Source organism: Arvicanthis niloticus, chromosome 24 (genome assembly GCF_011762505.2).
Source record: "Arvicanthis niloticus isolate mArvNil1 chromosome 24, mArvNil1.pat.X, whole genome shotgun sequence".
Lineage (NCBI taxonomy): Eukaryota > Metazoa > Chordata > Mammalia > Rodentia > Muridae > Arvicanthis > Arvicanthis niloticus.
In genome coordinates, this window is record NC_133432.1 from 33,974,685 (window position 1) to 34,044,451 (window position 69,767).

General features: G+C 49.7%; 3 protein-coding genes across 7 annotated transcripts; 1 reads left to right on the forward strand and 2 right to left on the reverse strand.

Moving 5' to 3' along the window:
- Positions 1-2,340: 2,340 nt before the first annotated feature.
- On the reverse strand, positions 2,341-8,477 carry Spdye4 (speedy/RINGO cell cycle regulator family member E4). The gene is made up of 7 exons (XM_076923951.1): positions 8,361-8,477; positions 7,456-7,669; positions 6,791-7,009; positions 4,245-4,303; positions 3,623-3,708; positions 2,623-2,791; positions 2,341-2,443 (listed from the first exon to the last, which is right to left on the reverse strand). Exons 1-7 carry the CDS (start codon positions 8,475-8,477, stop codon positions 2,384-2,386), a joined length of 924 nt encoding a protein of 307 aa, XP_076780066.1. The 3' UTR covers positions 2,341-2,383.
- A 7,651-nt stretch (positions 8,478-16,128) lies between these two features.
- Znf12 (zinc finger protein 12) lies at positions 16,129-29,501 on the forward strand. 2 transcript variants are annotated; one of them, XM_076923583.1, is made up of 5 exons: positions 16,131-16,350; positions 17,217-17,276; positions 20,315-20,441; positions 20,682-20,777; positions 25,587-29,501. In XM_076923583.1, exons 2-5 carry the CDS (start codon positions 17,262-17,264, stop codon positions 27,422-27,424), a joined length of 2,076 nt encoding a protein of 691 aa, XP_076779698.1. In that variant the 5' UTR covers positions 16,131-16,350; positions 17,217-17,261; the 3' UTR covers positions 27,425-29,501. The 2 variants fall into 2 exon arrangements, with proteins under 2 accessions (XP_076779699.1, XP_076779698.1); XM_076923584.1 differs by lacking the exon at positions 20,682-20,777 and having other exon boundaries at positions 16,129-16,350.
- A 4,392-nt stretch (positions 29,502-33,893) lies between these two features.
- Positions 33,894-52,349, reverse strand: Znf316 (zinc finger protein 316). 4 transcript variants are annotated; one of them, XM_076923579.1, is made up of 6 exons: positions 52,190-52,349; positions 46,753-47,132; positions 46,510-46,601; positions 45,746-45,872; positions 45,233-45,346; positions 33,894-37,841 (listed from the first exon to the last, which is right to left on the reverse strand). In XM_076923579.1, exons 2-6 carry the CDS (start codon positions 47,102-47,104, stop codon positions 35,413-35,415), a joined length of 3,114 nt encoding a protein of 1,037 aa, XP_076779694.1. In that variant the 5' UTR covers positions 47,105-47,132; positions 52,190-52,349; the 3' UTR covers positions 33,894-35,412. The 4 variants fall into 4 exon arrangements, with proteins under 4 accessions (XP_076779694.1, XP_076779695.1, XP_076779696.1 ...); XM_076923580.1 differs by having other exon boundaries at positions 52,164-52,347; XM_076923581.1 differs by lacking the exon at positions 52,190-52,349 and adding an exon at positions 51,586-52,116.
- Between the last annotated feature and the right edge of the window lie 17,418 nt (positions 52,350-69,767).

The following is a 69,767-nucleotide window of genomic DNA, read 5'->3' on the forward strand; positions in this document are numbered from 1 at the left end:
GATCACTGCTAGATTTTGGCTTCCCCTAGATGGCTCCTGGCGATCCAGAAGTGGATAAAACAGATGAAGACACCCACAGCCAAACATTAGGTAGAGCTCGGGAAGACTTGTGGGAAAACAGGAAGAAATTGAGGGAGTTTGAGGGGTCAAGAGCACCACAAGAAGACCTACAGAGTCAGCTAACCTAGACCCATGGGGGGCTCACAGAGCCTGAACCACCAACTGAAGAGTGTGCAGGGATTGAGTCTAGGCCCCATACACACTTGTAGCAGATGCACAGCTTGGTTTTTACGTGAGTCCCGTAACAATTGGAGTAGGGTTGTCTCTGACTCTGTTGCTAACCTTTGAGTCCCCTTTCTCCTCTCTGGGCTGTCTTGTCTGGCCTCAGTGGGAGAGGATGCATTTAATCCGGCTGCAAATTGATGTGCCAGGGCTGGTTGGTACCCATGGGAAGGCTTCCCTTCTCTGAGGAGAAGTGGAGGGGAAACAAGGGGAGGGTCATGTGAGCATGGGTCTGAAAGGAGAAAAAGGATGGGGGTTGTGATCAGGATGTAAAGTGAATTTTAAAAAGTAATGCGTAGCTGGGCAGTGGTGGCACACACCTTTAATCCCAGCATTCGGGAGGCAGGAGCAGGCAGGTCTCTGAGTTCAAGACCAGCCTGGTCTACAGAATGAGTTCCAGGACAGTCAGGGCTGCACAGAAAAACCATGTCTTTAAAAAAAAAAAAAAAAAAAAAAAAAACAACGCCTTTAATTCCAGCACTTGGGAGGCAGAGACAGGCGGATTTCTGAGTTCGAGGCCAGCCTGGTCTACAGAGTGAGTTCCGGGACAGCCAGGGCTATACAGAGAAACCCTGTCTCGAAAAACAAACAAAAACCAACAACAACAACAAAATAAAAAAACAAAGCAGCAGCAAAAAAGTATAGAAAGATTGAAGAAAAGACTGATGCCAACTTCTGCCCTCTATATGAGCGTGCTCATGTGTACACATCTTCATGAACACACAGAGAGAGAGAGAGAGAGAGAGAGAGAGAGAGAGAGAGAGAGAGAACAAGCCATCATTGTAACTTACATAGAGAACATGAAACACATTTTATCTTTATTGTCTGTCCCCAGCAGAAGGAGCTCGTAACATGGATTCTCTTTCAAACACAAACCCTCTTGAAAGTGATGTACAAACATGTTCAAGTGGTTTGAAGTACCACAGCTCAATGTTGACATTCAATAATGAAGATGAAATATCAAATACAAAATATATTCATAAGGATCTAGGGTTATGTTACCTAGACATAAGTATAATAGGTAAAAAAGATAAAAATCCTTTAGTAAGTGAAATCGTTATGTATATATAAATGTTATAGAGGCATCATAAAATATAACACCACGTTCTCAAAACTGGAACTATCATAAAATTTTAATATGCTAATTATTCTGTAGTCAACATATAATAATAACGTTTATTAATAATATAACTTATGCATAACAATATTTAAACAAAATTTGTGATATCTTAAAGTTATTACAATTAAATAAATCAAATACTATATTTTGAAGGTAGTTCCCTTCGCATCTGAGTCCTGAGGTGCCTCCTTCAAATGGCCAAAGCAGTGGAGACCAATTACAGGAAACCATGGGCCTTCGGCTGCTACGGTTGGGGAGGTGGGGATTGAGGACACTCAACATTTAGATGGTGCCTCTGGAAAGAGTGGAGCCTGGAGGAATCCTGATTTTTTACGGCCTTTCCAGAGACTCCTACAAGTGTTCCAGCTCCCAAGAGCACAATGTGGTGATTCCACTCCACTCCTAGAAGAGTCTGGGTTCTTCTAGGTTTCCATGGAGTGTAGTCGGTCCTCTCTCCTTTCCCCAGCAGTCCTTAATGTCAACATAGAGCATCTCCCTCAGGCACAGGGGTCTGGAAGGAAGAGGGAGGCCATGTCAGACTTTGTACATGTGATTCTCTAAACAGGAATGATTTTGTCCACGGTCAGTCCTAACTAGAGGCTGGAGCACTTGGCAAGTGTGAACTTATCTCTAATCCTCCTTTCTTTTGTCTATTTGTTCTGTAGTGCTGGGCTCAGACGCTGGGGCTAACACATGGAGGTTCTACCACAGAACAACCCTGGTTCTTAACACTTGATCCTTTAAAAAAGAATGTGTGTGTGTATGTGTGTGTGTGTGTGTGTGTGTGTGTGTGTGTGCGCACTCGCGCGCGCAATGGGATTAATACAGCAATGCTAGTGGCTGGCCTTTTTCAAAGGGTGGAGGTGAGGGATGAGGGTGGCTCAAGTGGGGCCTTAGTGACTTTCCTAATTAGTCCACACCTCAGAACAGCAACAAACCTTCCTCAGGCCGATGACCTCAGGCCTCCATAGTTTTAGGGTTCTAGGTCAGGTTGGAGCGATCTCGTGCCCACACCCAGAGCTCTGGATTGTAAGCCTGAATCTGGAGAGAAACAGCTTCATGAGCAACGCCCAGCCCCACCCCAGGGACTTCCCTGTACTCTCCCTGTTCAGCCTCAAGGTTTTCTATTCCACAAATTCTTCCTCCCACATTCAACCCCATTCCTCTCTCTGTCAGCTCAGCCTGTCCCTCTGCACCCCATGCTCCCTCCGCCCCCACACCTCTTCACACTCCTCCCGGGACACCCAGATCCTCCAGCCCATGGACCGAATGAACTGGAAGCGCAGTTTGTGGAACATGGGGCGCTGGGCATAGCTCTTCCCATAGAGGAAGTAAAAAATGTCTTGTTTAGGAGCCTGGTTGTCCTCTTCCATGTCATTGGCCAGGTACCTGTGGAAGAAATTAGGAAGGACCAAGGCAGCCATGTTAGCATGAGATCACAGCAGCCGAGCAGATGATGACGAGCCGTCAGCAGAGCCTAGTGTTACCTCTGCAGTCCTCCCTCTTAGCCAACTTCACCATTTCCATCCTCTTGCTTCCCTGGACTTGCACTGTGTGCACACACTGTATCCTGCCTCAGGATAAGCACTCCAGAGTCCAGCCTGATCCTGCTTGGCTTCCCTACTGTGGTGTGGTTTGAATGAAAATGGCCCCAATAGAACCATAGGGAGAGGCACTATTAGGAGATGTGGCCTTGATGGAGGATATGTGTCACCGAGGGGCTGGTTTTGAGGTCTCAGATGCTCTAGCCAGGTCCACTGTGTCACTCTGTCTTCCTACCACCTTCCAATGCAGATGTGGAACACTCAGCTACCTCTCCAGCACATTGTCTGCCTGTACACCACCATGTCTCCCAACCAAAATGATACTGGACTAAACCTTTGAACTGTAAGCCAGGCCCAATTAAATGTTTTTCTTTATGAGAGTTGTCTTGGTCACGGTGTCTCTTCACAGCAATGAAACCCTAACAAAGACACCTATTCATTTTCCCCTTAATGCTCAACTGACATTTCTAAGATCTCTCTCAAGAGTTCCTTCGTATTTTGTGACACTAAGGATGTGCTTCCTAGGTTGTGCTGAATGAATCACTGGAGAAGCAGATAAAGGAGTGAACTTGGTAGATAAGGCACCTGAAATACCGACGACTTCATTGACTGAGGCCCACGTTTTGTGACCCCACACCCAGGGCAGTGAGCAACAGGCGGAGATGAAAATACTCACAGAGCCAGGAAGAAGTGGATTGGCCTATACTGCCAGGAGAAGAGCCCAGCACGGCTGAAATAAGCTATGACCATAGACAGGAGGTACTGACGGAGAGAGGAGACAAGAAAGGAGTGGTCACACCCTAGAGAGGAGGAGTGTAGGGACACAGGAAGGGTGGCTGAGGTGACCATGAGGTTCAGGGAGGAGCCTAGAGTTTGGGTGCCTGCAGTGTGGGCAAGGGAGAGTGGAAGGGCACGAGCAGGTGCCCTTGCTGCTCCTGCATGGCTGCATGGCTTGCTGCGACCTGTCAAGCATGGTTGGTTCTGGGTCAGTTCTGAGGGAGGGTTTAGGCCAGCAGGGACAAAGTGGTCTTTGTCCAGCTGGAGCAAAGGACCCCAGAGAGCTGTGGGGAGAGAAGAAGCAATTCCCAAGGTAAGATGGTGGCCTTGGGCTCAGATACCAAAGGACCCCAGCAAGGCAGGAGCCTCCTGTCCACTCTGGAAGACACTGGTGGGATATCAATGGCAGGGCCATGTGGCTTCAGGCAGAAACACTGGGGGAGGGCAGAGGAGTGTGGGTCAGCAGGGTCCCTCCCAGGCAGGACAGGAGCAGGAGGATGTCTCAGAGCAGGACTCTTCACCTTGTCTGACACCCTCAGCATCTTGTCCCAGGTCAGGAATTTTCTCACCACGGGATCCTCTGTGAAGGAAGCACACTTGTTATAGTGTAGGTGGGAACAGCCTGGGAGCTGGAGCCGGGAGAACCAGCTCCCTCGGGGAGGGTTCAGGTCAGGACCAGTGTGAGACCTCACATTGTTAGACTGTCCACACCATATCCTACAAGGCAATCTAACAAACACTCTGTGTGTGTGTGTGTGTGTGTGTGTGTGTGTGTGTGTGTGTGTGTGTGTGTAAATGTCATTCTATCATTTATGTTTGTGTAGGTGCCCTTGATTAGTGCCAGGAGTGGTATTGTTGCTGAGATGGGCTTCCTAGGTTGTTTAAGTCAAGGATTGTGGGATTTGGGGCTGGAAAAGCCATTTAGTGCCCAACGCTCAGTGGGCTCTTTTGCAGGACTTTATCTAAGAGGGAAACTGAGAGAAGCGAAGACATTGGAGGCCCGGCTTGCGAAGCTCTAGGCTTTCTTCATGTGAAAGATTTTAAGAATCTGTGCTTGCTGGTTATCTAGGGCTGGAGAGTTGGCTTTGATTAATAAGAGATCAGCATCACTGTGCCTTAATCTTGTGGGAGGCATGTTCCTAGGCAGGCACACAGAAGGAGAAGGGCTGTGTTTCAAGCTGGCAGTAGAACACACTAATGTGTAAGAAGACACCAAGACAACAAGGCCTACAGAATGAGCCAATCAAGGCTCATGGATGCTCACAGAGACTGACGCGGCAACCAGGGTCTCTACCAGATCGTCTGCAGATATCTATTGCTGTTTTGTGGGACTCTTAACAGTCGGAATGGGGCTGTGTCGGACTCTTTTGCCTGCATTTCAGACCCTTTTCCTCCTTCTGGGTTGTCCCATCCTCAGACGGGGGCAGCGGGGTGCCTACTCTTGTTGTAACTTGTTATGCTGTGTTCAGATGATATTCCTGGTGGGCCTTCTACTTTCTGAAGGGAAATGGAGGAGTGGGCCGGGGGAGAGGAGGGGTGGGGGGAGTACTTTGAGGAGTGGAAGGAGGGGAAACTGGGATGAGGATGGATTAAAAAAAATGTTCCAAGTGGTGCTGGTTGTGATGATGGGGCAGCTGTGGAGTTGAAGGGCTTTGGGGGAGATGCTGAGTTGGGCACCCTGTGGTGGGGCCAGAGTCTTGTCAAGTGGCCAGGAGTGGTCAGGAGTGAAGTTTCAGACCCAGTTGCAGTAGGGAGCCCAGGATACTGGTGATGCTAGGACTGTGGGATGACCAATAAAGACTGTTGTAACAGGTGTGGACCTGAGTCTTTGAGACAAGCTGTATGTAATGCAGGGGACAGAGCTGAAGGAATAGAACCCATTGAAGCCCTTTAGAGCAATAAGACTATGAAAGAATCTCAGATTCCCATAGTTAAAAAGACTTTGGCTCTTTCCAAGTCATTTTCCTTTAATTAGAATTTTTCAAAAACAGTGAGTCTTTTAAAGTTGTACACTCTTCATATTATATTACCATAAGATTTTGGGGACAAACCGGAAAGGAAAGGTTATGCCGTAAGGTGATATGTTTATGTATCATGTTGACAAGAGAAGTCTTCTAGTTAGCATCTGCTCTCATCTTGACACAGTCCAGAGTTACCTGAGGAGTCTCAATTTGGACATTGCCTCAAGCAGGTTGACCTGTGGATATGTTTTGGGGAAATTTTATGATGGCTAATTTACATAGGAGGCCACTGCCCACTGTGGCCTTGGTCTTGCTAGCTGGACGGAAGCCAGGAGGAAGCCAAGAAGCAGCATTCCTCTACGGTTTCTGCTTCAGTTCCTGCTTGAGGTCCAGCTCAGCCCACCTCAATGAAAGATTGTGACATGGAAGTGTAAACCGAAATAAATCCTTTCCTCCTCGAGTTGCATTTTGTCATAGTGTTTATAACAAAGGAAACTAGTGGGAAACCTACAGTTAGTTGTGGGAGAATAACAGAAGAGGAAGGGATGATGGTCTCATTTGAGACTCTGGAGAGGAGTCACTGAGCAAAGGTTAGAGTGTTGGTAGCATGCGCAGCAAATCACACTTAAGATATAGTTAGTGTGCATGTGGCTCAGGGATCAACCCAGGATCACAAATGTGCTGAGCAAGATTGCAACCAAGCTACATCTGCATCCCAGGATCAAGATGCTTCAGTAGACTGTGATATCCCCTCATTGTACCAAATGCACCACTCCATGAGACAGAAGCACTGCTGACAGTCCCATTTGAGGGCATTTGAGGGTCAGAACTTGACTGTGTTGGTGCGTGGATGAAGACACCTCAACTCAGCAAACTCAGAAAGAGAAAAGTTACACAGGCCTGGTGAGCACCAACCTTCTGGTCCTCTTGTGGATCTCTATCAACTCTAGCTAAGTCCCTCACACCTATCTGATCCTGAGAATCGATTGAACACAAGTCCAGGCTGACCGAGTGTGGGGCTTTGAGGGCAGCTTTTCCACAGGGAAGCATGTTGGCTAGAAGTTCCCTCTTTGGCTTAAGGAGGGAGCTGTGCAAGTATCTCTTACCCAGAAGTCTGGTGAAGACCTTGTGGTGTTCAGGCCGCACTGTAGAGACATGACGCCTCCTAAGCCTCATCCTGAGCCCGCACAGTGTCTCCACTGACCACATCGGCTGGGGATCAGGTTCCAGTAGCTCTGCTAGGTCATCCTCAGAATCTGATGACAAGTCCCTCTTCCTCTTTGGGCTGCTGGATAGAGGCTGGGGGCTGGCCTCCACCCTTGGTTCTATGGGAAGAAAACCCGCCCAGTGTGAAGGTCAGGCTTTGATGATCTCCACCCTGACCCCACAGTACTCCAAACACCCCAAACCTCTTCAGCTGCTACCTTTCCCCAAACCATCATGCAGTTTCCCCTGGGTGGATATCTATCCACCTGCTCCCTCACTTTGTCACTGTCCCCACTTCCTGTCACTCAAGATTCTTCCTCATTAGAGACATATTGTCCCATTAAAAGGAAGTCTTTTTTTTGGGTCCGTTCTTCTCTGTCTTGTCTTTTTTTTTCTTGGTGCCTAACACCTTTTCTCATTCTATAGAGTTCTAGCCCATGTGATACCTGAGTCTACCACTCTGCACTCTCTGCCTACAACCCTGCATCCTTGGCCTTCCTTCCTTCCTCTGTGCCCTCCTCCCTACTATCTCCCTCTTGTGTCTCTTCTCACTCTGTCCCCTCACCTGCCAGTCCTGAGATCTCCCCATCCACCACCACCCCAGGCCAGGGCCTGGTGATGCCAGGCTGAGGACTCTGTTCCTCAGAACACAATGACAGTTGGCCAGCAGTCATGATTGTCCCAACCTGTATTCCCCCTTCCACAAATCCCAGACTCTCATCTATTCCTCCCTCCTCCCAAACTCTGGCTGAATCCATGCCTGGTGTCCCTTCCCCCATCTAGGGAGAAGTCAAGAGTGGAGGAAAACTCCAAGAAGATGCTGTTGTCCACCAAGCTGCCTGCCACCATGGAGTGTGTCTCCTCCAATCAGGAGGAACGGATGCCTATGATGTCATCAGCCTTCCAATCTGGCAACCAGTTTGAAATAAAACATGTGTAACTGACAGATCGATGTTTCTGCTTATTCTGAGGCTTAGGGATCAGTCTATCTCCAAGTCCATTCTCCTTGGCTGCCCTCTTTGCAATGTATATACCAGGGGCTGCATTCTCTTTACAGATCTCTGAAACATGGTAGATTCTCCTTCCTTCTGGGTACCTCCACTTGAAACCTCAGTCCCTTCCCCATTATACATCATTTCTCCATTTGTTTAAAATGTATTCTTTTTAAAAAACTTAATTAAATATGCTTATTTATTTTTTTGCATTTTGTTTTGTTTAAGACAAGTTTTCTCTGTATATCTGTTTGTCCTGGGACTTGCTCTATAGATCAGGCTGGTCTCAGACATCTGCCTCCTGAGGAAAATTTATTTTTATAATCCTTCATTCCCCTTCCTTGCTCTCTAGGTTTTCAATCCCTGTGACATCCACATCCCACCTGCCTGCCCTCTTCTTCTCCTGGCATCCAGGGCACTGACATCCTCACTTCTATGGCCTTCCTCCTTCCTGCCACCCACTCACATCTCTTCTCACCCTGGTAACTTCACCTGATAGTCCTGGGATGTCATCATCCATCACCGGTGAGGCCATTGTGGTGCTCAGCTGAGGACACTGTTCCTCAGACTGTGGGGAAGGTTCACTGGCAGCCATAGCTCTTTCCCTCCCTTCTATGAATCCTAGACTTGTGTCTCTCCTGCCTTCCTCCTGGACGCTGGCCCGCTGAATCCAATCCTGGTTCTCCCTATAGTCTAAGGAGAAGTTGGTTGTGGAGGAGAGCCCTGAGAAAGTGTTTGTCCACCCTGCTGCCTAGCTCCACAGAGTTTGGCTCTTCCAATCAGGAGAGGCGGAAGCCTGTGAGGTCATCAACCTTCCAACCTGGCAACCGGTTTGAAAGACAACATGTGTAACTGATGGGTTGATGGGTTCCGAGGATGAATGTGCAGGTTTGGAAATCTAGAGTTGGAGAATGCAATGGGGATTCTAAAGAAAGCAAGACCACTAGAGACAAGCAGAGCAGGGGAGGGTCTGTGAGGGGCTCTTGAGGGACATGATGGAGATCTGACATGGCAGGGTGGTGATGGAGATCTGACATGGTAGGGTGGAATCAGGCCACAGGTTCTTCTCTGACAGCACCTTTGAACCATGTTCCTGGCCGGCGAGTGCTACCCATGGTTGTAGTATCCATATGAACATGAAGACTCAGAGGAAAGTTGAACCTGGCCTTCTACTCCTAGCATCTCTGTGCCTTGCTGGGCCTGCTTCTCTAAAGTTACCCTTGAAGAAATCTTCCAATTCTAGTGAAATCACTAAATTCTAGAGAGGCCACTGGGTGTAGAAGATGGCTCTAATGGTGGTGGATTTTTTTTTTTTTCTTTTGCTGCCTGTACTCACAGTGGAGCCTCAGGATTCAAACTGACTTTTCCAGCTGGTCAAGTTTGCAAAGAGGGGAAATATATATAGTAACAATCTCTGGATTTAGATCACTGGGACAGAGATCAGTTCTGAGGCTCACTGCCAAACAAAGAGTGTTTCCAAGTCATGGAGGAGAGGGTGACCCTAGGCAGAGGAGTGGCATCCTTTAGCAGAAGAACTGATATTCAGTGTCTATCCTATTTATATTTCTGTTCTATGATTACATAATCTGATAAAAAGCAACTAAGTGAAGAAAGGGGTTTATTTCAGCTGCTAAATCTAGATTACTGTCCATCATTGTGAAGTCAAAGCCATGTCAAACAGGTACATCACATCTGCAGAGACACACAAATATACATATGCTCACTAACTATTTGTGCTCAGCCTGATTCATTCTTAAACAGTTCTGAATCCCTTTCCAAGGGAATGGGACCACCCACAGTGGGCTGGTTCTTCTCACATCAATTAACTTAATTGAGATGCTCTTCCACAGACATGTCCAAAGGACAATCCACTATTCCCAAATGATTATAGATTGTGTCAAGTTTACAGTTAAATCTAACCATCAAAGTATCCAAGGAGGCAACCCACGATAGGGCACAGGAGAGAGGACCAGAAAGAATCAAGATGCCAAGGGCACTCAGTCACAGATTGAGTATAGTCATTGTACAGTGGAAGGCACAATAGGGGTCCAGTTGATGCCACCTTCTCTGTCTTTACTAGTGGCTTACAAGTGTCTATCCTCTGTCTGCTGTGGTAACATGCAAGGATAAGTGTCTGTTGACATTTGGAGGTGTGATCACAGTCATGACATTCCTACTTCTGCTCCACTGCTGGGAGTTTCAGAACAGGTGGTGCTGTGCAGCTGCTGCTGGGTAGGATGTCCCCAGACCCAGCACTGCTTTCCACAAACCACCTATGCTTTAGCCTCAACTTTATACATGCTTTTCTGACCAAACAGGATGCATCTTTCCAAGTCTTTCTGCTCTGCTTTTACTCCTAATGTTTACTTTGAAACCTGGCTAAAAGCAGCCTATGGTAACCATGCCATAGTCTAAATGCTATGCTGTCCCTGAAATTCCTTTATGGCACTAGTTAACACATTGGTATCTTGTTTTGTTTTTGTCTTGTTTTTTATTTTTGGTCTGTTGCTATTATAAAGAAATGCCTCGAGGAAAGCAACTTAAGGGAGAAAGGACTGAATCTGACTTACAGCTTAGGGTATAATCCATTGTGGCAATGTAAGAAAGTTCTAGAGTGGTGGCAACTCTAGCACAGCTTTGCAGCCTCAGAACAACTGGCTATGGTGGCTCATGTCTATGACCCTAGCTCTCTGGAGGCAGAGGCAGGAGGATCTTCTGCAGGCTGGAGACCAGCCTGGTCTATATAATGAGTTCCAAGCCAGACAAAAATAACATAGTGAGGCCTTGTGAAAAAAATACAAAAACAAAACAAGAACAAATTCTTGGGGCACAGACAAAATATTTACAAGTCTCTTGGCAGAATGTAATATAAATGGCCTCTTGTGCAATTTCCAAGAAATGACCCATTCCCACTTGAAACTTCTGAGTGCAGTCTACACTGAGTATCTCCTGGAAGCCTTAGGTGTTGAACTCACTCCAGGACCTCTCACCCAGCTGGGCTTACAACATCCTTATCTTCTCTACTGGGCAGCTTGGGACTCCCGATTTCTCTTTCAAGCCAACCCTACAGGTTTAGAAACCACAAGGTCAGGTTTTATCACAGCCACAGTCTCACTCTCCTGGCACCAGTTTTCTCTGTGAGTTGCTTTTCTATTCCTGTGACACTGTGCCTGACATAGACTCCTGAAGGAGGAACATTTTGTTTGACCTCATCATTTCAAAGGGTTCAGTGCATGGTCCCTCCACTGTGTGGTTCTGTGGTTATTGTGAGATAGAACATCACGGTGGCAGAAATGTGTGGTCGAGGATAGCTGCTCATTGCATGGCAGACAGGAAATGGAAAGAGGAAGACAGGAAGGGACCACATAGCCCCAATAAATTCCCCCTGCTCCCACTGAACCTACTTCTTCCATCCAGGGCCCGTGTTTTAAGTTTCCAGGACTTCCCCAAACAGCACCATCAGTTGAAGGCACTGCTGGGACAAAATATTTGACAGATGCAACTTCAGAGAGAACGGGTTTATCTGAGCTCACAGCTGGAGGGCTATGGTTCGTCATGGCAAAGGGGTGGTTGGCAGTGGTGTGAGGAGTCACATCGTATCCAAGACCCCAAGCCCATGAGATGGTGCTGCCCTCTTCTGCCTCAGCAAAACCTCTCAGGAAACTCCCTCAAAGACACACCTAGTGGTGTGTCTCTGTGATGGTCAATGTTAATTGCCAACTTGACAGAATCTAGAATCACCTCAAGGCAGATCTATGAGGGGTTGTCCAGGTTGGGATGATCGCCTGGCAAGCCAGTGCAGTTATGTTGATTGGCTTCGTTGAGTTAGGAAAACCCACTCAGCTGCAGTGGCACCATTTCCCTGGGTTGGGATCCTGGACTATATAGACAGAGAGAGCAAAGTCAAACATAGCCATTCACTCTCTGCCTCCTGGTTTGTAGATGTAATGTGACCAGCTGCTTCAAGCTCCTGCCTGTTTGGCTTCCCCAGCATCATGGACCACTTTTGAATGGTGAGCAAAAGAAGCCTTCTTTCCCGTACGTGGCTTTTGTTGGGCTGTTTTATCTAAACAACATGAAAAGAAACCAAGGCAGGCTTTAAGGTGGCTCTAAATCCAGACAAGTTAATTAAGACAATTAAGATTCAACATTTTGCCACTGTCTTAGTTAGGGTTTTACTGCTATGAACAGACACCATGACTAAGGTAACTCTCATAAAAATAAAAATAAAAAAAAAACATTTAATTGGGGCTGGCTTACAGGTTCAGAGGTTCATTCAATTATCATCAAGGTGGGGACATGGCAACGTCCAGGCAGGCATGGTGCAGGAGGAGCTGAGAGTTCTACATCTTCATCTGGAGGCTGCTAGTAAGAGACTGGCTTCCAGGCAGCTAGAACTAGGGTATTAAAGCCCATACCCACAGTGACACACCTACTCCAACCTTCTAACAATGCCACTCCCTGGGAGAAGCTTATACAAACCATCACAACCACCCAAGTAGGTAGTGGCCACAGACAAGTGCTGAACTGAAGAGATCAACAGCAAATGTTACCTGCCTGTGGCCTAGAGCCATGAGTCTTAAGGTGGGTGTGGGGAGCCAACAGAAGGTGGCTATCACCCTTGCAGCCATCTTGAGCCATATACCCTGAGAAGAGACTTGATTACATCAGCCTACAACAGCTGAGCACACTCTGATAACATCTTGCTTTAGATACCCAGGATCTTTCCTTAGGTGTGTGAGACTTAAAGGTGTGTGACTTAAGGGCATGACTTAGAGATCACATTTAGAGACAAGACCTAAGGGCATGGCTTAAAGGCGTGACCTAAAGGCGTGGCTTAGAAGTGAGACATATAAAAGGCAAGAGGCAGACAGAAGAGTTCAGTACAACTTGGAACTAGGAATTAGGTTAGAGAGTACAACTTAGAGTACAACTTGGAATAGAAATTAGGCATTGAGGAAGAAGACACTTGGACTAGAGAACTCAGAAGAAGAATTATTAGACATTAGGCACTTAGCACTTGGAAGAAGTAACTTGGAACTTGGAGTCACTAGGGACTAGGGACTAGGAACTAGGGACTAGGAACTCAAGACTTGGGACTTGGAAAGAAGAAGAGAGACTGAAGGATAAACGGGATTGAAACACACTCTGTCTGGTCTCCATTCTTCACATCCGTCCTCACTCTCTTTCTTCCTGAACCCCGACCTGCAGACCAGAGCAGCTTGGGGCAGTGCAGACTCAAACAGTTTAGCCTCCAAGGCTTTTGGCAGTGCGGGTTCCAACATTGACAGAGCGGTCTGAGACATTTTGGCCCCCAAACGTGGGGCAGCTCGGGCCACAACAGGTGGGTAGGGAGGGTAATTACAGAAAGATTTCTTAAGTGGTTGTTTCTCACATAAACACTCATTGAGGAAAATCTGCTGGAGTGTGAGAGATTTTAATTTTCCCTGTCTTTAAGACCATGTGGCTTTCAAAAGTGTTTATATTGGTTTCCATGGTAGTTTTATATTTTAAATAGATTTATTATTGTTGTTTGTTTTATATGAGTGTGTACACAGCACACATGGGAGATCAGAGGACAACTTTTGGGAGCTAGTTCTTTCCTTTCACTGTGGGTTCTAGGAATTGAAGTCCAGTTGCAGGCTTACATGGCATCTAGGAGACCCTCTGTGGTAATTTATGAAGACTGAAAAATATATATGACCAGTGTGTGTATGTGTGTGTATGCATATGCATGTGAATGTGTATGTGCACACATGTGTGTGCATGTGTGTGCATGTGAGTGTGTATGTATGTACATGTGTGTTCACAAGTGCATGCATGTGCTCAAGTGTGGTATATGTGTGCAAGTACATGTGTGTATATATGTTTGGAGACCACAGGTATCAGATACCCTGAGCTAGAGTAGCAGGTATTATAATCTGGTAGACATTGATGCTGGGAGCCGAACTCAGTACATGCTCTTTAACTGCTGAGCCACCTTTCCAGCCCGACTCTTTGTCAATTTTTTGAAATTCCTTAGGAAGTTGGGATTGATAGTGCAGGGCTGTCATCACTGCTACTCAGGATTGCAGGTTCAAGGCCAGCCTAGGCTCCAGAGTGGGTTCAAGGCAGCATGGGTAACTTAGTGAGCCAACTCAAAACAGAAAGGACACAGAAAAGGGCTAGATGTAGCTTAGCAGTCAAGTGCTTGCATAGCATGTGCAAGACCATAGGTAAACACATACACACACAGACACACATAGACGAATGCACACATACATACACACACATATACACACACACACACACACACACACACACACACACACACACACACACACACACACTTTTGGAGCAGATGGAATGACCAGCTCTTCCAAGGGTATTTAGCTGAGTATAGAACACTATTAAATAGTATTGAATGACTATCAATGTTAATAATAAGCCTTTATCATGAGCACTGACGTTAATGTTTCTTTTTCCTTTAAAGAAACTGAATATTTGCTTCTGACAGCTGCTAGTTTTTTCCTGAGTGTGCTAAACAGAAGGTCATTAGCCAATCGGTCTGGTGAACTGCCCTCAGGGAAACCAGAATGTCTTCTTAGAAGCTCAGCTACTTCTAATACCCCAGTCCCCCTGAGGAAGCTGTATAACATTCATAAATGCTTGCAGTTGAAATATGTTCAGAGGGAAGCAGCCTTTTCCACCCATGCTGGAACCTCAGGCTCCAAGATTGACTGCAGGAGCTACACAGACTCCAGATGGCCCACACAGGTTGAGTGTCTTCCTATCTGAGCATAGCAGAAGGATCTCAGCCTGCTGACTGGTAACCCATGTTCTGTCTGTTTGTACAAACCGAAATCTCTTAATACAAAAATTATATGAGCTTGGAATGTCCTCATTGCAAGTAAGAGTTCCTTTTCTGAAAGACCTGAGTCCTCTCTGTGCAATGCAAACCTTGGGGAACAGTGTTCCTATCTCCCTGTCACCTGGGGAGTTTAGCCCAGGCCCTCATGCAGAGATGTAACTACTTGCTTGTCACAGGGATGGGGGAGCTTTTGCTTCATGAGATAAGAGCCAGCTCAGCTGGGCACCTCAGTTACCAGGTGAGGTGAGGAGGGACCTGGGAGAAGGTGCAGCCAGCATTGCAGTGCAGTCCTTCAGAGGAGGAGGGGGGCTCACCCTTTCTCCTGAGACTATGTATGCCCTGCAGTGTCAGAGGTGGATTAGTGATGCCTCTGTCTCCTGCTGGTTGCTCAATAGTTTACCTAAGGTTGGCTCTTCAAAGTGCTTGGTGCTTCTTCTGGGATGAAACTGTTACTCTCTGCATCTGTGAGGAGAACTTTCTTTGTTGACAGACTTTGTTACTAATTTCGACGCCAACGTGTTTATGAAGAATTAGGCCAAGAACACCATTGCATTATTTCTGTAAGAAGTCGATGGAATGTTCATTATATTGTACCATTTTTGAAAATTGTCATTGTCGCCTAACCCCAAATGTCACCTTTCAGAGGTCACTTTACAGAGAGCTATTTTCTTCTTTCTGTGAGTTCTTTCTGGTTCTGTTTTTAGTTTCTGTGCATTAGACGTGTGATCTAGAAACCCACCATTTCTATTCCTTCGTTTTTTGCACCTGCAGCTTTTGTTCCGTCTCCATCAACTTTGGAAGCTGATAGGACAAGAACACTTTTGCATTATTCAGAAGGGCAGGTGAAATCTGAGGAATCATTGACCATAGGGGTCCATGTTTGAACATTGTCACCTGACTGCAAACATTGAGTTTGAGAAGTCGTTTGACAAGCACTTTTTTCTCCCTTTCAATGTGCTGCTTTTAGAATTTTTATGCATTTGCTGTGTGATCCCCAAAACAATTTTTTTTTTCTTTCTTTGGAAAAGAATTGGTGAGCATTTCTTAGACTTAGTGTTTGGTGGAAACTTCTTTCTTTCATCTGTTAGAATCTGCCTTTTATCTAAAAGCCCCAAGCTGGGAGAGGTCTGGGTAACTAGATATAATCCATCAGGCCATTCCTGGAGGTTCAGAAGTGAGGAAAATCGCGTTGGTGACCGCTGAGCTCTGGTTACTGTTGCTCTCAGCTCCGCGCCCACAAGCTACTGAAACGAAGAGGAGACTTGTGCGACGATCCCTAGAAGCGTGAGACTTCTGGGGGCGCTCCCTACCCTCCCCCCAAGGATGAGAGGAAGACCACTGGGACCAGCCCAGTACCGAGGCGCTGATGCGCGTGCGCACTTTTGTTTGCGTGCATGCTCGCGCAAGCGCACGACCGCTGCGCTGTCCTGGCTTCCTGCGGTCTGTGTCTCTTCGCTCGCAACTGCTGCCTTGGCTTGGGCGAGCTGGTGTCGCGAGCCTGCGGGGCCGAGGCCGGTGCATCGGAGTCGGCAGCAGGCGGACCCGGCTTTGCCGGCCGGGGAGGCCGAGGGCCGGGTTGACAGGGGCGGCGAGACCCGGGCCCGGCGCGGCCTCCTAGGTGAGGCCTGAGGGTGCAGATCGGGGCCGCAGGAGGGTGGCTGGGTCCGTCTGATTGCTTGCGGGGGGCCTGAAACTACTTGCGGGGGCCTGAGCGATCAGCGCCTGCGCGAAGCCTCGGCTCCCTGCTGCCCTCGGCGTGCGGGATCCGGGACTTTAGCTATGGTCGTGTTGACTTTGGTTGCGTAGATAGGACGAGATAGGACGTAGATAGGACGAGGCGTGCGGGCACGGAGAGGTCAGCTCGGGGGCCTGAGCTGCAGAGGCGCTGTCCAAACTCAAACCTCACTTGCCACTCCATCCTCCCAGAGCTTCCGAGTCTCATGATGTTCCTAGACGCCATCTGCACCCTTGTACTGCCTGCTGGTTTTCCAGAGACTGTCCCTGCAGCGTCTAGTGCAGGTCTAGTTCAGGAAAAGTTTATGATTTCGTCTGCTCTTAGACTGTGGGTCTGCGATGTTGGTGACATAACCGAAGTCACACAGAAGTCGGTTAGTAGGAGTGCTAACTCCTTGGCCAGCGTTCCTTCTGTAGTGTTAAAGTCGTGGTCACAGTATCACGTAATTTTATATAAATACAGTTCCCACCAGAGTGACCGTTTTGTTTTCAGAGCTGCCTGTGAGTATTCTTTTGCATCCCATACTGTGTCAATTATTTAACTAGCATTTCTTGTTAATTCACCTCGACAGCTGCGTTCATTCATTCCCTCGTGTCCCAATGCGCCGTTGCAATTCTCCAGTTCTTTCTGAAAGCCGACGACACCACCATTTCTAAGGTTTTCTTCTGGGAATGTTCCAGGAGGTTTTTATGCAGGAGATTCCCTCTTTCACCACACCCACGCGTAATGACGTTGCTTTCTTTCCCTAGATCCTACTGCATTAGTCCTACAGATTTTTCCTACCGCAGCGGAAGATGAACACATCCTTGGTAAGCTTGGTTTTGTTTCCATTGCCAAGTTTGGTTTACTAGGCTGGAAGAGGCAAAGAACCGATCAGGCTTTAAAGGGGAAAACAGATACGACAGAAAGAGATAAAACAGTAGTGGGCAGTAGTAAGCATTGTAGTGCTCACTATCTGTAGGTAGCATAGCGCATACCAAGTCCTTAGGATGCTGTAATTGACATCTTGACCAGATTCAGAGATGAGCCCCTGGGCATGCCTGTCAGGGATTATCTTGATCACATTCATTGATGTAAGAAAACCTATTTTGTTCGGGACAAGACCATTTCATGGGCATCCAGGACAGCACAGACTGGAGAATGTGACTTGAGTGCCAGCAAACGTGTCTTCCTCCCTCTCTGTTTCCTGATTGTGGATTTGATGTGGCTCCTGCTGCCATGGCTTATGATGGACTGTACCCTTTGATCTACACCCTATTGAACTGCCCTGTCTCTGTAGACTCCTCTGTCTGTTTCTGTGATGTCTGTCTTGCTGCCCTGTTCCTGGATTTAGAATTTCTTCTGCTTCCATGTGGATCTTTTTACCCTGTTTACATCTGGCTCTCCTGGCTCTCCCCAGTGGCTCAGTTGGTTTGCCTGTGGATCTGCCAGCCACCTGCTGTGCCTCTCTGTGGAATATGTCCAGACAACACCTAACAGACTCCATGCACCTACATAAGTCGGCCTCTTTGCCTGTCGTTCTACCATTTCCTGTTCCGTTCCTTTTGTTGTTCTGTTGCCCTGACTGTAACTATCCAAGGATGCAAATGCCCTTATTCCCTGGCAAGTGCCATTGTACTCTGCTAGCTATCAGCATTCACCAAGGGGTAGATATCCCTTCCCAGCGGGCTCATTTAGGCTCCCTTAGAGGGAGAGTTCCAAATAGAAACACACAGACTGGGGATGAAGACAATGCTGAGTTTATCCTGCATGTGTTCTCAGTAAAGAGCTGGTCCCTGGGTGCTTTTAATATAAGAGAGGTTCGTCTACTTGAAGACAGATTCTGTCAGCTCACATTCCCGTAGCCGTAAACCTGTGGTCTTGTTTTTATCTTACTGTTTGAGTTTGGTTTTTGTTGTTGTTTTTGACTGTTCGTTTGGGTTATTTTGAGGGTGTCCCTGTGCACATGCCATGTTGGGTGTGTGGAGGTCAAAAGACAACTGTTAGGAGTCAGGTCGCTGGGATCGAACTCAAGTTGTCAGATTTAGTGGCAAGCACCTTCACCTGCTGAGCCATCTCGCTTGTGTTTTCCTTTGTAAGACACTCTTGTCATGTACATTTCTTTTCCAAAGCAATGATTTTACATCTTCCTCTCTTGAAAACAGGCTCACGGGTCACTGACTTGAAGCATCATTGTCGTGTGGTTAATGTATATGTATAATACTCTACACTCAATAAACCAATAACGTAGATACCACTGGGGTCTACTTCACTGGGCTAAGTTGGACCCATACAGTCGGTGATGCCCGCTGGCGTTCGCAGGAAGCGGTTGCGATCCTCATGTGTTTGTGAATGAAACGGTTCATTCAGAAGTTAAGCACTGAGCGGGAGTTTGGGGAGCTGAGGACACGGCTCATTGGTTAAAGCATCTGCCCCAGGAGTGGGTAGACTGAGGTTCAGGTGTTCAGAAACCCATAAAAAATGCTAGGTGGGTGTGTCAGCTTGCCTGTAGTGACAGCCATGGAAGGAGGAGGCAAGAGGATCTCAAGAGCAAACTGGCTTGGAAGACTAGCATGTCCCCCCCTCGCGCCCCCCCCCCCCAGTTCCGGAATCGATTGAGAGGCTGTGCAGTGCAGAATGTTGAGGCGTGGGAGCACGCATGTCTAGAGTACAGGAGAGACTTGGACGAGCTATAACAACTCAGGAAGCGTGGATACGGAGAGGCCAGTTAAACTGTCCATGAATCCAGAGAGGCTCTCCATCAAAGCAGTCAGTGCCCTGGGCACCTGAAGGAGAGCCGAGCTAGTGGAGGACACGAGGAAGAACCAGGGAAGTAAGGGGTGGGGGCACCAGCTTTGTTCATATACTGGCGACAAGATGGAGGGCACCCAGAAGAGCAGAGCAGGGTCTAACCAGGACTGCATGGGTGTCCCTTGGGCCTGGGCACCTCAGTGGTGGGAACTGCTTCTGTTGGCTTTTGAGTCTCCAGCAGGTTTGTTCCTGGCTTGCAGTTCAAGCCCAGTGATGATGGTGGTGGTGGTGGTGATGATGATGAATATTCCTCCTCCTCCTGCTCTTCCTCTTCTTCCTCCTCTTCTTCCTCCTCCTCCTCCTTCTTTTCTTCTTCTTCTTCTTCTTCTTCTTCTTCTTCTTCTTCTTCTTCTTCTCTTCTTCTTCTTCAGATTTATTTATCTTTATTTATGCAAGTACACTGTAGCTGTCTTCATGCACACCAGAAGAGGGCATCAGATCCCATTACAGATGGTTGTGAGCCACCATGTGGTTGCTGGGAATTAAACTCAGGACCTATGGAAGATCAGTCAGTGCTCTTAACCCCTGAGCCACCTCTCTTCTTAACCACTGAGCCATCTCCCCAGCCCCCTTTGTGTATAAATGAACCCCAGGCAGTGGCTTTTTTCTTATTACGTGTATTTGCATGGTTTGCATGTGTCAGTGGATGTGGAGGCCCAGGTTGGTGCTGGGAATCGTCAGTCACACTTTTCCTTTATTCATTGAGGAAAGATCTCTTATGCCAATGCAAAGCTTTCCAGTATAGCTCGTCTCGCTAGCCAGCTCCTCTGGAGAGCCCCTGTCTTGACTTCGAAGATTAAAGCTACAGATGGGCAGTATGCCCACCTGGCATTTGTATGGGTTTCTGGAAGTCCAAACTCTGGTTCTAACACTCATATTGCAAGCACTCTTCCATAACCCCAAGACAGTATGCCTCTGATAAGCATGCTTTGCTCTCACAGTCAGTAACATAAAGTAAGGTGTACAGTGTTCGTGGTTAACTGTACCGGTGAGCTCGGGAAGATCTTGTCTTCGGGTGCCTGTTCTATGTGATCTAATTCTGATCGTGTCATTGCAGGGCCCACTGTCATTCAAGGATGTGGCTGTGGCCTTCTCCCAGGAGGAGTGGCAGCAGCTGGACTCTGAGGAGAGGACGACATACAGGGATGTGATGCTGGAGACCTACAGCAACCTCGTCTCCGTGGGTGAGGAGCACTTGCTTCCCAGGCGCTCAGATGTGGGATGTCCGTCAGGGCTGATGCCTTTAACTTGAAGTTGACTGTGAGCAGCTTGTTCTGACCACCAGAAGGTCCTGACCTTTCTGTGAAAATAAAGCCCCGGGCCTCTTGGGCTGCGTAGCTGCCACAGTGGCGCTTTCCCAGCACAGTAGAAACCCCCGAAGCCACTCAGGCAGGCTCAAGTTGTTTTTCATTTCTCATTAACAGGGTATCACATTATCAAACCGGATGTTATCATCAAGTTGGAGCAAGGAGAAGAGCCATGGATAGTAGAAGGAGCGTATTCACCTCAGAGCTATCCAGGTGTGTTAGTGGAGGCAGAGAGCAGATGGTAGCTGGGGAGCTCCTCTCAGGAACATTCTCATCATCCTGAGCTTTAGAATTTACTGAAGGTAGTTAGTCACCTCTACAGGCTTCTTCATGAAAGTGTGTGGTTAGAGAGTTTTCCCCTTGGCTACCACTACCCACAATCAAAGGTTCCTAGCTGGCTGTGGGAGGCGCGTGTCTTTAATCCCAGCACTGGAGGCAAAGCAGGTAGATCTCCATGAGTTCTAGGCCAGTATGCTGTACAGAGCGAGTTCCAGGACAGAGAGACCCTGGGTTTTTAGGGGGTGCAGGAGGGGGAGAAAGAACAGAAGTCAGCTCCTTTTTTTCTCTACGCCTTGGATGTAGCATTCATAGTTACCCATTTTCACAGTGGCCTTTTATTGGGCATTCATAAGTGTAGCATCAAAAGACAACCTTCTTCTCGCTCAGGTTGCTAACCCCCTGATTTTGTTTTCATTCTCTTTGGCTGAAACGCTTGGGGGTCTGTATCAGTCACTTTCCTGTGGCTGGAGTAAAACCTCCACAAAAGGAACTTAAGAGAGAAAAGTTTTATTTTGACTCCAGCTCAAGGGCACATACAGTCCCTCCCAGTCCGGAGGTCACAGCAGCAGGACTTTGGGTTGTCCATACTGCCTGGGCAGTCAGGAAGAGAGAGATGCCCCCTGGGGCTCAGCAGGCTCCCCTCCACCTTTTCATTCAGTTCAGAATCCGAGCCAAGGGGCCGGTGCTGCCAACAGTGGGCGGTTCCTTCGTATCCAGCAGCCTCAGCTGGATAATCCCCGGGTGATTCAGCTCTCTAGAGATGGCAGTATTAACCATCATGGGCTCTTTTTTTTTTTTTTTTTTTTTTTTTCTTTTTCTTTAACCTTTATTTTTATCTTACACATATATTTTGCCTGCATGTATGTCTGTGTACCGTGTGCGTGCAGTGCCTGTGGAGGACAGAAGAGGGCATTGATTGTCCTCAGGCCAGAGTTACAGGTGCCTCGCTGTGAGTCACCATGTGTGTGCTAGGAGCCTAACCCAGGTCCTCTGGAAGAGCGACTGATGTTCTTAACCAATAAGCCATCTCTCCAGCCACATTAATTTCATTTATTATTATTATTATTATTATTATTATTATTATTATTATTATTATTAGTGTATGTGTCTGGGTTCAACAGCAGCACACCTTAGGTCACCAGACTCCTTTGTGAGGGATTCTCTCCTGCCTTCACATGGGATCTAGAGAATGAACCTAAGTTACTAGGGTTGAGCCTCAAGCCTCCTCTACCCAGTGAGCCATTTCACCTCCTGTCTCTTTATTTTCTTTGAGGTCAGATTAAAGGATTTCTATCCTAAACTGTGTGACCCGGCCTCTCCCTCTGTTGGCATTTTTCTTGTTCTTTGGCAGTGCCAGTCATTGTTGAAATTCAGTCCCTCCGCTCATACTTACAGTTTTGCTTTGCTTGTTTTTTTGTTTTGCTATGGTTTTTAGAGATGGTTTCTTTGTGTAGCCCGGACTGTCTTGGAACTCACTCTGTAGACCAGGCTGGCCTCCAACTCAGAAATCCGCCTGCCTGCCTCTGCCTCCCAAATGCTGGGATTAAAGACTCGAGCCACTTACAGCTTTATTCCCAAGCCCCTGAATGCTGTCTCCTTGTATTGTGTATATAAACAGCATTTGAGTCATTTGTCTTCCCACCTTCTTACGTCTCTGGGAAGAAGTGTGTTGCAGCTGTGTCCCCTGGCTGAATGATTCCTCAGAGGCTTCTCCACTGTCAGCTCAGTCAGGTTTTGTTTGCCTGTCTGTTTTTCTGCTGACTTACACTGGTGTTGCAGCCATTCTGCACAGTACCTACCGTCTTTTCTCTGATAACAGTGTGTGTCTCTTTCGTTTTGCTGTGTGTGAAAATTGATCGTGAACTCTCTCAGCTGACAGTGGCTGAGTGCTTTTCCTACCTCCCCTGGCTGCTTGGTCACACTGTCCTCATCTCCCACATGGCCCTCACAGTTTCTAAGAATATCTGCTCATCAGTGGAACTGGGCTCCAGACTCACAGGCTGGTTTTCCCTTGGAAAATGCCTTACTTTACCCTCTGTACAGAAGTAATGAAAGTATGAAAGGTGTCTGGGTTTCTGTAAATCCTAATTGGCCAGGAACGGCTCTTCATCTAAGATATCCAGGGAGGGAGCGCTATCCTTTACAAAATAAACCTATTTAAGTTCCTTGTCTCCCGAGACTTGACACAGCACTGGTTCCATACTGCCTGTAACAAGTGGTTTCCTGAAACACTCATTCACCCTCTTTGGTCTGTGGTCTTAGTGTCTTCTCTTCATGGATTTTTTACGTCTGCAGCCATATGTTTCATTAGGATGGGCCATGCATCCCCAAGTATAAGGTTTGTAGTCTAAGCTGGAATCTCCAGCCCTGGAAATGTGGTCCTTCCCGACTCTTGCCATTGTTCAGTCCTCTCTGCAGTAAAGTGGATGAGAAGTCAGGCAGGAGAACAGTAAGGATGGAGACTTGTGGGTGCCAGGGTGCCAAGAATTTCTTGGTTATCCCAGAAACCCTAGCATAAGGTGGCACTGTGATCTGTGTCAGCAGACTTGATAGGACATGATGGTGTTGACAGTATTGATCACAAAAACAAGTCCTGATTCCCACGTATTGCTCTTTGTTCAATTAGTAGCTGGTTTTTCCTGGAACAGAATGTTTTCAGTTCTGACTGATTCTGGCTTTACGTCAGCATTGGGTCCAGGTGGTGATGTGTTGACTTTTTGACACTGGTGGATTCTGGGAGGCTGTAAGTTCAGGAGATTAAATTGATAATGTGTGACTTAATTGTCATGACATCTATTGTCATGACAATCATGGGATTGATCTATCTCATAATTTCTAAGATAAGTGAGAACAACATCACCATTGGAGAAGCACACTGAGGGACCTGATTCTTAAGTCTGCATGCTCCATGAAAGTCACGTTCAGAATTAGGAAGTTGTGGGAATGGGCATAGTATTTCTTTTCTCTTATCATGATAAAACACCATGACTGACTGAGACAACATATGGAAGAAAGTCCATCAGTGTCACAGCAGGGAGCATGGCGCCAGGTAGGCAGGAGCAGCAGCTGAGAGCTCAGGGCTCAGTCCACAGCCTGGAAGCAGAGAGCTCACTCAGAATGCCACAGGAAGCTGCCCCTGGTGACACATTTCCTTCAAGAAGGCCACACCTCCTAGTCCTCCCCAAACAGGTACCAACTGGACACCAAGTATTGAACTGCTCAAGACGTACAGGGGCAGCTCATTCAGACCAGCACAGTGGGCTACAGCAGTCATTGGGAGATTAAAGGTGGAAAAATAATCACTCAAGCGATCACGAATGTGTGTTTTGTGTGTGTGCTGTTCTCAGCACTTGGACTCCTACAATTCCACAGCAACCCTGTAACACAAAGCCCATCGTTTCCTGTTGATGTGGAGATACTGACTGTAGAGGCTGCTAAATACCTTGCCCTGGGTGACCACCACATCAGTTCACACAATACAGGCCCGAGTAGGATCAGTAGTAAATTTCATCATCAGATGCGCTCAGTCTTAAACCACAGCACTGGCAGAATTTTTTTTCTTAAATCAACACTTATAGTGGATGACATCTTTCTCTATACCATCTGATATTCCTGTTCCACATAGATGGTCCAGAACTCTGCTTCTAAGTGAGCGATTAGGTCCCAGGTTCTAAACAGGAGAAAAGTTTAGGTGTAAAATGTATGTGATACTATTGTGGGATGGAACTCCAAATAGCATGGAAGGATGCAGAACAGAGACGTGGCACAGTGTGTCAGTGTGGTCACCCACGCCTAGAGACGTGGCACAGTGTGTCATTGTGGTCACCCAAGCCTAGAGACGTGGCACAGTGTGTCAGTGTGGTCACCTACGCCTAGAGACGTGGCACAGTGCGTCAGTGTGGTCACCCATACCTAGAGACGTGGCACACTGTGTCAGTGTGGTCACCCACGCCTAGAGACGTGGCACACCGTGTCAGTGTGGTCACCCATGCCTAGAGACGTGCCACACCGTGTCAGTGTGGTCACCCACACCTAGAGACGTGGCACACCGTGTCAGTGTGGTCGGTCACCCACGCCTAGAGACGTGGCACACCGTGTCAGTGTGGTCACCCATGCCTAGAGACGTGGCACACCGTGTCAGTGTGGTCACCCACGCCTAGAGACGTGGCACACCGTGTCAGTGTGGTCACCCACGCCTAGAGACGTGGCACACCGTGTCAGTGTGGTCACCCATGCCCAGAGACATGGCACACCGTGTCAGTGTGGTCAGCCATGCGGTAGATGCTAACCTCTCTCTCCCAGTGTGAAGTGATACAGGGAACAGTCCTTGTCAGCACCAAACTGAGGCCCTGTTTCCATATATCGTGTTCTCTTTCTTGTGTAATGGTGCTCCTGCTTGCCCTGAAGGCTCTCCCTGTTGCTCCTAGCTGGCCTGAAGGCTCTCCATGTTTGCTGAGATGTCTTCTGTCATCCTTTTATCCAGCATTGCCTTTGCTCGTCATTGCTCTGGGTCTGTAAACAAAATACTTCAAAGCAGCCCGTGTCAGAGGTGTTATGTGTTATCAGCTTACTCTCCTTCCCACCAATGGGATCTGTCCGTGTTATTCCAAAAGAATAAGCAGAGTAAGCTATCCTTAGCAGCGCTGTGGGGCTAGACACCAAATGAGAGACCCTGTATCAGTCTCAGACCATGCCTTGCATAGGAAAACATACAAACATTGGTTCATTTTTGCCTCGTTTCAGATGAGATCTGGCACGTGGGCAGCCTGATGGAGGAAGACCAGGGAGATGAGGAGAACCAGTCAGATTCAGCTGTGTTCAGCTACAAAAGCCTGCTCGATGCTTCTAGTGAGGCCATTGATGAGGAAACGAAGCTCGTTCCCTCGGGGAAGGTCCTCCCTAAATGCCGCTCCTGTGCAAAGAGCTTGATGCGCGTGTCTGCGTTCATTCGCAGCGATGGAAGCTATGCTAAGCTGCAGCCCAACGTGTGCGCCGGGTGCGGGAAGCCCCTTCCTCACAGTGAGCTTGAGGAGACACATCCTGCAGATGAGGCTCAGGAGTTTAGTGGAGACGGAGATGATGACACTCTAAGCGAAGAAGGTGTTTATCAGAAGATTCACTTTTTGGAGAAGCCCTTTGAGTATGTTGAGTGCCAGAAATCCTTCCCAAAGGGCGCCGTGTTTCTTAATCACCTGGAAGAGGAGCCCTGCGACTGGAATGAGTCTGAAGTAGCTTTTCTGCAGACGTCAGACCTCAGTGCCCACCAGGATTCTCTCACGGAAATGAAGCCCTACGAATGCCAGCAGTGTGGGAAGTCCTTCTGCAAAAAGTCCAAATTCATCATTCATCAGAGAACTCACACAGGAGAGAAACCCTTCAAGTGCAATCAGTGCGGGAAGGCCTTCTGCCAGAAGGGAACCCTCACCGTCCACCAGAGGACGCACACGGGGGAGAAGCCCTACGAGTGTACCGAGTGTGGGAAGACCTTCTACCAGAAGCTACACCTTATTCAGCACCAGAGGACCCATTCAGGCGAGAAGCCCTACAAATGTGGCTACTGTGGGAAATCCTTCTGCCAGAAGACACACCTCACTCAGCACCAGAGGACACACTCAGGAGAGAGGCCCTATGTGTGTCACGACTGTGGCAAGACGTTCTCTCAGAAGTCAGCACTCAATGACCACCAGAAGATCCACACGGGCGTCAAACTCTACAAGTGCAGCGAGTGTGGCAAGTGCTTCTGCCGCAAGTCCACGCTCACAACCCACATGAGGACACACACCGGCGAGAAGCCATACGAGTGTAACGAGTGTGGGAAGTTCTTCTCCAGGTTGTCGTACCTCACTGTACATTACCGGACCCACTCGGGGGAGAAGCCCTACGAGTGCACGGAGTGCGGGAAGACCTTCTACCTGAACTCGGCCCTCATGAGACATCAGAGGGTGCACACCGGAGAGAAGCCTTACGAGTGTAATGAGTGTGGGAAGTTATTCTCTCAGCTGTCCTACCTCACTGTGCACCACAGAACTCACTCAGGAGTGAAGCCCTACGAGTGTAGCGAGTGTGGGAAGACCTTCTACCAGAATTCAGCCCTTTGTAGACATCGCAGAATTCACCGAGGGGAGAAACCCTACGAATGTTACATATGTGGGAAGTTCTTCTCTCAGATGTCGTACCTCACCATCCACCACAGAATTCACTCAGGAGAGAAGCCCTACGAGTGCAGCGAGTGCGGGAAGACCTTCTGCCAGAACTCAGCCCTCAACAGACATCAGCGCACACACACGGGAGAAAAAGCCTACGAGTGTTACGAGTGTGGGAAACGCTTCTCCCAGATGTCCTATCTCACCATCCACCACAGGATCCATTCAGGAGAGAAACCCTTCGAATGTGACGAGTGCGGGAAGACCTTCTCCCGGATGTCCTACCTCACTGTGCATTACAGAACCCACTCAGGAGAGAAGCCCTATGAGTGTGCGGAGTGTGGGAAGAAATTCTACCACAAGTCAGCATTCAATAGCCACCAGAGAACTCACAGGAGAGACAGCGGGAATGGGGTTGATGTGGGGAGGCTCCTTTAAAGCCAGACTCGAGAGGACCTTCTCGGTCAACTAGAAACTCCTGTCTGCAGTTGAGCCCTGCTGTACACTTGGCCCTCAGTACCCATAGGTTCCATCTCCAAGGAGTCAACCCTCCTTAACTACGTAGGAAAAAGGGTTTCTCTGTGCTGAATATGTACAGATTATTTTTTCTGTTTCTTCCCTAAGTAGTACAATATAACAGCTCTTTATGTTGCATTTATATGGCATTAAGCATATGGATAACCGAGAGGTGAGTTAGAGTAACGGGAGGATTCTGTAGGCCGTACACAATTACGATGTGATCTTACATAGGGACTTAATCTGCAGACTTTGGTGTCCCGTTGGTCTCAGCAACATTCCTGCATACCAAAGGATACCTCTGTCAGAGAGCACACACAAATGACCATGAACAAGTCTTCGTGTGTCTGTGTGAGCTAGATTCATCAGAAACTCACAGGGCAGGAAGCACAGCTAGGAAAGAGCACATGGCAGAGTCTACGGGAGTCAGAGTGGACAAATGGGGTTCAGCAGAGCTGCAAACTGCTTATCAGGGAACTGACCCAACGGAAGGCACGTGGGAAGCACACTCCTTTGGAAACTGCTAACACTAAAGGACAATTTGTAAAAATTAAAGGAAAAGGGGCTGGAGCGATGGCTCGGCAGAAGAGCTGACTGCTCTTCCAAAGGTCCTGAGTTCGATTCCCAGCACCACATGGTGGTTCACAACCATCTGCAATGGGATCCGATGCCGTCTTCTGGTGTGTGTGAAAACAGCAACAGTGTACTCATATACAAACATAAATAAATTTAAAAAAAATTAAAAGAAATACTCTGCTAGAATAGAAATTGTCGATCTGGTTGGCCAAGTTTGCTGCACTAATCTGGTTTATGGTTCCCTAGGAGCACAGGGCTTGGGGGTTCTTGTCTGTTTCAGTATCCAACAAGAAATCTCAGTTTTAATCAAGCTTGGAAAATGTTGTGTTGTTACTTTGTAACATATGGTGAGAGTGCCCATTCTCAGGACGTTTCCCATCCTGTTACTGTCTTCATAGGCACTGTCACTGAGTGTTTGGAAGTTAGGAACTATGCCTTTTCTTCCTTGGGTTATCGGATGCATTTGGTCATTGTCACAGGATTCTATCCTCTATAAAGAAGCCAGTTTTTCCCCCAACTATAGCAAACACAGAGATATATCTATAAAATAGAAAACTCTGAATAGATAATTTTAAACTCAGCCAGAAGTCTGTAAAGGTAAGAAATAGTAGTATTCACTGTACTTTGTACAACTAAGAACCATACTTAGGGTGTTGTCATTTCCGTATGCCATTGGCTCGCCTTTTTTTACATGGACGCTCATGCGTGTGTGGAGCACGGTGTGTGGGTAGCGTGGCACGGCTGTGGCTTTGAATGTGCTCTGCCCTCCTGTCCCTCGGAAGTGAGAACACACACAGGGGAATGTGGCAGACTTCACCAGTGCCTTCTGCCGCTCCCTCCTCGGCTTTCGCAAGTCGTCTGAGTGCATCCCTCCTTGGATGATGGGATGTAACTCCCGAGAAGTTTTCATTGCTGGGATGATCCTTTCTCGTAACCTTGGACCCAAGTCCAGAGAGTTAGAAAAGATATCAAAGATCACTTCTTGAAGAGGTCTTCTCAAAGCAGCAGAACCTTAGTGGACATCACCTTGTCTGGATTCAATGCTTGATAATTACTGCCAACCATGTGTACCTTGTAGCCATGACTGTTACAGAATAATAACCTGGGACCTGAATGATGTCACAGAGCCACTAAACCAGTGTGACCTGCAGCCCCTCCATGTCTAGACTGGGTTTTTTTGTTTGTTTGTTTGTTTTCTAAGAGACTGTTTGTAAACCAGGTGACTTAGGAACATTCTGCTAATAACCACAAGACAGCCTACCTGGTGCCGCAGTACACTCTGTAGGAGTTATGCAATTCAGAAGCGGACTTTAGGTAAATCATTTATTTTGATGTGTCAATAGAGAGATTTATTGTCTGTAAATTTGTATGTAAATAATCAGCATTGAAAATGAACTTGAAACAAATGTGTATGCTTCCTTGAGCTGTCCTGTCACCAGCCTGTAAGATTATTTTCCTATGTGTTCATATGTGCACATGTGTGCATGTGTGAGGAGGTCCCAGGACAACCCCACCTGTTGTTCTTTGGGTGCTGTCTCCATTGTTTGCTGTGACATGGTCTCACTTGCCCCAGCATTGTGTCGGGAGCCACCTGTACACAGCTCCCCTTCATGGGTCTCCCAAGTGCCCAGCCTTCAGACATGGGACCTGGGGGTTGGAACTAAAGTCCCAGTCCTCACTCAGCAGGCAGTGTGCATCATGGGTCTCCCAAGTGCCCAGCCTTCATACATGGGACCTGGGGGGTGAAACTAAAGTCCCAGTCCTCACTCAGCAGGCAGTGTGTCATCGGCCACCCATGGCTGCATCTGGCTTTTTTCACATGGGTTCTGGGAATCAAACTCGGGGCCTCACGATGGCGAGGCAAGCACTCTGCCAACCGCGCACTTGCTTTGTCTTATTTGAGTTACAGGTGTTGCAGCCCTGATAGGCCTTGAACTCATGGTGGTAATCCTGCCTTAGTCTCTCAATTGTGGCAGTACAGATGTGAGCCAATTTTGAAAACTGACAACCTCAGATTTACTCCATTTTCTAATTCATGAAGTTCATTTGGAATAGTTTAGCTTGCACACGGCTTATTGCTTACATTATTTGGTGTGAAGGAAGGATCTAATTTTGTTACTTTCAGATAATTCTCCTAATAACCTATATCTTTTGAACAATTTGCGCATTGTACAAAATGCCACATCATTCACGTGTGAGACCCACACTGTGTTGCTCAGCACCCACACCTCCCATCCTCTTGCATAATTGTGAGTTTGCAAAAGTCCGGTAGGTGGTTTAGTTTGGGGTTGAAACAAAAGGTTGTTAGCATATTTGTTGAAATATCTCCAGCAAGGCATGGTGGTATACGCCTGTAATCCTAGCACTTGGAAGACAGAGGCAAGACAAGCGGGCCAGCCAGCCTGAAGTATCATAACTTGATGGCAGTAGACTTCATTGTGTGTGCGTGTGAAGCTCCAAGGGGGATACCAGGTATCTCTCCATCACTCTTTTATTTGGGGGACAAGGATCTGAAGCCTATAGATACATGTCTAAATTGGTTAGGATCCACCTGCTGTTACACTTCCCCCCCCCCCAGCTTTTTTTACATGGGTTTTGAAGATTGGAACTCGGATCCTCCTATTTGTTCAAGAGGCAACTTACTGGTTGAGCCACCTCACATTGCGTGTGAGCCCTGGATTTGCTCATTTCATTCTTTTCTTTCTACACCGGGTTGTGATCCAACTCTAGCCAGGAAGTCACAGGAGTGCCCCCAAGTTATGGCAAGCTTTATAGAATGGCTCTACTTAAAGTAAAACCTACAAGGGAGTTTCTTTGCCATACAAATGGCTATGAAAAATAAGTTGCACTGAAGAGGTATCTCAGTGACTAAGATACTTGCCGGAGGAGGAGAACAGAGTTCAGGGGCACGTGGTAGGTAGCCCACCTGTAATTCTAGCCTCAGAGGCAAATACAAGAGATCCCAGACAGGCTGGCTAGCCTGAACAGTTTTAGAGAGCTCAGTTCGATTGAGAGACCCTGCCTCAATGAATAATGTGGCGGAGTGATCACAAGTGATTCCTGACATCAACTTCTGGCTTACACATGCATAGAAGAAACCCAAACGTGGGGCCACATACATGCACACATAGGAAAATGAAAAAAAAATAATCCATTGGATTTTTTTAAAAAAGCATTTATTTAATCTATGTGTGTGCATGCCTGAGTGTACATATGTGCACCCCATTGTTGCAAGAAATTGAACTGTCTGCAACTGATAACAGCTGAGCCATCTCTCAAGCCCCCTCCTCCACTGAATATCAAGTTTATGATGCTTGTGGAAGCATCTGGCTTGTTGCCACCTCCTGAAGCAAGAACTGTGTGGTCATAGGGAACTAGAGACCCATCAGGGACTGCAGACCAGGTAATGCACTTCGAGAAGGATTACAAGATAACAGCCTCAGGCGCTAAAGGACATCTGAACTGGAGTCTTGCTGCATAAGGCCTTTCCTCTCTATAAGGCCTTTTAGAGAAACATTCAAGGTGTTGGGGAGATGGCCCAGTTGATGAAGTACTTGCTATGCAAACATGAAATCTGAGTTTGACCCCCAATACCTCCTGGGGCAGGGAGATAAGAGGATCCCTGGGACTCACTGGCCTGCCAGCAAATTGGTGGGAGACCCTGTCTCAAAAAATAAGGTGCAGCTGGACATGGTGGCTATGTGCCTTTAATCCCAGCACTTGGGAGGCAGAAGAAGGTGGGTCTCTGTGAGTTCGAAGCCAGCCTGGACTACAAAGTGAGTTCCAGGCTACAAAGAGAAACTCTGCCTCAAGAAAAACGAGAGAGAGAGAGAGAGAGAGACTGAGAGACTGAAGAAGACATCTAACATCAGCCTCAAGCCTGCAAACACATGTACACACATGCAAACATGTTCATATACATCCACAATTTTTAAATTTCTTATGTCTGAGTGTGTGTCTGTGTATCATGTATGCAGGATCCCCAAGAGGTCAGAAGAGGGGTTAGATCCCCTAAAACCAGAGGTACAGACGATTGTGAGCCACGAAGGTGCTGGGAACTGAAGCTGGTTCTTCTAAAAGAAATCAGTGTCCTTACTTCCCAAGCCATCTACCCAGCCTCACATATTTAAAACAAACAAATGAACAAACAAACAACCCCAAGAACCTGTTACAGGTTCTAACTATAACAGGTGAAATGAGGGAAAATACATTTGAAATGGGGAAAGCAGATAGGAACACAGAAGTAAATTTAGCATAATTTATTCTTTCGCTTCTATTTGTGTATGGGTGTTCTGTCTGTCTGTGTGTGCACCACACATATTCCCCACGACTGCAGAGGCCACAGAAGGATGCCAGGTCCCCTTGGACTGAAGTCTTGTCATGTCCTCTGGAAGAGCAGCCAGTGTTCTTGACTGCTGAGGCCTCTCTGCTGCCCCCTGTTGTTGAGACTTCGCTTAGAACTTGGGCTCTTCCAGCTGTTGCCTCCCAAGTATTAGGCATGTAGGCATGTGTGACCATGAACTCTACATGGTACACTGAGGTGGGGGAAAAGCAAGTTGTCGAACCGTGTCTAGATGTTAATCTGAACCATTTCCATATAAATGTGCGTGTGCCCGGGAGCCTAGGTACTGGGTAGGATGAGTCTTGCCATGGAGATGAAGGTGTGAACTTGACGTCTCATAGTGCTGGAGTTTTTATAATTCATATCTAACTTATAATCTGGGGGGGGGGATAATGAACAAGGAAGAGGAACTTTTATTTGAATCTAAAACTATTAAATAAGCAGAGGGGAGATAAAGAAGGCAATGTCTAAAGAGACCAGTGAAAAAATACAAAGGCTGAGAAAACAGAGATGTCGGGATGAAAATGGAGGCTGAGGGAGGGAATGGTCAGGCTCAGTCCTCTATGTGTCATCCTTAGTTGGTCACATTTCACCGTCACTGGGGCTCCATGCTCCTTGGTAATGAAGACTTTTTTTCCCCAATCATAGGATCGACACATGAGCAACTCCAGCTGCAGTCAATGGTGTGCTTCATCACAGAATTGCTTGGCCTTTCAGTAGACTAAGATCTCCGTGGTCAGCCATCTTCATGTCTTATGAAGCACCTGCCTCATGAAAGTATGGGTTATTTACTTAGTTTTGAGGTAGGGTCTTTATGTAGCCCAGGCTGGCCTCAAATTCATGGAGTTGAAAATGATGGCGATTTCCCGACTCTATCTCCCAGATGCTAGGATAACAGGTGTGCATCATCGTGGAGTTCTGGGGATGAAAACTGGGAATATCGGGCAACTGTACCAACTGAGCTGTCTCCCCTGCATAGCCTGTTTATTGTGTTAATGGGGATAGTGGTTTCCTTTATCCCCATGTCTCAAATCCTATTTGTATATTTTTTTTCTCAAACCCACTGGGGAAAGATCAGCTGGAAGACTAAGAAAAGCCAGTTTAAAGGGAGCCGTTTGGGAACTCTGGGGATGGTTAAGCCTTCGTGGATGTGAAGTAGGCAAGCCACTCAGCATTGGAGTCCCTGAGAAAAGGCCAAGGCCAGGCCAGGGGTCTGCATTCCCAGAAAGGAAACTAGACCCTCTCTGTAAACCTGGGAGGTTAGCCAGTCAGTCATGCCCATGTGTGTTGTTCCAAATTCATGGCAGTATGAGGTATCCCAGCAAGATGTGGTGGACATAGGTCCAACTCATGATGCCGGAATCTATTCCGGTTTCTCAAAGGGGGAAAAAGTCTCAGAGGAGATGGGTGTTCCAGAGTGAGTGTCCCTCATAGGCACCAAGACGGGGCGAAAGTAGAGTCCAGTCCCAAAGCTTGTTTCTCCATCTTTATTAAAGCTAGGTCCTCCTGTCCACAGCAGAGGGGGCAGGGTGGAAAGGGCTGGAGACTGAGAGGGATGGGTGGCACCATCGAAGATCACCCTGCCCTAGCTTGTTCTGAAGCCCATGTCCCAGAAGACATGGAAATAGAAAAAACAGACAGATAGCCACTGCTGAACGAGGACTCATGTCTTCCTCCCCACTCGACCTCACCAGGTCAGGCTAAGTTCTGACCGTCACCACCCAGGGTCTCTTCCCACCCATGGACTACCCACCCAGCACCTAGCAGCCTGCCTGTTAGCTCTTGGGCCCCAAGGCTATGTCTATACTATAACAAAGGATCTAGGTCTAAAGGGGAATGCAGTTGGGTGGAAATCTCACTTCTGTAGCCCCCATTCACACTGGCCCAGAATTCATGGAGGGTGGGAGCAGCTCCTCTTGAGCCGCAGCACGGATGCCAACAGTCCTGGTTGGAAAGTTAGCTGTCCACTGGACAGGGGCCTTGCATAGTAAGGCGCTGTGAGCGCAGCTCCACACAATCCCTTATGTGGACAACCGCTGTGCAAGCCACCAATCCCTCTGTGGGCCATGGACCCACCCGTGGCAGAAACACTACCGGCTCCTAGTGTAGGGTGATCACAGAAGCTGTGTGACGAGGCTTGCAGGGGATGTAGAGCCCTTATTACAGGCCGAGACGGAGGATTCCTGATCCCACCCCAGTGCTGTGGAAAGGTTGACTGAGCACATGGCTCCGCAGCCACCTGCTCCACAGGAGGGATCTGCTAGGAGACCAAAGTCTGGGGACTAGGTCTGGAGGTGCTCACACCAGGCACCCCAAAGACATCCATGTGTGCTACTTGCAGCCACTAGAGAACAAACTGAAAGGGGATGGTAACACCAAAATCCATGTTGTAGCCAGGCCTTGTCAGACCCGTGTTTAGGGGTTGGAGTGAGGATTTCCAAAGAATAAGGCTTCCAACTCCTTAGGGACCTTGACAGTGTCTGCAAAACTGGCTACCCATTTGGTATCTTGCTTTTTCAACTCCTCCCACACTCTTCGGGTCATATAAGAGATGGAAATAAATACCTACAGCCCTGTTCGTACCTCCATCTCCTCCCAGACCTATTGAGGTTTCTGCCTGTCACGACCTAGGTTCTGAAAACTTACTGGACTCGCTCAAGAGACAGGAAGACGGTCCCCAAATCTCACAGGGAGAATGGGTAGAGGTCAAACCCACCAAGAAACCTAAATGCACCAGACAGCCGGGTGACAGACTCCTAAGCAGCCGGGCTCTACGGCACCTGAACCGGATCCGTGATGAACTAATAGGTCTTGCCCGCCATCCCACTACCCCTGCAGCACAGATCCAGGGATGGATCGGGCTTGATCAGGGCGGCGGCCCGTGCACACCCAAGCGAGATCGGAAGCTTGGGGCGGGAAGGACCTGAGCACCCAAGAGTGGGAATCCTCAGCCCGCCGAAGAGCCGGGGGACACGCCGCGCTTCGACAGGCCTCACAGGATGCTCTCCTCGTAGGTTCCCGAGGGCCCGGCGAACGCGGTGGGATCAGAGCCAAAGCTGGTTCCTCCCGCGAACTCGAGCAGCGTTCCGGAGCTGGAGCCCGAACCCGAACCCGAGCCCGAGCCCGAGCCCGAGCCCGAGCCCGAGCCCGAGCCCGAGCCCGAGCCCGAGCCCAGTGGAGGCAGAGGCGGCGTTGCCTTGGCCGGCGCCTGGGCCTTGGCGGAGGTGTTCTGCGCCGGCGCGCCCCCCGGCCCGCGGTGCGTCTTCATGTGCGTGAGGAGGTGCGAGCTCTGCGAGAAGCGCCGGCCGCAGTTGGAGCACAGGTACGGCCGCTCCCCCGTGTGCGTGCGCTGGTGCGTCACGAGGACGGAGCGCTGAGAGAAGCGCTTGCCGCACTCCGGGCAGGGGAAGGGCCGCTCGCCCGTGTGGCCGCGCCGGTGCTTGGCGAGGTTGGAGCGCTGCGCGAAGCCGCGGCCGCAGTCGGCGCAGCGGAACGGCTTCTCGCCCGTGTGCGTGCGTCGGTGCCGCTTGAAGTCCGAGCTGTGGCCGAAGCCCTTGCCGCAGTCCGGGCAGCGGTGCGGCTTCTCCTCGGCGTGCGCCCACTGGTGCCGCGTTAGCGCCGCGCTCTGGCCGAAGCGCCGGCCGCACTCGGCGCACGCGTAGGGCCGCTCGCCCGTGTGCGCGCGCCCGTGCGCAGTGAGGTGCGCGCGCCGGCTGAAGCCCGCGCCGCACACGCCGCACACGAACGGTTTCTCGCCGGTGTGGCCGCGCACGTGCGCCGCCAGGTGCGAGCCGCGGGCGAAGCGAGCGCCGCACTCTGGGCACGGGAAGGGCCGCTCGCCCGTGTGCGTGCGCCGGTGGCGCGCCAGGTGCGAGCCGTACACGAAGCTCTTGCCGCAGTCGGCGCAACGGTGCGGCCGCTCGCCCGCGTGGTAGCGCTGGTGCTTGGCCAGCGCCGCGCGCCGCCCGAACGTCTTGCCGCAGTCGGAGCAGATCCACGGGCTCTCCTCCTCCGCCAGCGCGGCAGGCGCCGGTTCCGACAGCAGCGAGCCCGCGGCCGGCGCGAATGCTCGCAGGCCACCATCCGCCCCGGCGCCGGGGCCCGCGCTGCGGAAAGGGTCGCAAGCCAACCCCATGCCCTGTAGTGATAGCGGAGCGCCCAGGGGGCCGGACAGATGGCGCCCATCGGCCTGCAGCCGTTCAGAGAACTCGGGGAACCCCAGCATGGGAAAACCGTCCGGGTGTAGCCAGGACTTGGGGTGCATAGGGAAATGGAAGCCGAACGGGCGCGAGGAAGGCCCTTCGCCCTCAGCCAGGCCGTTGCCCATCTCACGGAACCGCCTCTCTGGCTCAGGGTCCTTCTTGCTGTCGGGGACAGTCGCCTCTGCCGCTGCAGCGACCACCACCTGCTCGTCCTGTCTGACTTCAGCCTCGGTGTCTCCATCTGCCACACCAGCCTCGGGCTCTTCGTGCTCTGCAGGCCCGGCCTCCAGTTCCTCGGGTTCCGCCGTGGCTACAGCCGCGACTGCCACCTCCACCTCATTGGGAGCCATCTCCACGTCGTGGGGAGCCATGCGCGCGCCATCGCCGCTGCTGGCTTCCGTGCAGCCGCCGCCGCGCCGGTGACGCTGGAAGTCGGCGCGCAGGCGGAAGGCCTGGCCGCAGTCCGGGCAGCAGTGAGGACGATCAGCGGTGTGCACAGCCTGGTGGCGGGCGAGCGCTGAGCTCTGGCTGAAGCTGCGGCCGCAGTGTAGGCACGGGTAGGGCCTCTCGCCGGTGTGCGTGCGCTGATGGGTCACCAAGTAGGAGCGCCGCCCGAAGCCCGCGCCGCAGAAGACACAGCGGTAAGGCCGCTCGCCCGTGTGGATGCGCCGGTGCGTGACCAGATGCGACTTGTAGACGAAGCGCTTGCCGCAGTCTGGGCACGGGAAGGGCTTCTCGCCGGTGTGAGTGCGCTGGTGGATGGCGAGGTGCGAGCGGTACACGAAGCCCTTGCCGCACTCCTCGCAGCCGAAGGGCTTGACCGCTGCGTGGTAACGCTGGTGCTTGGCCAGGCGCGAACGATGCGGAAACACTTTGCCGCACACGTCGCAAGTGGTCTCCGGACATCCGATGGGGACAGCCACTGCGGGAAATGCCCAGGGCACCAGAAAGTTCTCCCCAGGCTCCCGGCTGGACAGGAAATGTTTTGCTTCAACCTCCTTCGCCAGGATGCCAAGGCTACCCTGGTTGGATTCCCAACCCTCTGGAGTCTGCGCCGAATCTGAGTCGTCAGGGCCCCAAGTCCCAGGCACGTCCCCCACTCCATAGGCAGCAGACCATAGCCCCGGGGGCTCGTTCTCCTCCTCCGCCATCTCAGCGAGGAAGTCCTCGTCGTCTTCCTCCTCGTGGTCCTCTATGTCATCGTTCCAGAACCAGGCTCCTGACAGGGAAAAGAGAAGAGGATGATGGTACTAGTTCACCTTGGCAGGGAAATTGGCCTCCATGGCAGCCAGACCGTGAAATGAAATAGTTAGAACAGACCTGCTCCATTAAAGTCAGGTGTGGTGCATGCCACAGCCAGTCCTGGCCAGCTCCACGCATGGCAGGAAAGCTGCTGGCTTCCCCCCCAGTTAGGGACTGGATGGAGACGCAGCCTGCACACATGGCCAGGAAAGACGGGGTTCCCCTAGGGCTTTCCAGTCTGTGGAGGCCAGGAGACTGTATAGTGAGTAGTTTTCAGCAGGTTCCTGAGTGCAAGAAAAGCACTGGAGCCCTGCAGTCCCCAGACACCCAGCATGACACATGCAGCCATGGAGGGCCCTCCGTAAAGCCCACCCTTCAGCGTGTCTCCTCTACTTGTCCACCATCGGCCAGGGAGGTAGTTCCTTCTACTCCAGACAGCAAAGACACAGTGAGAAGGGTGTGGGTGCTCACCTTAAAGAGTCCCTAGGAGCTGTGTATGTGGGGTCTTGAGTTCCTTCCTCCCAGTTACAGGTCACCCCTGGGCTTCATTTTCCTGAACTCTGCATTTGCAGAACTCTGGGGCAGCTTAGAGGGTGCGTGTATTGTGAGCACCCCTGGAACTTTGTGCCATTCCCACCGAGATGCACAGCCTAATTCACTCTGCTGCCCTTCCTGGGAACTGTGGGCTCTAGAATCAGGTCTGTAGGGCCACCTCGTTCATGAAATGAGCTTGTCAACATCCCCACCATGGTGCACCCAGGAGACACAGGAACACTGGACCACAGCACTTTGAGGTGTTCAGAGCACCTGTGAGTGTGCACACGTGCGCGCTCAAGCATCTTCCCCTCCCCCCCTTTCTCTCGTTCATCATGTCTACCTCAGATATCAGCAACTGGAAGGGTTGAGCTCCCACCCACTGGATTCTGAGGGCAAAGATCTGGCCCATTTAGACTGGCCTGGGTGAACCTGGACCACAGAAGCCAGGGATGGGGCCAAGAAATCTCAAACCCAGGGCTGGCTTCTAATGTCAAGTACCGCACCCCATCAGCCCTTGTTCTGCATCCTGTGTCACTCACAGAGGAAGATAGCACAGTGCCACACACATTCAGCCACCGAGAGCTGTGAGGGCCTAGTCACAGACAGGGATAAGCATGCTGTTCATATGGCAAGGAAATGGGTTTGGTTTTTTCTTAGACTGTAACACTAAGTTTCGCACTGTTATGGTAATATATAATTTAGAAACTTTAAATGGAAACATCTGTTAAACTGAGTTTACCTCCAGCTGCCAACCTGGCCACCAGAGTAATGAGAAGTAGCCGGCCGTGTCATGGTCTGCTCATGAGTGGCAGAGAGAGCCCCTGTTGCCCATGCCCAGGAGTGGCAGAGAAAGCCCCTGTTGGCTGTGCCCAGGAGTGACAGAGCCCCTGTTGCCCATACCCAGGAGTGACAGAGAGAGCCTCTGTTGCCCATGCCAAGGAGTGACAGAGAGAGCCTCTGTTCCTGGCTGGATGCCCTTCTCTGTTCACCAAACCTGGGAAGGCAGGAGTAGCCCTGGGGCAGGGAGAAGCTGGCCACAGGACAGGCAAGCTAGGCTGACAATTGGATCAGAAGACCTTTCAGTTTTTAACTAGAGCCCAGGAAGTCAGGGAAGCCAATGCAGAGGAACAAATATAATCCCCTAGACTTCTGAGCCAGTGTGCAACTCTCCAGGACCTCGTTCTGGCAAGAGCTGAGACGGTAGGCTGGAACTTCTCCAGAGTCTGGGGACAGCAGGGATGTCTGCTATATTAGAAGGTGAGCCCCTGCACTCACTCCACTACACAAAGCTCTGTAGGGTAGACAGTCCTGAGAGAGGCCTGGGGATCTCTCTGCTACCTCAGGTTGGCAGTGACCACCACTCAGCAAGCATGAGGCCTGCATTGCACTCAGTGATGTGGAGAAGTCAGAGTTGGGTCTACCCCAAGCTGATACCTCAGGAATTCTGGGAGAGGAGAACCCCAAGGGACACCAGCTTTGGTCCCCTGTTTCCTGCATTAGTGTTTGCTCAAAGCCACCTCAAGTAACAGCCACTCAATGGCAGACATCACACAGAGCGGGTCTCTGTAAGCCTCAGTGAGGACTCATCAGGCCCGCTGTGACACTTGAAGCCTGGGGGTCATGGTATGTTCCTTAACAGCTAGAAGACAGTGGGGAGGGCAGCAAGGTGACCTTGAGGGCTGAACCCAGACCTACAGGGTAGTGAAGTGGGGGTGGGGGCTGCTTCACACCTAACATTTGCTCCAGGGATCTGACTGGGTGATGAGGTAGGCTTCAGGGAAGACACGGGGGCTCAAAGCTCACTGTCTAGTCACATTATACAGTATGGCCACAAGGACATCTTCACAAGCCATGTCCTGAGCTTGGGACACCCAGACCCTGGTGAAACCAGCTTCCTGCTCACAGTAAGGGAAAAGTGAGGAGCTGGTGGAGGGGAAACACAAGGCCCAGGGCCAAGGTAGTAAGTTGAATCCCTCAGAACTGTGGGCTGTCTCCAATTTCCCCCATCTCTGCAAATGTCACCAGGTCACAGCCTCTTTGTCATAGCGGCTAGCAGTATGAGTCTTACAGGTTTGTTCCTCTGAAGCATAATCCTGAGGCTTTACAAGCCCAAAACTAGTTTATTCCACTGAACTGTATCCTAGGGGCTATCCCATGGCAGATGCCCCCAGGCTTCTGCATTCTCAGAGGACTGCATGGGCTAAGCTGGGGCCTTTACCCAGATCCTTTACACCAGGGACCCTGAGCAACCAGTTCCTTCCAAGCCTACAGGGTGGGGCCCTGGCTATGTTGGAGCAGCATAACATCAGCAGTTACAGACAACCATTGATCCTGACAAGGTGCTGGAGACACAGAGGTTCCCCAGTCAAGCTGCCATTTTCTCTCCATTAACAATCTTGTTATCCTGAAGTCCCCAAATAAGATCTGTCCCTGCCTCATGCCACCCACCCCCATCTCCAATTGGAGATGAGCTCAGGGAAAGTTCCTTCCCTTATTGGGGACAGTCCCCAAGGGAGGAGGTGTACTAAAATGGTGCACAAGTCTATAGATACTGGCAGCCTCACTGAGGGCTGCCGGGGAGGCATCTTTACTGCAGCATGGGCAGGCAGCCAGCTCCTGTAACTGAAATCTGCCCTCCAAGCCAAGCTGTGGACAAGCGAACAGGCCTGGAGGCAGGCAGCCCTTCTCTGGGGATGGCCACTGGGTTGCTCCCTCATTGCTGGTGAGTGGCTTCTAAAAGACCAGCAATTCTTTGGCCTTGATGTCTCATGGGTGATGGGCAGATTGAATACCAAAGCTCTAGTGTTAACTGGAGCTGGATCTACCCAGATGGATACCTTTGTCACAGGGATTTGAGCAGAGTAAGCATTCCCTCATTCCATCAGAGCATCCGTGAAGCACCTGGACACCTGTCTGCCCCTTTGTTCCATCCTCTCTACCAGATGTCTACCAGATGTTCCCTTACTTCTTCCCTCCCGCTGCACCAAGCCCAGGGACCTGGGGAACAACAGGACTCCAGCCCCTTATGGCTAGGACTAGAGGACTCTGCTCTGGTTTCCCTCCAGGGCATGGCTAAGTAAAACCCCACCAAGAAACAAACCCTCTAAAGCAGCACTTCTCAACCTTCCTAACACTGCGACCCTTTAATACAGTTCCTCATGTTGTGGAGACCCCCAATGATAAAATTATTCTGTTGTGACTTCATAACGAATTTTGCTACAGTCACGAATCATAATGTAAATATCTGATATACAGAATATCTGATATGCAGCCCCAAAGAGGTCTCCACCCACAGGTTGAGAACCGCTGTTCTCAGGTCTCCCGAGTTGTTTGCAGCTGTGTGCCAGACTCTGCCTGCTGGGCGTTCATGTACTGTCCCTGGCCAAGAGACCTTTCCCCTGTCACCATCCCGAACCTGTGCTCATGTCTGCTTAGCTGAACCACTAGGTAACCAAGAGTTGCTGGGTCTGCCCAGATGGACACCAGCTGTCCCCAGGCTGGCAGTGTGCACTTTGTTGAGAAGGGTCATATGAGGGGCTCCAGACATGCCCCACCACCTGCCACAGCTGTGCTTGCTTGCTAGTTCTGGATTATCAATGCTTCTTCAACTACATCTCCAGCCATTGAACTACATCTTAATGTTTAAACTGGTCCAATCCTGGGTGTTGTATTTCCCTTCTATCCCTCGCTTCCTGAAATGGGGCTGGGAAGATGGGAAGTCCTAGCATTTGCCACACAAGTACAAGCCGCTGAATTCAGTTCCCAGCATGCATGGGAAAAGCCCAATGTGGTAGTGTGCTTGTGATCCGGAATAGAGAAGGACATGGATAGACTCCTCGGGCTCACTGGCCAGCAGCTTAATCATGACGCCCCAGATCCCAGCGAGAAACAAACCCTGTCTCCAAAAGGCAGACAGCTCCTATGTTGTCTTCTGGCCTCCATGCACATGTGCACACGTGCACATGCACACACATATCAAGAAAGGAAATGGGCAGAAGCCTGCAGCAGAGGGAGTGGGGGTTGCCCCTAAAGAGCCAGTTCTGCTCCAGCCAGCAGAGCCTCTGGAGTGCTAGGGAGGGAAGCAGGGAGGCTCTGTCTCAGGGATACACAGACAGAACCAGGGCAGCAGCCACTCGGGGCATGCCCTCTCCTGCTGCACTCTGCTCCAGTGCAGACTGGAGGCAGGGATCTCCCCAAAACCACATAGGGTGTTCAAATGGACCAAGGGCCCTGGGATGGAAGCTGGGTCAGGAGGATGAGCTTGTTTGGATGAGGCAGGAGTGAAGAATTGAAGGCGGTGGCCAGGGTTGCTAGGATACCTAGAGATCATGCTGAAAGGCAGTGGGACTCACGAGTACCACATAGAATGTGGCAACACCTGAGTGAAGGCCAGGTGCCCACACATCATGTACAGCTGAACTCACAAGGGACAGAGGAGAGAAAATTAGAGTCTTGTCTTAGAAGACTAATTTAGAAGTCCAGGTGGCCAGCCTAGGGACAGCCCTATCTGTCCTGACAGACTCAGCCAGTCTCAGCTCGCAGCTTGCACTGCTGGGCAGAGACAATAAAAAGACGGACAGAGAAAGAAGAGAGACAAGCAACCACTCACTGTCCTCAGGGAAGGACAAGGACCTGAGGGCTTCACTATGCCAGAGCTTCCCACCTGATCCTGCCATCACATCTGGATCCCCTCTGGGCAGTCATGTGACACACCAGACATGCCCTGGGGCCTGGGGGATAGCTCAGTGAGTAAAGTGTTCACCATGCAAGTGTGATGACCTGAGTTCAAATCCCTAGTGCCAATGAAAAGCCAGGCACAGTGCATGAATGTCATCACTGTGATCCTGAAGAGAAACAGGAGAATCCTGGAGAGCCCAGCGGCCAGCTAGCAGGTGACTCATACAGAGCTATGAGTGGTGACTCATACAGACTCCCTGTTGCAAACAAGGTGGCCAACATGATTTCTTTGTTTCTGGAGACACGGTGTCACTTCGTAGCCGTGGCTGGCATCCAACTCAAATAGATTCATCTGCTTTTGCCTCCCAAGTGCTGGGCTTAAAGACAATGTACCCACATACCCAGCTTAAGATAAAATATTTTTAAAAAGTGGTTCTCAACCTGTGGGTCGTGACCCTTTGAGGGTCAAACAGCCATTTTAGAGGTGTTGCTTAAGACCAATGGAAAACACAGATATTTATATTACAATCCGTATATAACAGCAGCAAAATTACACTTATGAGGTAGCAATGAATAATTTTGTGGTTGGGAGTCACCACAACCTGAGGAATGGTATTAAAGGGACGCAGCATTGGGATGGTTGGGAAGCACTGTTTAAACGATGTTCATGGGCCCGGGGAAGTGGAGGCGCATGCCTTTAATCCCAGCACTTGGGAGGCAGAGGCAAGTGGATTTCTGAGTTCGAGGCCAGCATGGTCTACAGAGTGAGTTCCAGGACAGCCAGGGCTACACAGAGAAACCCTGTCTCAAAAACAGAATACTTCTGAAAGATGTTCATGGATCCTTTGCCAACAGATACTCTGCAGACAGGGCTGGGCTGAGAGATATCTCAGGCCACCAGCTCCAACACCATGGCTTGCCACAGAAGGCACACAGCCACTGACCCAGTTAACCAGTCCTCTCAAAGAGCTTCTAACTCTCATCCAGGTGCATAGCTGTGTGGCACTTACTACCTGGTATCACCTGCACTGAAAAGGACCCAGCTCTTCCCCAGAACCCTTCAAGGGAATGAACACCAGGACACACCTTGAACCTACACTCATGAGGCTGGTCAGTGTTGGCCTGTGTCCCACTCTCTCTGTGTGGTTTTCCTAGATGTGTCCACGAATGGAGCACACCCCCCACTAGGGTCCTCAAGAACTCTACGTATTGTGGGGCTTCATTTAAAGAAGGGTGGATTCCTCAATACCCCTCAGTGAGCTGCTGTGACAGAATGAGGTTTCCCGTCTTCTCGTTTTAATATACATCTACAATAACTCCACCCTCAGCTGATGGCACCCCAGCCCCCAGAGAGACACCTTTCAGGCAAGGGTCTCCATCACTCCGAAGTCCTCGTGAGACATGCAGAGCCCTCAGCATATTCCAAGTGACTAGGAGCCCAGCACGCTCAAGTTGGAATCTATGGGTTTAGTCAAGACTTTATTCTCCATATGAATAATGTGGGGCTTAGAGAGTTGAACAGGCAGAGCCTGAGGCAGTGGAGGGGGAGGGGACAGTACTGCCATGGCAGCACACACTGGAGGGGCAGAGACAGGCAGATCCCTGGAGTTCATGGGCCAGCTAGCCTCAATTGGTGAGCCTCAAATAGCAGTGAGACTGTCTCAAAAAAACCAAGCTGAATGGCTCCAGAAGAAGTGGGGAGACTGAGGGTTACCTTATACAGAAATGGCCAAATGGCTGGGCAAGCCAGAAAACTGGTTTGTCCGAGTGTGGGAAGCCACACTGACAGTTTGGTAAGTTTCTGTGCCAGTTTGTCAATTCCACTCATTTATAAAGGAAGAAGAAACAAACAAACAAAAAAACAAACAACCCTCTCAGTCTCCTAAGGTTCTCTAAGGACATACACTAGCTCTTAGGCCTGTGAAGCTGGACCGCGAGGACTCAGGAGCTGAGGACAGGGGTTAGCACACAGCAGCCTCCCTGTTTCCTTAGGTCCACCCCACACCCCAAGACATCAGCATTAACAGCATCAGGGAGGCAGAGGGACCACAAACAGGTCTGCCAAGTGCTTGCCTTGGTAAAGGCTAATGTCCCTGGGCATAGCCCTGAGCAATGACACTAGCAGAAACCCCCCAAGGCTCCTGTCTCACTCACCCGTGTAGACACCAGTGACAACGTCTCCTTCCTCGGGATGGGGGCCATCTTCAACCCAAGGTTCTTCTCCTTGTTCGAGGTGGAAGATCAGGTCTGGCTTAGGGATTGGGTATCCTGCCCAGCAGAGGGACAGATGGCAGCTGCAGGGTGGCTGTCCCAGTGGGGTCCAAGCCATCCCTGTCCACACTCAAATCCTCTGCTCTCCACCCTTCTTAGCACCCTGCTCTGAGATCCTATAATCTACTCCTGCAATCCTTGCCTTCCAGAACCAGCTCTCCTTCCACACCCACCCCATGTACCTTTGACATCAGGATACCCACCCTTTCTGCTCCTACCTAGAAGCTCTGGGGCTAAACAGTTGAGATACCAGTGGACCAACAGCTTCACACATGTCTCCCCTACTTCAGACCCCCTGTAACCAGAGGCCAAAATTTTGACGGCTGCAAAACCCTGCCACTCAAGAAGCTAAGCCGCAGAGCCCTCCCAGCAGACTGCCTCAGGGGCCTTCCTTACCTAAGGAGACCAGGATCCCATAGTTCTCCTGCATTACTTCCCGGTAGAGGTCCCGCTGGTCCACACCCAGCCTCTCCCACTCCTCCAAAGAGAAGTACACAGCCACATCTTCAAAAGTCACCAGGCCCTAAGGAACACAGAGCCCCAGGAGAGAGGCTGAAGGGATGCCCCACCTCCAACACCCATGTGAAATAAGGTCGGAAAACAGTGGGGACACAGCCCAGCAGCCCATCACTGATGGGACTGCATGTGCCCAGATGGTACTGCAGTCTCTCAGGGTTCTCTCCTATCCAAAGATGAAAACCTCAGACTCAGAGAAGGCAGAGGCCCTCACTACCCTCATGCCCCCTCTCTGTCACACCAGCTGGTCCCAGCAAATACCTTGGCTAGAGTTGGGATGGACAGGTGGTACCAACCAAACAAAGTGTAGGTGTCGACACCTGACCTAACAGCAGGAAAAAAGACCCCAGGAAGGGGATAGTCATTCTAGAAGACCCCAACCTGACTGGGAGTGGGGGTGGGGCAGTCATGCCCTCTACAGTTGACTGGGTGGTAGCCAGCGTGCTCGAGACAGCATGATGGACTGGGAAAGGACAGGGACCTGGGGAAAAAAACATCACCACATAAACCTTAGGCCTTGAACCTGAAGCCTTGTCCTCACTGAAAAGCACCACCCATAGAGGGCTCTAGACCACAGGTGTAAGGCCACTGGGGACAGAAAGGCTGACCAGTGCCCTGAGGTGCATATGCAGAGAGCAGCTCACCTGAGTCAGGAAATGTTCATCATCTCCCTCGTCCTCCTCCTCCTCCTCATCTTTATCCTGAGTAGTTGGAGACACCTGGGAGGTCTGCAGGGCTAAAAGGAAGACTGCTTAGAGCCAGTGGGACCTGGCTGACAAGCAGGGTGGGGCTCCTAGATCCTCCCACACTTCAGATCAGGGTCCAGTCCCACCTGCATGGCCCCAGCCTCTCAGTCTCCACAGCAGCAGCAGGATCCCCGTTCTTACCTTTTCCTTGACGAACTGGTGACTTGGCATTACCACCATTGCTGAGCCGCTCCTGGGTCCCTACGCTCAGAGTCTGCTCCTCTGCCAGCACCTCCTCCATATCATCGGCACCATCATCGGCACCACCACCATTGTCCGCTGACCTGGCCTCTGCCTCCACCTCCACCTCCGCCACTTCCTGCACCTGTGTGGCCACTTCCTCTTCTACTACTACCTCTTCCTCTTCTCTCCCCTCTTCCTCTTCTTCTTCTTCCTCCTCTTCCTCCTCGGGGTCAGCATCACATTCTGACCCATCTTCTGCTGGCTTCAGCTGGGTAGCTGGGGAGTCTGGAGCAGTATGAAGGGCAGCCATCGTCCCTGGGAGAGAGCCTCCGTGTGGCCTGAAACACAGAGGCATTTTGCAGGGGAGGCCACAAGGGCTGAGGGGGGACTGAGTTCTGTTTGTCATCTCAGGCTGTGTAAGTGGCATGCTCAGAAATACCACCTTAGGGGCTCCCTCCCCACCAGCCTCTGGGACATGGCTTCTGTTCTCTCACCAGCAGAACTAGTAGGAGCTCCAACTTGTTCCTGTGTGAGTCACCCATTTTCCCAACCCAGTCTAGCCTCAAAGACCAGAAGCATGGAATGCAGCCAACAGAGCCCCAGGGATCCATGTTTACTGAAGGGTGAGTATAATCTACAAGGGACAACCTATCCCATTCAGAAAGCAAAGAGGCTTATCCAGCCCTTGGTGCACACGAACCAGGCCAGGCCCGAGTACTGTCGACTACAGGCACTTATGCGGCTTGGGGGGTGCAGGGCCAGAAGAGAATCTTGTTTCGTCTCTTTGAGGAAACCCCTTCTGTAAGTCAAGGGAGAGACAGGGAGGGCCATGAGTATATATTACTGTTTCCCTGTCTCCAGGAGTGCTATTCAAATCTCAATCACAGAGATGGGGTCTGGCTTGTCACGGGATGCACTGGTGACACGTGAGGTGACACTACACGTTGGAGGATGAGAGAATAAACATGGTTGAAATGTCAACACTTCCGAGGCTCACAAGGTCCTGTTTCCCCAGTGATGCCACAGACTCTGTTTCCCCAGTGATGCCAGGCCAGGTGTAGCTGCACCTGGCCTGGAGCCTAGAGCCAGGGGCTTAAGAGGATAAAAGCAGAGGTCCTACAGTCACTAAACTATTCCTCCTTGTCAAAAAAACAAAACAAACAAACAAAAAAACCCAAAAAAACAACAAAAAACAAACAAAAAAAAAAAAAACAAAAAACAACAACAACAAAAAAAAAAAAACAAAAAAAACAGCCCAGTGGAATTCCAGGGCGGGGGAGTTGTGTTTGCTTTTTAATTATGTTTTTGTGGTTGTTGTTTAATCTGTGGTGCATGTCATGGCAAACATGGAGCCTGGAAGGCAACTCGAAGGAGTCAGTGCTCTCCTGTTGCATGGGTCTCAGGGATCCAACTCAGGTTGCAAGGCTTGACAGCAGGTGCTATTAGCTGTTGCGCCATCTCACCAGCCCCTGTGGTTTTCACGAATTCATTCCTGTCTCTTTTCACCACCCTGTCACCCAGTACCTACCCTGTAAGTATCTCAGATCTCAACGGGACTATTTTGCAAAGCAAGGCAGGCCATCCCAGCATGCTGAGTTCCAAAAAGATCCTGAAATGCCAGGCCACACAAGACACTGGAGCCACCCCCAGCAGACGGCATTGCCTCCAGATGCTTAAAACCAGACCGTGGCAGGTAAAGATGCCCAGAGCCATGAGAACAGTTGGACCATTGTGTTTGGCATTCCCATGGACACACATGAGCGGCCTGCTTAGGCTGGGCTCACCTGTATCCCATCCCCTTTCTATTCTGACATCTTTAAAAAACCTATGCTCTAGGGGCTGGAGAGATGGCTCAGCAGTTTGGAGCACTGGCTGCTCTTCCAGAGGCCCTGGATTTAATTCCCAGAACCCGCATGGTGGTTCACAACCATCTCTAACTTCAGTATCAGGGGGATCCCACAGCCTTTTCCATTCTCTGTGGGTACCAGGCATACAAGCAGTGCACAGACATACGTGGAGGCAAAACACACATACATTTTTTTAATGAAAATCTAGACTTTGGTACTGGGGAGGTGGCTTAGTTAGTCATATGCCTGCTTCACATGCATGATGACCTGAGGTCGTTCTTTAGAATGGAAAAGCTGGGCATGAGGTATATGCCAATAATCCTAGTGCTGTGGAGACAGAGACAGGAGGTTCCATAGAACTTGCTGGCCAGCCAAGGTGGCCAACTTAGTGAGTGCCAGGTTCAGTGACAGACACTGTCTCAAAAAACTTAAGGTGGACAGCAACTAAAGACACCTACCATTGATTTCCGGCCTTCACACATATTATACACACACACACACACACACACACACACACATACACACACAGAGTCATAGCAATCAAAACAAAACAAAATGACCCCCCATCCCATATTTTAGCAGCTAGGACTCTCCGATCATCCCTGACAGCACCAACCACCACACCCCTCCCCCCAAAACCACAGGCTGGGACGCTTGGCATCCACAAGTCCTCTTTGTCTTCTTCCCTGAGCACCACAGATTCAGAAGCACCTGTATCAAAGATTGAGGCCACAAAACTAGGCCTAAAAGAAGCACCTGAGCCTTCCAGGGCTCTTTAGTGTTAGAAGATGCCTGAAGGGTAGGAACACACACATGCCTTATTCTGTTCTGGCCAGTACCCAGGGGCACTGAGAACACTATGGGAGAGATTTCTCAACCACCACCTACCTCAGACCCAGAGAAGGACTTACTCAGGCCTAAGGCTATAGAGTCAAGCTGAGCCCAGACACCCACAGAACTAACTTCAGTCTGGCCACCACCTTGGCCAGAGCCACACTGTTATCTACAAGGACCCAAGGAAAGACGAAAGTTGGGGCTGAAGAAGTAACTCAAGTGTTTGCCACACTAGCATGAAGACCTGAATCCAATCCTCCAGCTGGGGGTGGGGTGGGGGGCAATACAGAACACAGTGCTATCTATCTACCTGTAAACCAAGCCCTGGGCCATGCCAGCCAGGCAATCTTAATTGGTAAGCTCTGGGTTCAGAGAGACACTGCCTCAAATAATATGATGAAGAGTGACCAAGGAAGAGAGCTATGCCAGCCTCTGTCATCTACATGCACCTGCATGCACATATGCACACTCAAAAATTTGTACAAACCCTGCACACAAAGTGAGGAAGAGGAGGCAGCCCACCTTGGCTACGTCTCTTCCCAGGCAGCAGGTACATGTTTTTACTGAAGAATATTCAACTGAGGAAAAGCCCCAGTTTCTTCCCCCTAATTCCTATCCCAGACACACAGTGGCCACTCCAGTGCATACTAAAGACATGGTCCAGAGATCTACAGTTAATGACATGGACATTGGATTCTTTCTTTTTAATTCATTGTCAGGGCTCAACTGTCACACTCCACAATAGGCCAGCCACAGACTGAGGGAAGGGTACACCAAACTAAAGCCCACGAAGAAGCCATGGAGAGTCCCTGCGACCAGAGGACAGTGGTCAAAAGTGAGTCTGTCCACCAGGCCTGTGACAGTTACTATAGCACACTTGACAGCATCTGAAGTTACAGAATAGAAGACACTTCTGGGATGTCTGTGAGGGAACAGCCAGATTACGTTGACGGAGGTGAGAAGATCCACCCTAAGTGTGAGCAGCACCATCCCTAGGCTGGGGCCCTGGTCTGAATGAGAAGGAGTGAGAGACCTGAGTCCCAGCATCCATCTCTCTGCTCCCTGACTGTGGATGCGGTGTGAGCGTGTGAGCGGCTGCCTCATGCTTCTGCCTCTGTGTCTTTCCCACCGTGATGGTCTGTGTCTTTAAACTGTGAACCAGAGCAAATGCTTCCCCTCCCTTGAGTTGCTTCTTGTCAGGACAGAGCAAGAAGGAGGAAAAAAAAAAAAAAAAAAAACTATTAAAAGCCTCTAATGTCCATGAGAAGACAGGGCAGAAGCCAAGAAAAGCCTGATGCTCCAGGTGCTCTGGCCCAGGATTCAGAACAAAAGTTCTGAAAACCAGTCTGACCAGGGGTAGGTCAGTTCATATTCTTGCAACTCAGGCCCTGGGGGTTCCCCTCCTCCTGGGATATTCTTAGCCCCACTCCTGCCAGTCAGCCCCTAGAACTCCTTTCTGCTCCATTCTCCTTAACCTCTCATCCTGGTTCAGAATGCAGAGTCAAGTTCACGGCTTCATCAGACAAAACCCCTGGGTCACTTTAACCCATCTTTCCGCTCAAGTCCTGAGCCTAGGGCACAGTGCTGCAGACATTCTGAACAGGGTGCAGCACTGTCCCTAAGAAGGGAGTGTGCAGACACAATGGTAAAGTTTGAAAAGTTAGGCACGCCAGAAAAGTCCCAAATCCAGGGAAACCCACGTGAAGGAGCATGTTTGTGTGTGTTCATGCTCGTGCATGCGCACTTGTGTCTAGTTACCTTCGTTCCTGCTCAGTAGCCCCCCACCCCCACTGACTTTATGTCCCTGCAGGACTTTTTGTCCAGAATGTCTTTCCCTGTTCACTACACTCCTCACCATCTGCCCAGTTTCTGGAGTCCCTACTCTCCAGGGTTGCTCCCTGGAGGTCATCCACGACTCCCGATGAGGCTCCTCAACCAGGCCAGCTAAGCCCCCAGCCCCAACAGTAGCGACAGAACCAAAGCAAAATGCCAATGCCACCCACCCAGGCTGAGCAAGTGGGCTGATCCTCGCTGGTACCTGCACCTCTTCTCTCCCTCCTTGTGTCCACATAATGCACCCTAGATTCTGCCAACCCGTTCCACCACCCACCTGGGGGCAACAGATTCAGCAGAGAGCAGTCCAGCCAGCCTCCATTTACAGATGAAGCAGGCTGTGACGGCCCCTCAATGTCACAAAGCTGGCGGTAGAGTTCCTGGACAAGGTCTTTCCCTCTTCTCCCTCCCTCTGGGGAGTGGGGGAGGGTACCTAGCATCCACTTCAAGCTTGGGCTGGAGTGGTGACAGCCCTCCATAGGTGACTCTCCAGGGGGCGGGGGCGGGTCCGGCCCAGCTCCCGCCCCTAAGCTGGAGAAGGCGGCGCTAGCACCCTGCAAAGGTTCAGTGCACGTCGTTCCCGGCCCGCCCCCTCCCACTCTGGAGACTGTGCCCCTTTGGGGTGTTAAGCCATCCGTGACGTGCCGCGCCTGCCCAGGCCGGTATTGGGGGGGGGATCTAGGGGGCTGGAAGATCCAGCTCGTACAGCTGCAGCTCCGACCCCACCAAGGACGGGCCCTGCAGTCCCGCGATCTCCCCACGGACACCCGAGGCCTCCAGCTCCCGAGCATCCATGACGGCTAGCCTTGCCGCCGCCGCCACCGCCCCCAGCGCGCGCGTCCCGCCCGCGCGCACCTGCCGCGTCCGCGCGCCCCACTCACCGCGCGCGCGCGCCCGGGCCCGGCCAAGCCGGAGCGAGACACGGACTCGTGGGGGTGGGGGGAGCTGTGACCACCGGGGACCCCCCCGTACTACACAAAGTGACGGCCGCGAGCTGCGCGACGGCGGAGGAGGCGGCGGCGCGTGGGCACCGGAAGTGCCGCCCGCCGGCCCCGCCTTGTCCGCGCCCACGGGAGGGCACTTCCGGTCATGGGGCGTCACGGAGCTCTGGGTGTAGACAGGGGGCTGCTGCGCCGCACTCCCATATGCATGGAGGATGGTTATAGCGAGCATCCCTGTATTATCTGCTCCTCTACGTTTCAAGAGACCCCTGCACACCCTTGCAGATGCCCACGATGTCCGGCCCCAGCGAGCATCTCTTCTCTCCAGACGACAGCCTAGGTCTACCTTTGTGCGTGCCAGGACGTGCCAGGAGCCGGTTCTCCTGTCCACCAGACCCTCCCTGGATCTCATGAAAGTCCCAAGAAGTCCCAACCCATAATTTAGTAAGGGTCATGCGGGAAAACATCTTGTACACTTATCTTTTGTAAGAATGTAACCTTGTCCAACCATTTATCTTATGGTCAGCTAGTTCCTGGGACCACCCAGATGACTTGCATCTTTATGGTCAGGAATGTGTCTCCGTGCTTTGGGCCTTCCCCACCTCCAGGTGGGTTCTCTTCCCTGAGGTCTAAGGAATGTTAATTAGTCCCTCCCCTCCTCTCCTGAATGTTAATCCAGCAAGTGTCCTATGACTCAGAAATAATGCACTCCTCTCAGAATGTAGAATGTATCCTGGGGCAATGAAGACCTAAAATCTCACATTTAGTTCTGCTTTCTTTGTGGAACTAGTGAACCAACTGGCCTGCATTTTTGCCTCAGGTTTAGGGGTCATAAAAACTTTCCATACTTTTCATAAGTTTTCTATATCTTTCTGTTTGACCCTGATATAGGCAAGGGTACGGCCAGGAGGTTGATCCCTTCTGGCGTTACTTGTGTGTGCAGGACAGTGCTAATAAGGGTGTGGCAGACAGAGGAGCAGCCTAGTCAAGGCACGAGGGAGATAGTGTGGATGATCAAATGCACGAGAGATTGGAGATGGAGGCCAGACTGGGCTTATATTCTTCCACTACCTAATCTGTCATCCCCAAGCCTGGCAAGAATATTGGGAAATAGCTTTGCATGGCTTTAGACAGGTCAAACCTTGACAGTCCAATGATATATTCAAGACTACTCTGGGCAGTGCTCTGTGGCCCCAAATGGGCCATCTATATTATGAAGTCTGTGGACCCCGAGCCTGTGTAAGGCCTCCACGAATGGAGGACATCACCCAAGCCTCGGGAATTCACGGCCATCCATTAACTGCAAGACACCGAACTTGATGTAATCAGCAAGAGGCATATTTTAATCAGTATACTGAGGTCAAGACCTGTAGCCCACACAGGGGCAATGGGGTCTGACCCCCGGGCTTTGGAGACAGAGAAAATTTAAAGCCCAAACCCACAACTCAGGGGGGAACCACAACCCAGGGGGAGTAAGGGAGGGCTATTGGAGAGCACCTGTGGAAAGTCCCAGCCCATTATTCAGTTTGTGACAGGGCACAAGGAACAGGCTATTCTCTAAGAGCCTATACGTAATCAGCCAAGTTCCTGGTATCCAGGATGCACAGGCATGCTAACTTGAACTCTCAGCTCAAACCCTATTCAATCTATCTTATGGTTAGTTTTTAGTTCCTGGTACCCATAGCGCTTGGTCACGCTGTCCTGAACTCCCAGCTCTGAACTCTTATCTTACTTATTTTGTCTTGTGGATAGCTAGTTTCCTAGGACCCAGAGCGCAGAACAAGTTGATCTGCACTCTTGACTTCATCTGTGGAAGGTTTAAAATTTTTTAACTCTTTCACCTGCTGGCCATCTATACCTAGAGCTGAATGCCCTTAGGTACCTATAGGGACCAACCCTGGACTGACCCTGGAGAGACCAGGGTTCTAGCCTCTCCCCTCTTCCCCTTCTTCTTTGCCCTCCCCTCCCTTATATTGAAAAGCCTTTGTTAACTCTCATGCTTTTCTTGGTAGACCAGGGATGCTTTAGGATTCATAATGCCAGCCTCTACTGGGGTTCTCTAGGGACCAGAGCCTCACCCTTCCCTCCTGCCTGCACACATGCAGGCACACATGGAAGGAAGCTACTTGTCTCTCATTTTCTAGGATATGGGTTCACATGTATGCATGTAAGCTATCTCCGTGATGACATTCTTACACACCCTGAGTTTTTACACAGACACATTACCTAGCGAATCACCTGCCTCCCTGCAGGATACCTGACAAGCTGGAAACCCAGGGAAGGGAAGAGGAGCCAACTTTACCCTCTGGGAAACCCTAAGCAGGTGAAGAATGTCTGTTTCCTGCTATGTTCCATGTGTGTGTTCCTGCTATGTTCCATGTGTGTGTGTGTTCCTGCCATGTTCCATGCATGTGTGTGTTCCTGCCATGTTCCATGCTGTGTTCCCTCTCCGTGGTCTTGGACCCTGTTGTCAGATGAGCAGCTGGGAAAAGTGGGGAAATTGATCTTCAAATGGAGACCATGTGTTACAAGAACCATGCAGCCAGACACAGTGGTGCAAGCTTGAAATCCCAACTACTCTGGAGGATCATGAGTTCAAAGCCAACCTGAGCAATTTAGTAAGCCCCCTATCTCCAAAAATATTAAAAGCTGGGAGGTATCTTAGCAGTATTGGGCCTGACTTAGAATCCCCCAGTAAGGGGCTGAAGTTGTGGTTAGCTCACAGACTGATTACCCAGAATTCACACCAGCGAGAAGCTGGGGGTATGACTCAGTGGTAGAGCATTTGCCTAGAAACCACTAGTAAGGATCAGGGGTTGGGGGGCATGTGTGTGCATAGAATGCGTACCCAGCTCACTCAAGCCTTTGGATTCCATCCCTGGCTCCTTTGAAAGCAAAACAAAACAGATAGGACATCACCTACAATGGGTGACTGGAATTCCAGTGGAATTTGAGGCTACTTTTTTTTTTTTTTTTTTTTTTGGAGGAGAAGGCAGTAAAAAAAACAAGTGTATTTGATTCTCAGTTTTGGAGACTGGAAGTTCAAACATCATGGCAGATTCCAGTAAGGGATCCTGGCTGCATCACACTGTCAGAGGAGAGAGAGAGAGAGAGAGAGAGAGAGAGAGAGAGAGAGAGAGAGAGAGAGAGAGAGAGAATGAGAATGTGAATGTGTGTACCACTTTTTTGCTTTGTTTGATTGATTGACTCGAGATAGTGTGATGGCTAATCTTGGTTGTCAAGTTGAGGCACTTAGGAAAAGAGCTCTCAGCTGAGAAATTACCTCCATCAGATTGCCCCGTGGGCATGTCTGTGCATTTTCTTGACTGCCAATTGATGTGGGAGGCCCAGCCCACTAGGGGCAGTGTCACCCTTAGGCAGATGGACCTGAACTGTGTAGGACAGAGTAGCTGGACAAGCTTGTAAGCAGCCTTCCTCCATGGTTTCTACTTCCTGCCTCCAGCTTCTCCCTTGGCTGCCCCTGATGACAGACTGTAAGCTGTCAGCCACAATAAATCCTTTCCTAAGATGCTTTCGGTTAGAGTGTCTTGCTACAGCAGCAGAAACAGTAGCTAGAGCAGATTGTCTCACTACATAGCCCAGGATGGACTTGACCTCAAGATCCTCCTGCTCCCTAATGCCAAGGTTTCAGATATTCTTCTGTCTGTCCCGTGCTGCTTTTCACCTGAGCCAGGATGTGGATATGCTCAAAGCTTGCCAATCACCTGCCTCCCTGTAACATACCTGACAGGTTGGAACCCAAGGACCAGAAGAGGAGCCAATCTCACTCGGTGGGAAACTCAAAGCGGATGATGGGTTTCTGAGAAAGAAGAAAGGAGGTTGAGCCCGCCCAGATCACGGACTGGTCCAACTGCCACCAGATGCTTACAGAGATAGAGGAGAGAGGGGATTGGCAGCCTGCCTGAGGACCAGGCCTGCCTAGGCCTGTGCACCCCAAGAGAGCAGAAGAAAGAAAAACAGATGTGGGGCTGAGGGGATGGCTCTATTGGTAAAGGGCTTGCCATGCAAGCATGAGGACCTGAGTCTCATCCTGAACGAACATCCACATCAAATGCCGGGCATGGTGGTGCACGATTGTACTCCTGTGCCACAGAAGCAGAGCGAGGAAGATCTAGCAGTGTTAGACTAGCAGCCAGCCTAGTCTAATCAGTGATACTAGGTCCCAGTAGGAACCATACTCAAAAAATAGTACAGGGGCACGGGGTGGGGTTGGGGGAGCTGGTAAGATGGCTCAGTGGTTAAGAGCACTGGCTGCTCTTCAAGAAGACCTGAGTTCAATTCCCAGCATCCACACAGCAGCTCACAACTGTCTGTAACTCAGTTCCAGGGGATCCAGCACCCTCACACAGACACACATGCGGGCAAAACAACAATGCATATTAAATAAATAAATAAATAAATACTCCTTTAAAAATAAAGTGGGGGCCGGAGAGATGGAGCCGTGGTTAAGGATGTGTACTGTTCTTCCAGAAGACCTGGGTTCATTCCTGATACTCACATCTACCTGCAACTCCAGTTCCTGGGGAACCTACACTGCTTGCCTCTATGGGCACTGCACTCATGTGCACACAAATACAGACACGCACACGCACACACGCGCACACACACAATTAAAGATCCTAAAATATTTTATAACTTTAAAGTTAAAGGCTCCTGAGGTAAGATACCCAAGTTTGTCCTCTGACCTCCACAGGAACATACAGACATGAACACATAAGCACACATTCACAAAATAAATAAACTTTACAGTGCAAAAATATATATCTACCTGTGCTGGGAAAGAGCTGTCCCTCCATCCTGGGCTTAAGCTTTCGCACAGTGTCACCAGCAGACACAAGGTGTTGGGAGTGGTCACAAAGCGTGAAGGCAGAGCCTGCCCCCTCAGGGAATCAGGAAAACCCAGAAGCTGTGAGGTCTGTCTCCCACAAAAACCCCATGCAAAGAACTGAGAGAGAGCAGAGTCAAGGGGGTTCCTCTGCCTCCCTGGCACAGGTGAAATACTTCACTACAGCCTCATGGGTGGCCAGAGACTGGAACATCGCAGGCCCTGGGTGAGAGTTTAGGGTGATTCAGGTAACCCCAATACAGTGAACAACAGAGAGGTCATGGTTTGCCAAGAGGTTGGGGTGTTATATGGGAGTCCTGGGGAGAAGCAAGAAGACATGGAAAAGCCATTGAGATGGTACAGGGGCTAAGTGGACAAAACGGCCACCATACAGTCATGAGGACCTGAGTTCGGATCCCCAGCACCCACAGAAAAGTCAGGCATCATGGCATGTGCATGTAATTCCAGCCCTGGGAGAAGGAAGACAGGAGGAACATGGGCTTGGTGGCAGTCAGTCTAGACAGGCCAGCAAACTTCAATAAGAGACCCTGTCTGATAATAGATAAACAGGTAACAAGAGGGGAGGAGGAGGAAGAGAATTACAGAGGAAGACAGGAAGACCACAGGAGCTCCGTTCTAGCAACCCACCTCAGTAAGTGAGCTCCAGGTTCAGTGAGCGACCCTGCCTCAAAAAACCAAGGTGTTGTGTGACCAAGGAAAACACTTGACAGTAGCCTCTGGCCCATGTGGGCATTTGCACATGTGCACGGGTGCACCTGTTTGTACACATGCACACACACACACACACACACACACACACACACACACACACAGCTGTTGAGGCAACCTTGATGGACAAAGTGGCACTCTATAAAGATGTGAACCCCTTGACAATCCCAAGTGTCCCAGGTCCCAGTGTTCCAGGTCTGTGGTGTGACCTGTTGACACCAACATGAGAAACAGGACCCTCTTCCCTTTGGATGAATTCCCACTTCCTGCCCCACCGCTTCCTAGCACGTCCACATCTGCCCCCTCCTGCCCTGCCCAGGCAACCAAGTCCACTGTAACACCCCAGCTGAGAGCAACTGCAAGGCGTGGGAGGGAACTGGACCTGGATCAAAGTGGCCAGAGGGTCCACCAGACAGGACTAGACCAACTCCAGGTCCCTGCAAAGACTCAGAAAGGAACAGGGGTGTTGCCTGAAGACACAGGAATGCCCAAGGGGGTCCCCTGAGAGTCCTCAGCTCTGTCTCCACCTCTGTGCTTCTACACCATCATTGCCATCCTAGCAGTGACAAAAATCTTGTCCAGTCAGTTTATCCATAAGCCCCACCTTCAGTATCTGATGAAACCCTCCCACCACCCCTAGGTGATTGATAGCTTGTCACCCTTGCCTGCCTGCACAAGCACCATCCTTGGTCTGTTTTAAGCAGACTCCCCTGTGACCTCCAGGTCCTATTGCCTTCCCTAGTCCTAATGTCCCTCTCCCTCTCCCTCCCTCCTTCTTCTGACAGAGAGGAGGGGGAGAGACAGACTTGTCCTGATCCTCTTGCCGCCACCTCCCCAGTGCTGGGATCCGAATCCCACCATACCGAGTTTATGAGGTGCTGGGGGTGGAACCCAGGGTCTCTTACATGTTAAATAAGTCCCCTACCAACTGAGCTACATCCTGGCCACGAGCACTTTTCTTTCCTTTTTTTACTGGCACTACAGAGGCTGGAGAGATGGCTCAGCGGTTCGGAGAACTCACTGCTTTCACAGAGTCAGGCGTGGTTCCCAGCACCTACATGACAGCTCAGAGTCACCTGCAGCTCCAGTCCCAGGGGATCTGATGCCTTCTTCTGACTTCTGCTGGCACCAGGCTTGCCCATGCATGCTCATACATGCATGCAGACAACACTCTCATACAAAATTTAAAAAAATAACATCTAAGTACAGGTTAGACAAAGTGGCACTACAGTTGCCTGTCTGATCTGGGGACATGGGTCAGTAGTCCCTGCCATGCCAGGCTTTTTGCTTCTCTGTACAAGTCCTAAAAAACTGAGCTGGTATGGACAGTCCTTAACAGCCTCCTCAGTCACTAAAACAGTCTATTCTAGTGAGTTTTGGTTTCAGTTATGTTATGTGAATATGTTTTGTTTTAATTCCAGGTGTGGGATTATGGGGCTGCTTCAGGTTGTCCACAGCCGCTAACTGCGATTGTCTCCTGCTCTAGTGGGGTATAATTTTTGCCAGCCTGCAAAATTTGGGGACTCTGCCTCTGCAGAATCTGGGGACTCTGGACAGCACATAAATGGGAAAGCCCAGAGAGGGTCTGTAATGATGCTGCCTCCATGGCTTCTGGTCCCTCCTGGTCCCTGCTGGTCCCTATTGGTCCCTACTGGTCCCTGCTGCTGAATTTCTGGTTTGGTGGACTGCTGAATATTCTGACAGCAAGAATTAGACTTGTCCCAAAGAACCCAATGCCCCATCGGCAGGAAGTAGCCTATAGGGGTCTACGCCCCCCTTTCCCCTCTAACTTTCTCTCCTACCTAGTGTTGGGGGATTGAAAGGGACGAGGGTAGAATAAGAATTGGAAGAGAGACAACCATCTTAAGAGCCCATAAAATAAACAAATCATAGCTTCCCTTAAGCAGGTAAGTAAATGCCTCAAAATAGATTCCAGAGTTCTCTGAGACTGATCAGATTCACTAGGCCCCTCCCTGCCAGAGTAAACAATTAAAGCTGAGAGGTACCCTCAGAAGGAAGACTCCCAGACATGACAAGCTGCAAAGAAGAAGCAGAAACCATCGAGCAGCCTAGAAGAGCTTTAGACTGAGTCACTCCGAAAGGCCGCTCTTCAACCTGTTGAGCTGCCTGCAGGCTGTGCAGTGTGCTCCAGGTTCCCAGCTTTTGTGAGCTGTCACCCTTACAGCTGTTTTTGAGTCATTTCTGCTCCTGTAAGTAACCCCTCTCCCACAACCCTCTAAGTAACCCTAATAAAATTCATTGCTTCACCAGATTGGACTCCAGTGGTATCATTCCTTTGGGCTGTCATGGGATCCTTATCTGGGACGAGAAGATGTATGTGTTGTATCTGCACGGGAAACGTTTTGTTATACATCATAATTGGTGTCCAGACAGGACAGGGACATAATAGAACCAAAGATGAGTTGGGGAGGAATCAGTGCACGGTCCTGTCTATGGGTAATAAGGGATGCAACTGAGGCTGTTGCTGAGCAACCAGAGATGGGGGAGCATCTGCAGAGGAAATTCCAACAGAGCTGTCCTTTCTTGTGTGGTGTGTGTTAGTGTGACTTTGGGTGTGACACTGGCTGCATGGTTCTTACTATGGGTGGTGAGACATGCAACTACGGCAGAACCATCAGGATTACTAGTGTCTTTGGGGAGAAACTCAGGATGGCGCCCTTCATCTCTGTGGTATGGGGTGGCACGCCTGCTTTATGAGTGGCGGTCACCACGTGAGTATGGAGATGCCCTGAAAACAGCTGAAGGCTTAGAGGAAATTTTGCAAATTTTGCAAGTAGTGCACAAGAGTCGGGATTGTGGCCAGCAGCATCAGGGGTTTAAAGCTACTGTTGTTCGTGGTTAGGAATGCATCTGAGGCTGAGACAGCGGCCAAGCAGGAATTCGATTGTGTAAAGGAAGAACTGCATCAGGAGAGATGGCGACAGCATCTTCCACATTCGCCTCTGTCCTGGTGAGCAACTGGATAAATGAGAAGGTGAGGCGGGGGCGTTGGTTTGACCCTTCTGAAGGCCTGGAGTGAAAAGGGAATTCACGTTAGAGCTGTCCTCAAGAGTCCTTGTTGGGATCCAAGGACTTGGAACCCAGGGAAGATTCAGTGAGGATGAAGAAAACAGGGCAAACGCAACAGAATTTACCCCTCAGGTCTGAGTTTTAATAGAAAAAAAAAAAAAAGAAAGAAAGAAAGAAAGAAAGAAAGAAAGAAAGAAAGAAAGAAAGAAAAGAAAAGTCCTTACTCTATGACACAGATCGGGGCAGTAACAGTGGTCCAGGGCAAGAACCTGCAATCATTGATGCCTGAGCTGCTGGAACTGGGGGAGACTTTTAAATAAGCAATGAAAGAGCCCGTCGCAGCCTGGCTTCTCACACTGTGGGACTTGGGGATGGATGGGATGAGACTGGCTGCTGTAGAGGCAGGCACACTGAGCAGTGTGACTTCCTGTCCCTCCTAAAGACTTCATAACCCGCCTTCTGGTCTGCGCCGGAGCACTGAGCAGATCCAGGGCGGCAGGTCTGCACCCAATCTCACAAAACCCAGAGGAAGCAGGGCTCCCAGGAGCTCTAACCTGGGCAGCATCGTAGTAGATGTGCATCTGACCCTGATCTTGGATCTGCTGCTGTGATCTCCCCTTGGAGGGACTCAGATCTGGCGAGAAACCCTTCAGTTCTGATCTGGAGCATATGGACACAATCCCATGAGCCACAGTTGCTGATTGCCTCTGTCCAATGCCTCTGAAGAGGACAGAAACAGCATAAGAAAGACGTATCTGCAATGGCTCAGGGATGTGATGTACTGTACCCTAAACAAGAGTGTGTGCAACAGAGACGATGATGATGTCGATGGTGACAACGATGATGGTGACAACAATGGAGGAGGAGAAGGCAGTGGAGGAGGACACGATGACATGAAAGCCAAAAGATCCTGAAGATTAACAGAAAGAAAACTAGAAAAGAGGGAACTGTCCGAAGGATATTATACTTTTCTTGTTCCTTTCTCTGTGTTGAAAATAGAAAGGCAAATTTACCATGCCTTTTATAAACTGAAGATTCTAGGTTCTTTATCTGGTTGGTGAGCACCTGGAAATTCCAGGGGTCACTGTGAGCTGTGGATAGAGGAGAAGAGCCAGGCTGCCCCTAGGGAGCATATTCCATTGCTAGTTTTAAGTAACCCAGAGATCTGCAAAAATTAGACGTCACATGTGATCATTCGCTCTTTGACAACTTTCTACTTCCGTACCCTGTGTTATCAGTGTACACCATTATAAAGTGTTTCTTAACATTGTGTAAGGTTTACCCTTAACAAAATTACGTAAGGCCAACCATTTATTCTGTAGCTTGCTCACAGTTTCCACAAGACAGCTAGACTCTTACCTGAGCATTTCATAAATGCATGTCCTGTGAATAATTTATGAAACATCCTTAGGGATTTTACTTGAGTTTGATGTTGAAGGATCCATTTGAGGTCAAGGTTGTTAATGAAAAGAGGTTTGCCAACACAGGGTCTTCTGATTATTCTCATTGCACATCTTTCCTTTTGTTTTAAAAAAGTTATCTTTGCGTAGTGAAAAAAAAAAAAAAAAGACTTCATAACCCAAGACAGTGTCAAGGAAATTGGTTCCCGACAGACTGGCTTATCAGAGCCATTAGGAAATGACAGAAACAGACTTGGCTGTCTCTGTCAGAGGTTAGGGGCAGATGCTGTGGAGGAAATCAGAAACAAGCGAGGCTGTGTTTGAACCCCAGTTCACTGGGGCAGATAGACCTGTGTTCACAGAGGCATCACGGGAAATGCCGATCTGGGCAGGAATGTTGAGGCTGGCATGCAGTGTTAGCAGCCTTGCTGCGTCTGTGGGTAGGGCAAGATGTTTTTGGAGTAGGAACGGCTTTAGACTTAGTGACTTAGAGCAGCACGTGGAGAGAGTCCATAAAGTAAGAACACAGCCTAGAGGAGACAGTGAAACGGTAACATGGAGGAACAGGTCTGTCTGGGCTACTCACAAACTCCGCAATGTTTGTGTCCAAGCTGGAGAGAAAAAAAAAAAAAAAAACGGTAGAAAGCCAAACTGTGTGCCGAGGAACTTCTAGAAGAGCATAAAGTTTAAGGCCTGCAGAGCAGTTCATAGGTGACACGCATGACAGATCAATACAAGTGAAGACGATTAGCCTGCTCCAGGGGTGGGTGATCATCTCCCCAGACTAAGGAGGATGCCAAAAGGTTATTCTAGGGATGGAGATAGTTTGTCCAGCCAGGGCTTCTCCCAGAACAGTCAGATGTGAAAAGTTACAGTGGCAACCCAGGGCTACTCTGACCCAGGGAGCCAGCAGGAACAGCAAGGAAAGGCAGGGTCACACTCACCTTTGGCACTGCGTAGGTCCGGGTAGATTAATTGAGGGCCACTGAGTTTATCAGGGGTGGAGAAATGTAGGGAGGCTCCATGGAAGAGCTCCAGGATATGGAAACATACCGGCTCAGAGAGGATGACTGAAGGTTATAAGGAGGTAATTAGGTTAGACCACTTACCCATTCGTTGTACCCAACCTTGACCTGTGGAGGAAACAAGTCATACATATGGATGGAATATCTGTGCTGTCTTAGACCTACCTTGTTAGTGGTGAACCACTGGGCTCACTTGAAATTGCTGAGAACAGGTGACAATAGACCTTAGACCCCTTCAGAGCGTTTCGTCGGGGTTATCTTGGTAATGGGATAGTGATTCAGGGTGTTGCCTTGTCCTGGACATCCCCTGGGAAAGGTTTTGTTACATAGATGCCATGATGTTAACCTCTGAGTGTTTTGTAGATTTGGAAAGTCACTGGAGAGGCAACTAGGTGTGATGGTGCTCTCCCCTGCCTTACAACCCTACGCAGGTGAAAAAGGACACTCCCGGAGGCATAATGTTATGAAAACCCCAGGGCCGGGGTGGGCGACCTCCCCGTGAGTTGTTGGCTAAGGACGCCCTTGAGGTCTCATAAACCAAAAATGCCTTCGCTGCTGCTGTTGCTTGTGTGCCAGAATCAGAGGGTGAAACCCTGCGACTGAAGACACTGCGTGTGGATGCTTTGACTGACAGACATAGAGAAATTAAGCTGGACCTGAACTGGAAGCTCCCACCCTGCTGCCTGGCTTTCGTAGTGGCAGAGGGGACCATGCGGTCTGCTGGTGAAGAACAGTAACCAACATTTCCACTTGGCTATAGACCCTTCATGCTTAAACACCAACAAGCCTGGCAGGATGTGATGGCTTGTGCCATTGTGGCTGGGCTATGTCAGGTAAGGCCAACGGCCTTCCAGTTGGATTTAAGTCCCACTCCACAGGACAGAGTTCATGTGTAGAACTGTAAGCCAGGACAAAAATCCTGTAGCTGGGGGATCATAGGTCCCAGTGGGGAAGCAACTTCTATGGTTTTTTTTTTTTTTTTAATTTTAGATGAATGTGACGCACCAGTCAAACTGCCTTCTAGACGTGAATTTAGCCCATGGGAAACTGTTGCTGCCACCCCCAGTTCAACCACTGGTGAAGCTCCTGAGAGCAAGGGACTGTCACCTTGGTATGGTGGCCATTTCTTAGGGGGTGGACATGTATAGCTAGCCCCTCCAAGTCTCAGGGATCACTTCAGAAGTGGAAAGGTATTGTGTAACAGTTTCCTGGATTAAAACATTCCGTCCTCTGGGAAGGTAAAGTATGGTAAAAGGCGCCATTGCACAGGTGAGTGCAGGTCCAGGAGGGACACGCAAAGTATTCTCCTACTGTCAGGAACTGGCTTTGGGACCCCAGCTTGAGGCTCAAAAGCAAAAAGTCTGAGAAGTTTCAGATAAGAGCAGACGAGAATAACCAGGTTATAAAAAATAACAACAATAAAAACCCCACTGATCTGAAGAGCATTTGGTTCTCTGCATAGCCATATAGGGATAAAAGGAAAAGAGGGGCGGGTATAGGGAGTAAAAAATTATTGTATCTCCTTTTACACTAAAGAAACAACAAGAAGTCTCGTATATTTTACATTGGTATGGATTTTTAATAGAAATTTAAGGTTATATTTGCTATAACATACTATATATATGTATATAGTATATATGTGTGTACGTGTGTGTGTGTGTGTGTATATATATATGTTTCATCTCTTCCTTAATGTATTGTACATATGTAACTCATTTGAAAATGTAAAGCTCTAGTCTTATGAAAGCTACTATTGCAAACTGTTCTGCATAGTGCACACGTGTGTGTGTGTGTGTGTGTGTGTGTGTGTGTGTGTGTTGGGTTGGAAGGGTGGTAAACAATAGAGCCAGTAAAGTAACCAAAAAAAAGTACACCAACAACAAACACCTCAAAATAGCTTCAGGAAGTTCCTGAAACTGACTAAATTCACTAAACCCCTTCTTGTCAGAGTAAGCAATAAAAGCTGAAAGTTCCCTCTGTGGCTACTAGAATAGACCAGCGAAGAAGGCTCAGGAAAGGTGAGCTTCAAAGACATAAGACCAGACCAGCTTCTAGGAAGAAGCAGAAACCAGCTAAGCTGCCTGGAAGAGGTTTAGACCAGAATCACTTGGAAAGGTTACTCTCAAGCCTGTTGAGCTGCCTGCAGGCTGTACAGTGTACTCTAGGTTCTGAGCTTTGTGAGCTGTCACCCATACTGAGGTGGGCTTTAGTAATGTAGCTGTCATTGAGTCATTTCTGCTCCTGTAAGCAACCTTTCACCCATATTCCTGTAAGTTACCTCAATAATACTCATTGGTGCCCGAGGTTGGACTTTGGTGGCATCTGTGCTTTTGTCTGTTGTGGGATCCCTTACCTAGGGTGAGGAGATATATGTGTTGTGTCTCCCCAGGAAGAGTTTTGTCACACAACAGTACTACTCAGCCAGGGTGTATAGGTGGCTTCTGAAGGACAGATAGTTCATCTGGGGGACTCCAGCAGACTCAGAGTCAGCCCAAAGCTACTGTATGTGAACTGAGTTATCCCTCGACTCTCAGAAGCTCAGATGTACCGAAATGACTGGCTCCTTCCTGTGCTGTCACTGACAGAGGCCACTGTGGAGGGCAGCGCAGGCATTAAGGAGGTGACAGCAGGAATGGTGAGCTGTCTCTCCATAGCCCAGGCTTGCCTTGAACTGGCCATCCTCCAGATTCAAGTTTCAGACAGCCTGGATGAGAGGCTGTGCCGCCTGGCCAGCTAGCTGCTGCATGAGTGTATTTGAGGACTTCAGTGTCCTTTTCCTTGTACATACTGTGTGTATACATATATATCTATATCTATATATAAATATACATATATAAGTGTACACACACACACACATATGAGAGACATGGGAATTGCATTAGTGCCAAAAATGTCTATTTTCCTTTTTGAAGTCCATTAGATTTCATCCATATTGTTTGGATGCAATTGCTTTCAAACAATTCCTTTCTGTGGGGCCTGGGCACCATGGAACTGGGAAGAGCCAGTCTGGAGCAGGAGCGGGGTCAAGTCATGTCCAATGTGGGAAATCTCGTCTCGAGAGCAGTAGGAGTGAGGACCACTCCCTCCCTGCCCCAACCCTGGCCTGCATGTCCCAGTGCACACAGTCCTGTGACCCCCACCTTCGTCACCACCAGAGGAGGTCACATAGTTGCAGCCAGGTTAAACTTCCCCTTTCCTTATAAAGTCATATCCGGCAAATACCTGGAATTCTGCTTCACACAAAGGAGGCATTCCCAGTACGCTCACCCCAAAGGCTGAAATAGCCTCTGCTCTCCCCAATTAAAGGAGCTGCTCAATGAAGCTTGCCTCCAGAGAAGTCATTCTCACCTCTATCACCCATTGCCTGAGGTCTCCATTACACACACACACACACACACACACACACACACACACACACACCACACAGAGAGAGAGAGAGAGAGAGAGAGAGAGAGAGAGAGAGAGAGAGAGAGAGTTAGTTCCCAGTCCTTCCCCCCCCCTTCAGAATCAGCCAGCGATATTACTCTTACTGTTCTTCCAGACTGAAGTCTGGTCCATCTCTCCCCACCCCCCAACACACACATTGGGCTGCTCACAGCCACCTGTAATTGCAGTTCCAGTGCTGGCCTCTGTAGGCACCTGCACACATGTGGTGATGACACATCACACACACACACACATTTATTTAAAAAATAAAATAAAATTATTCCCTTCTAGAGAGTGTGTGACAACCTGTCAAGGTTGAGGTGAGCAGTAACAGAACAGCCCAATGTAAGCCACAGTACAGGCAGAGCAAGGGTGTCACCCTCAGAGCAGACATCTCCTTGAGATAGGGGTCTAGGGACTAGGCCTCCTTTAACAGGGAACAATTTAAGTTCTACTCTGTTCATTTCCAGCTAACCACTCAGCACTCTACCAGCTATTGTTTTTAAAAGCAAGGGGAAAATAGTTGTTGGGGGCTGGGTGTGATGGTACATGCCCTCAGGAGGTTGAGACAGGGGCCCTTGGCTTCCCTGGGCTACAAAGAAAGTTTCAGGCCAACCTGGGTAAAATCATGTTTCAAAATAAGAAGAGGATGGGGTTCCTGGCTCAGTGGTAGGGTCCTCACTGCCCAGAACTCACATGGCTCAGTGGTAGAGCCTCTGCCTAGAATCCCCCAGTGAAGGGCTGGGGTGTGGCTCAGTGGTAGAGCCCCTGCCTAGAATCCCCCCAGTGAGGGGCTGGGGTGTGGCTCAGTGGTGAACCTCCTGCCTGGAGTCTCTCAATGGGGGCTGTGGGGGCGTGGCTTAGAGGTAGACCCTTGTCCAACATCAACAAAGCTTTAAGTTTCACCTCAGACCACAGCACTCAGAAGTCAGGGGTTGGGTGGGGTGACATTTTCTCATCTCTGGAAGCCTTTTAAACAAAGAGCAAGGGGGTGGTGTGTCCACGGCTTTTGCAAGTCTCTGAATCTCACTATAATGTAACAGTACTTTGGAAACAACATTGTGTTTCTTTTTGCTGCTGCCTTCTGCTTCTCTTGGGTGACACAGGTTCTCTACTCACACTGTTTAAATGTTCTTTTTCCTTCCTTCCTTTCTTTCTTTCTTTCTTTCTTTCTTTCTTTCTTTCTTTCTTTGTTTTGTTTTTCAAGACAAGTTTCTCTGTATAACCCTGGCTGTCCTGGAACTAACTCTGTAGACCAGGCTGGCCTCAAACTCAGAAATCCGCCTGCCTCTGCCTCCCAAGTGCTGGGATTAATGGTGTGCACCACCACTGCCTGGCAGATCTTTTTCTTTTTGATATACAGTGTCACTATGTAGCCCAGGCTAGCCTCCAACTCTGGATTCTCCTTCAGCATCCAAAGTGCTGGGATTATAGGCATGAACTACCATGTCTGGCTGCCTTCCTCCCACTTTTTACGAGACAAGAGCTTGCTATATAGCCCAGGCTGCCCTTGAACTCACTCTCCTTCTGCATATGCTTCCCAAGTGCTGGGATTACAAGTGTATGCCGCCAAACCTGGAAAATCCCCCAAACCCTGCCCCACCCCCACCCCGTCTCTGCCTTTGGCTTTCATTTCTCCCAAGTGTGTCTTGGACAGGTCTCATCTGCTGCCAGCATCAAGGGCAAAAAAACAGGACCAGAATGTATGTGATGGATAAAGGCACATGAATGGGGGTAGCCTCGGTTCAGTCAAGTTAAAGACTCACTCAGTTCTAACATTTTTGGCTAAAACCAAAAGGAGGGGCTGGTAGGACTGCTCAGTGGTAAAGCCTGACAACCCCAGTGTGATCTCTGGGATCCAGTTAGTTGGTGGAAGGAGAGAAGCAACCCTTGAACCTGTCTTCTCACCTCCGCACACAGGGTGTGGCACACTAACAAACACACAGATCTGCAGGTGGAGGGCTTAGGCAGAGCCCTTGTTGATGCAAGGAGCTGAAGGGACGTAAGGTCTAGCTCACCCTCTTCCTAGCAGCCCTGCGACCTGCAGTGGGGTGAGCCACCAAGAGGGACCCACTTTTCAAATTTGTTCAGAGGAAACTGGAGATCTGGCTTAGTGGTAAAGAACACTTGCTGCTCTTCCAGGAAACTTGAGTTTGATTCCCAGCATCCTCCTCGGCAGCTCACACCCTCTATAACCCCAGCTCCAGGGGACCTGGCACTTCCAGCCTCTCTGGGCACCACCTGCATCCATGTGTGTGCGCGCACACACACACACACACACACACACACACACACACACACCTACATATGGTTAAAGACAATAAAAGTAGGGCTGGACAGATGGCTCAGTGGTTAAGAGCACTGTCTACTCTTCTAGAGGTCCTGAGTTCAATTCCCAGCAACCACATGGTGGCTCACAGCCATCTGTAAGGAGATCTGATGCCCTCTTCTGGCCTACAGGTGTACATGCAGATAAAGCACTGGTATCCATTAAACAAATAAGTAAATGTTTTTAAACGAATAAAAATAGATCTTAGAGCTGTAGTGGTGCACACCTTTAATCCCAGCACTCAGGGAGGGCAGAAGCAGGCAGGTGAGTCTCTGTGGGTTCGAGGCCAGCCTGGTCTACAAAGCAAGTCCAGGACAGCCAGGGCTAAACAGAGAAACCCTGTCTCTAAACAACAACAAATCTTAAAACATGCTAAGAGGCAGCCTGCTCAGAGTGTTGGCCTGGATCACAGGTTCTCAACCTGTGGGTCTCCACCCTTCTGTGGGGTACAATGACTTTTTCTACAGAGGTTGTCTATCAGATGTCCTGCATGATGGGAATTCACATTGCAAACCATAACAATAGCAAAGTTACAGTTAGGAAGTAGCAGTGAAAATAATGTTATCGTTGGGGGGGGGGGTCACCACGACACAGTATAACCCTGGCTGTCCTGGAACTAACTCTGTAGACCAGGCTGGCCTCAAACTCAGAAATCCGCCTGCCTCTGCCTCCCAAGTGCTGGGATTAATGGGATTAATATAATGGCTATATATTATAGGGTCATAGCATCAGG

Coding starts and splice junctions, on each gene's coding strand:
- Spdye4 (XM_076923951.1), bottom strand. CDS start 8,477: ATGGCTGCCAGTGAACCTTCCCCACAGTCTGAGGAACAGTGTCCTCAG. Junction 7,670..8,360: donor TATCAGGTGAAGTTACCAGG/GTGAGAAGAGAT, acceptor ACTTCTCCCTAG/ATGGGGGAAGGGACACCAGG. Junction 2,792..3,622: donor ATCCACTTCTTCCTGGCTCT/GTGAGTATTTTC, acceptor TTTCTTCCACAG/GTACCTGGCCAATGACATGG.
- Znf12 (XM_076923583.1), top strand. Junction 20,442..20,681: donor CAGCAACCTCGTCTCCGTGG/GTGAGGAGCACT, acceptor TCTCATTAACAG/GGTATCACATTATCAAACCG. Junction 20,778..25,586: donor TTCACCTCAGAGCTATCCAG/GTGTGTTAGTGG, acceptor GCCTCGTTTCAG/ATGAGATCTGGCACGTGGGC.
- Znf316 (XM_076923579.1), bottom strand. CDS start 47,104: ATGGCTGCCCTTCATACTGCTCCAGACTCCCCAGCTACCCAGCTGAAG. Junction 45,873..46,509: donor ATGAACATTTCCTGACTCAG/GTGAGCTGCTCT, acceptor TGTGTTCCTTAG/GGCCTGGTGACTTTTGAAGA. Junction 37,842..45,232: donor TGTCACTGGTGTCTACACGG/GTGAGTGAGACA, acceptor TTTCCCTGTCAG/GAGCCTGGTTCTGGAACGAT.